We start from the raw sequence: 72,089 nt of genomic DNA, 5'->3' as shown, positions 1-72,089 counted from the left end.
AAAAACCCAATAATGAATAATCCGGTAAACGCATACACAAGCTATCATGTACAGAGACATGGAGCACGGTGAGGCGGCTCATAAAGTCTTTAAGAAAAAACTGCCATCAGGGACAGTGGTGTCCTTGGAAGGAAATCAAAACGTATGACTCTGACAACGCAATTTATTGCATTAGAGAGACTGTATGAACGGAAACTTCGCAAATGGTGGGAGGCAACTTCCCTGCAGAATTACCTGGAAGTTCAAAGAGTCCTGAGAGGTTTGTGAATTTATACCATCCCCGCGTATGAAAATCTCGATATGAAAATCCCGATCCCCAGCTGCTACAGAAATGGTCATAACATACGGCCGATTCCTGTAAAGGAATGCTATTAATCCTCATTGAGTTCGCTTGGAGCAATCATGCCAAAGCGCTGAAAGCGATAGAGGTCCTGGAAAAGGAAATGGGGCAAAACTAGGACAAAGAAAAGCAAGAGGAATTAAGGAAAAATATGACCAAACGTCTGAAAAGTTATAAAGGCAAAATTAGATCTCGGAAACAAGAGAAGTTTGAATGAGACGAACGTGACTATATGTCAGGTAGAATCCTGACGTTTGCGAGAAAGTTTAATGCACCACGAAGGGCTCTTAGAACAAAAGCTGCACCGCAAGTTATGGTGCAACCAGAGACTTCGGAGTCAGAGGTAACCACACCAGAGCAATCAGAGGATGAGAATGGGTCCTCAGAGGCAACGGGGGGAAAACCTACATTTTTTCACAATGAATTACAGGTCATATGACAATCTTGGCAACGGAACACGCGGGGCAATCCCTCAGAAGGACAAAGCGGAGAAAGACAAGAAGAGGTGGGCAATGGCGCAAAAGGGTGCGGGTCACCTATAGTCACAAAAAGCAAGAAGAAATTCAACAGGTGACGTTAAATCAACCGCCATCCGATAATCTCACAATTATCAATCTAACCTCACGAACTCTGACACCAATCGAGGAAGAATTGTTAAAGCTGGGTTTGACATTCTGCCCTCAAAGAAAACTTGAGTATATGCAAACACGAATTGACTGCTTTAGGTTCACCAGGAAATTGAAACTTCACAAATTTTTCAAGTCTCAACCAAAGCCGCCATATGCCAGAGGAGACAGCCAGTGTCAATTGGGTAAGGACATTCTAGTGGGACAGGATGGTCAGCAATACAAGCCTTACAAGATTTAAGGAGAGAAATTGATGGCCACATAGAAGAAGAAGACCCTGCTTGGTTTTTGGGCATTGAGCAAAAAAATGCTATGACTTAATTTAGGCCACCTTCCACTTTTTTGCCGCAAATGCAAAACGATATGATTGACAAATTTTCAGATGAAGTTATAAAAGAACTGATGAACTTACGAGATCATGACCACTTTACCATAAAGAAATCAAATTTCACCTATGAGCAACAATTGGCGGTTAATGGACTCAAGGGTGATGCATCTATTGTCTGTAAGCCCTCAGACAAGGGCAGGATTGTTGTGCTACAGACATTTGATGCTTACAATAAAGAGGCATTACGCCAATTAGGGGATGTGACATTTTTTGAGAAGGTGGGAAAAGATGTATATCAGACAAGCGTGGTAGAATGTCATGTGTTACTGAACGGATGGTATGAAAGGGGAAACATAGAAACAGATGAATATTTATTCTTGAGGCATTTAAATCCAATAACCCTGTGTTTCTATCATCTGCCAAAGGTCCATAAGGATGCCCTGATGCCTCCTGGGAGGCCTATTGTATCTTCACAGGGCAGTCTCTTGGAACATATTTCAATATACATAGACCATTTCTCATCCAGTCATGTTAAACAATTGAAGTCTTATACCGAAGACACTAAGGATTTCTTGCAACATGTAACTAATATCACATGGCAAGAAGGTGACCAAATGATCGTGATGGATATCACCAGCCTATACACCTGCATAGCACATCAGCAAGGTTTAGATGCAGTTGACTTCTTTCTGAAGAACAGATCCCTTAAATACTCGGATAACAATGAAATGCTCATGAAATTTTGGGAGTTTTGCCTACATAACAATATTTTTCTGTACCAGGACCAGTATTTTAAACAAATATCTGGAACTGCAATGGGCACCTGCTTTACCCCAGCTACGCAAATGCATCTGAGGTCTAGTGGGAGGAGCAGGTAGCCCGGTCGACGAACAACAGCATTCGGACCAAAAGGGTCATGGCCTGGTGCAGCTATATAAATGACCTCTTTCTAGTATGGAGGGGGCCCACTGAGATAGAAATGGAGTATGTTCAGGTTCTTAATGATAACAACTTGAACCTTAGATTTACTGTGGAAATTAGTGATAAAACAGGGAACTTCTTGGCTTTGAAAGTTACTATCATTGAGAACAAAATCTGCACTAAACTATTTCGGAAACCCACTGCGGGTAGTTCTATTTTACATGTCCGAATGGGCATCCCCCCAAATGTATTAATAGTATCCCGTATGGCAAACTATTACGTATTGAGAGGAACAACAGTCGAGAGGTAGATTTTCAAAAATATGCAGGTGAATGTATGGAAAGGTTTAAAGTGAGAGGATATGGTGAGCAAGTACTGGATGGTGCACTGAGAAGGGTCAACTTGATACCTAGGAATCAACTCCTAGAGGAAAAGATGGGGCAGGGGAAACTGGATGGAGGTCTCCGTATGATAACAACTTTCTCACAAGATGCAAATACATTGCGAAATGTCTTTCTCAAGCATTGGAATCTTCTCAAAAAGGATCCGATTATTGGAATGGATATTCCTAATCGGCCACTGTTGACATTTCGAAAAGCGAGGGCTCTCCGAGATTCTCTCACAAGTAGCTTCATGAGAAAAGGCACACCCAAGGTGTTTAACAAGGAACTGAACACGCTTTGGGAAATGCAAAGCATGTGTGGGGAGCAAAAGAGTACTTACTTATCAAAAACCAGGGGTAAAGAAACAGAGAGTCATAAACAAGTCTGTCACTTGTAGAACCCCGTATATGGTTTATTGCCTCGTTTGCCCTTGCGGGCTTAGGTACGTTGGAAGTACTATCCATCAGACCAAGAGACGGGTCTTAGAACACGCAACGGCAATCAAAAATGCAGACACGACATACCCCGTGGCTCGCCACTTTAAAACTGAACACAAAAGTGACAGATCGCTTTTAATATTCTTTGAACTTGATCATGTACCACTAAACCCTAGAGGTGGGGAAAGGGTCAGTAGCCTGAGAAGGTGAGAATCGAGGTTTATCATCGACCTTCAGAAGAAAGTACCTGGGGGCCTCAATTCTCATGAAGAATTAACAGAACATTTGGGGGAATGGTCGTGTTCGATGAAAACAATTAAATACATTTTAGCCACTTGAAATGCAATTCTTTGAGTATTTTGGGCAATATCTCTAATGAATCATGATGTATGGAGTCTGGTGAGAACAAAATACATTTTATGGATGATGGGTAAACTGAGTTGATGATATTAAATAATTTTGACATAATCAATGATGAAGGCCCATTCAGGGCATGATGGAGATAGATGTATGTATGATATCCAATATTATTGAAATACATGAAACTAATGCTAGCTTATTGGTGGGCTGAATTCAATTAGCAGGTGACATGACAATATGTTATGTACCAAACGTGGTATAGTCATGCATTGATTTGTATGTTTTATTTAAAACATATATGTACATTACAATATGTCTGCCATTGTTGATCGCAATGCTGTTCTCATTGTTTATTATTCGGTTTACTATGATTGACATAAAAGAGGGCCATTAAAACGCATCTGGTTACTGTGAGTTGTAAATAAATGCCTGAACTCACCCCGAGCGTGTCTTTCTTTTTCTGAAAGGAGTCTACACGGAGATTGTAGCTGAGATAAATAAATAAATATATATATATATCAAAACAAGTCTGCTCCCTCACAGTGAAGCACCCACACGGCGATTTCAACGATACCTTTATTCGTGTCAACTGGCAGCAACAAGTCCAGTGCGTGGGCACAAGCAAATATTTTCAGCCTTGAGTTGCCGACGCGTTTCAGGAGACACTCCTTCTTCATGGCAGGCTGTGGGGGTTAGAACCAGCTGCCTCACATTCTCGTTCTTTCAATTCAGTTGCGTGACCCCGCCTTCAGTGGCGTATTCAGGAATGGCATTGTGGTTCTTGTAGTAAGATAAGTAAAATCCATAGTGGCATTTGCAGCTGTTCTCCAAATTCCCCAATTAATATCCATCGGGCTGCTTGTGTCTCACTGTACCACACGCGGTGCTTTCCTTACGCCGCATTGACAAGTTTCGTCGTTCCTTTGGCGATATTCCAAACGTAGAACACCAGGACCCGCCACATCAGCAGGGGGGTTGCTTTGTGGCCGGAGCGGGCCACTTAATATCAAAACAAGTCTGCTCTCACAGTGAAGCACCCACACGGCGATTTCACCTAAACCTTTTTTCATGTCAACTGGCAGCAACGAGTCCAGTGCGTGGGCACAAGCAAATATTTTCAGCCTTGAGTTGCCGACGCGTTTCAGGAGACACTCCTCCCTTCTTCATGGCAGGCTGTGGGGGTTATAACCAGCTGGCTCACAATCTCGTTCTTTCAATTCCTTTGCGTGACCCCCCCTTCAGTGGCGTATTCAGGAATGGCATTGTGGTTCTTGTAGTAAGATAAGTAAAAAACCATAGTGGCATTGGCAGCAGTTCTCCAACCTCCCCAATTAATATCCATCGGGCTGCTTGTGTCTCAATGCACCACACGCGGTGCTTGCCTTACGCCGCATTGACAGGTTTCGTCGTTCCTTTGGCGATATTCCAAACGTAGAACACCAGGACCCGCCACATTGGCAGGGGGGTGGCTTTGTGGCCGGAGCGGGCCACTTAATATCAAAACAAGTCTGCTCTCTCAGTGAAGCACCCACACAGCGATTTCAACTAAACCTTTATTTGTGTCAACTGGCAGCAACGAGTCCAGTGCGTGGGCGCAAGCAAATATTTTCAGCCTTGAGTTGCCGACGTGTTTCAGGAGACACTCCTCCCTTCTTCATGGCAGGCTGTGGGGGTTAGAACCAGCTGCCTCACATTCTCGTTCTTTCAATTCAGTTGCATGACCCCGCCTTAAGTGGCATATTCAGGAATGGCATTGTGGTTCTTGTAGTAAGATAAGTAAAATCCATAGTGGATTTGGCAGCAGTTCTCCAACCTCCCCAATTAATATCCATCGGGCTGCTTGTGTCTCACTGCACCACACGCGGTGCTTTCCTTATGCCGCATTGACAGGTTTTGTCGTTCCTTTGGCGATATTCCAAACGTAGAACACCAGGACCCGCCACATCGGCAGGGGGGTTGCTTTGTGTCCGGAGCGGGCCACTTAATATCAAAACAAGCCTGCTCTCACAGTGAAGCACCCACACGGCGATTTCAACTAAACCTTTATTCGTGCCAACTGGTAGCAATGAGTCCAGTGCGTGGGCACAAGCAAATATTTTCAGCCTTGAGTTGCCGACGCGTTTCAGGAGACACTCCTCCCTTCTTCATGACATCGCCGTGTGGGTGCTTCACTGTGAGAGCAGACTTGTTTTGATATTAAGTGGCCCACTCCGGCCACGAAGCAACCCCCCTGCCGATGTGGGGGGGGGTTGAACGAGGATTCCTTTACCTACCTGCATGATGGCTCTTCTGAATGGGTAAAAGTGAGAATGTGGATTTTTGACAGCTGTTCCCGGTCATGGAAGAGCCCTGCCACATCGAAGTGGACCGAGCTACAGTTACTTGACAAGCGGCGTGATGGGCAGGAAGGTCGTGTTGCAAGGTGTCATTTGCAGCCCAGATGGAGTGTGACATTTTTCAGACCCACTTTGGTTTTAATATTTTCGAATTGGTACACTGTGAAATGGCAGCTCACTGGAGCAAGATTTACAGCTCTACTAATACCAGCAGGCTCTGGGAGAGCCAACGCCCACTGAGGCAGGAGTTTTTTTTTTTATTATTATTTTTTTTATTAGTTTTATTTCAGCAAACAGTCAGATATTATACAGAAAATACGACAGACTTATCTTTGTACATAATTGAAGGGAGAAGAAAGTAATAATTACAATATACAATAGATGAATTCATTTAAGAACAGGTAGCTTATAGAGACTGATAAATTAAATTAAATTCTGAATTGGTGCCCAAATTTTTAGCCCGAATCTTCTTTGTAGCACTCTTGGATCTGTAAATGGCTATTTGAAGTTGATATATAGATAACATTTTAGCTTGCCACTGGCTGAAAACAGGAGGTTCAAAATCAAGCCAATGAGAAGTAATACAAAAACGAAAAGCTGTCATACAAATACATACAAAGACTTCTTCGGCTAATGTCCTGATTCCTATTTGATTAGTTTCCAAAGCAATAATAACCATTTCCGTTTTTAGTTTTAAAGGAATCCCCAAACTATTATTAATAAAAAATGCAATATCCACAATGAACTGAGAAATTTTAGGACATTTAAAAGGCAGGTGTTAAGTATGTGTCTGTGTGTGCAGATTTAAACTGCCATTTTGACCTAGCAAGTGTGCCCACTTGCCAGGCCATAACCTTTCCTTTTTCTACATGTAAGGCACCCACTAGGGTAGGCCCAAAGTAGCCCCATGGGCAGGGTGAAATGTATGTTATAGGTAGGACATGTACTGGTGTGTTTTACATGTCCTGATAGTGAAATACTGCTAATTCTGTTTTTCACTATTGCAATTACTATCTCTTGCCTAGGTTATCATTGGAGTTGCCTTGTAGCATCTTACAAGTGTAACTTCCAATTGGGAAGAGAGATTTGGAGTTTGGGGTCGCTGAGCTTTCAAAATGCATCTGTTAGTGAAGTTGTTTTTTAAATTGCGTATTTGAAAATGCCACTTTTAGAAAGTGGGCATTCATTTGCTTTATCTTTCTGTGCCCCTGCCTGCCTGTGGCATCCACGTCTGATGGAGGGTGACAGTTGGGCTGTTTGTGCATTCACTCCAGACAGTCAAACAAAGGGAGCTGAGGTGTGCCCTGTTTATCCTGATGGCCCATTACCAGGCTCATGGGTCTTCCTGAGCTAGAGTGATGGGAGGAGTTGTCACTGACACATGAGTAAGGCTGAGTCTGTCCTGACACAAAGCTGTCTCCACCCCTGTAGTGTGTCTGGAGCAAGGTCAGGGAAAGGCAGGGTTTTGTGCACTACAAAACTTTCTTTTGAAGTTTGCCTACTTCGATGGGGGAAACTGGTGTTAGTACTGGAGCTGTGACACCATAATTTCCAAACACTCCTGAAGGTATTCTGTCAAGAAGAAGAGCTGGAGAAGCTGTCAGGAGGTACTAACACTTTGATATGTGCTTTCCTTTGATGGCCTGCAGCTTGCTGCTTCTGTCTTAGGCAGTGAAAGGACTACTTCCTGCTTGCCAAGGTTCTCTAAGGGCGTGTGTGTGCTTGCCTCTTGTTAAGAAATCTCAGGGCCATAAAAGACTTAATCTGCAGCTCCTGAACTCCTCTACTGGGATTTCTGACCTGCCAAGTGGTGTCAAATCCAGTTCTGGGCCCTTGGAGGTGGCTTTGCATTCATAGACCTTCAGTGCCTGTTTTCCCCGCTGCAGCAATGCTGCGAAGTTGAAAAATTATGCATCATTGCGGTGGGGCCGAAGAATCAACACAGTGCCTAGTATGCGGCTGAAAGATCCTGAGCTCTGAGTACTGAGCACCGTGTATCCAAAGTCCAAGAAACCCACCCCCACTCTGACGCACGCCCTTCTGTGCAGCTCAAGTTATTAATGCATCAACTTCTTCGCGGCTATAAATTCATTATAGTGCCTATTTTGCTGTTGCATGGCCGACCCATCGTGGCCGGATTATCGATGCATCACACCTGTGCAAGTTTTTCATCCATATGGCCTAGCAGTATGGAACCGAGGCCTTGTGTCTGGAGATTAATGCAGCACCTCCCCTTGCATTTAGGAATCAATGCATCACCTCTGCTGACAGTAAGGTATCGACTCATCACCTCCCCTGAGATTAAGGAATCAATGCATTGCTTTGCTTTTCCTGCACCTCATCTCCCCTGTGCCTGTTTCGTCTTTGATTTTGACGCATCCCAGGTACTTTGTGATAAAAGTGACGCATCCATAGTTTCCTATGGAGAGAATTAATTTTAACTTTTAAAAAGTTATATATGCTTGTGTATGTTGGATTTGTGTTATTTTGGTCTTGTTACATTCAGATGAATATTGGTTATTTTTTATAAGATTGAATGGTGCCTATTGGATTGGCTTCACTGTGTCACTGTGTGTATATGTACAAATGCTTTACACGTTGCCTCTGAGATAAGCATGACTGCTCGTGCCAAGCTACCAAATGGGTGAGCAGTCGTTATCTTGGGTGTGTAACTTCCTTACTCTGACTAGAATAAGGGTCCCTACTTGGACAGGGTGCAAGCCACTGTGAACTAGAAACCTCCATTTCTAACACATTGAATTTAGAAAGGAACAACATGAAGGGGTTCAGTTTGTCATAGAAATTATGATAAGTTCCCATTTTGAGTGAGTTTTCAAATATCTTCCTCTTTTATTTCATTAAAACATTGTAACATGCAGATAGAAACATTCACTTTCAACACCAGCAGCAGGCTGCCAATGAACTCCCTGCTTATAGTGTTGCCAGATTTGGAGACCTTTACAAGCCCAAAGCTATCCGAGTATGAATTCAAATTCAGCCCAACACAGACCAACATCAGCCCAAGCTTGCACCCTTCAAATACCACAAAGATAGCCATCAGGAAACACTTTAAGCACAATTCAAATTACTATCAATAGACATATAGTAGGTGGTTCACCATGCCCTTCACAATCATCTCCAAATTATACTAATTTTGAAGATCAGTTCCCACTTTGACTTTCGCACTAGTACTCCTGCCACACAAATCCACTCCAACTCTGGCAATAATGAATAAGCAATAACATAAACTATAATAATAATAATAATTTATATTAACCTGTTGCGTGCTGCCGTCGGCAGTTGGCCATTGCGGGCACTACCTTCGTAGTGCTGCGCACGTGCAACGGCCGACGCGGCCCCGTCCACACAAGGAAACGTCCGCACTGAGGCGGAATTATCGCCGCAGTTAACGGGTTAAGTGTTTAGTCAATAAAAACCATTTCACAAACATTTGTTTACTGCATGTCATAAACATAAACAGTTTCTTTACTACTACTCTAAAATATAGACCTGGACTGTTTTGTCAAGCTGTTTTCATTTTAAAAGATATATTTAAAATCTCTCACATGTCATATAGACAATTGTATCAAAATAAATGTTAGACCTGTCGGTCCTAGGCTGGTCTTACCCCGTTTTTTCACCCTTGCCTTTTTTCCACCATCTTTTTTGTTGGACCTAGGTCTCTGGGCACCTTACCACTGCCAATCAGTGCTAAGGTGCAGGTGCTCTCTCCTACCAACATGGCTGCCACAGGCCCTTGCTACTGCAGAGTGGTGTTTTTAGTAACACACTAGTAGCCAGGAGCTTGCTGGGACATTAGGATACTGTAGCAATGCCACCCTGCCTTGTCTGCCCATAGCCTAGACTGTGGATGCTCCTGGAACCTTCCGGAATAGGTGAGGGGTTACACTTTGCCGCCTTGGAGAATGGTCACCTGACCTAGAGGTATTTAGGGATAAGAGGGAAACCTGCTTGCCAGTTGGGGCATCACTGGACCTGGGGGAACCTCTGCAGGAGTTTAGGCGGTAGGGCCTAGGGGAGGAACCTACACTACTGTGAGCGATTGGGCCTAGGCACTGCCTTCTAAGTTGAGTGAGGGACTCTACCAAACCCACTGATCTGTCCTAGCATTGGGGAACCCAGGGAACCACCTCCAGTGAGCCAAGGGAACCAGCCTGCCTCTGTGCCACCAACTCAACCACCCCTTCTTCTTCCCCTCAACAAACCACATAAGAAGGGCGTAAAAACCAGCAAGCGCCACAAGGAACCACTTACCTGCTGTGAGGACTGTTGGGGGATCAACCAGGTAACAGCACTGCACCATCCAAGCGCTTCCCTGCTCGACCTGTGCCCCTGGTACTGTCCTGCTGCAGCTAACTTGCCCCTGAACTGTGCCTAGACCTGTTAGAGACTGCCTTCTCCCAGAGCGCTGTGTGTGGCTAAAAGCGCTATCACTGCCAAGCTCTGTGCAGCTTCCAGAGACTGTCCTGTGCCTTCTGCCTGTGGGACTGCGAGAAGCGCTGTTGCCCCTTTCTAGCTCTGTGCCCCTGTGAACGTTGTGCCTCCAAGCGCTGTGGCTCTGGAAACTGTTGTTGCCCCCAAAGCGCTGTCATCTAAGCGTTGTGCCTTTGAAGAGCCGCCTGTTCTGTCACTGTTGTGGCCCCCCCTGCAGGCTGTGGTAATGATGCTGCTGCAAAGTGTGCCTGGGGCCCGAAAATCACCGCAGCGGCCCAGGCGCCTGTCTTGCTAATTACCGCCGCGGCCCCCGAGGCCTAGCGAGGGCTGCCGTGGGATCCCCGTAGGCCTCGCCAGGCCTGGAAGGCCGGGAACACCCTCCTCACGTGACGGGGGCGTCCGGCTGTGTCATCGGCCACACCTCCACCCTTGCTACACTGTCATTGGCTGCCTCGGTCGCACCCCCTCACCGGCCAAGCTGTGATTGACGGAAGCCCCGGACTGGCACAAACATTGGCGAGGGGGCTTGAAAGAGAGAGCGAGCCCCCTCCTTCTGACTCGGGACCAGCTCGTCTAAGGGTGAGGGGCTCCCCGATCGTCTCCCGCTGTTTTCTCCCACAACCGGCGTAGGCCGCGAAGGCTTCCCCAGGAACCACCTAGCTGGTGCATCACGCCCCAAGGGCCCGGGAGGGCCGAAGCACCAGGTAACTCTCTGGGGAGGAGGGCGGCAGACCCGAGTGGAAGCGTGGCCTTCAGGGAGTAAGGAGGAGGCCCTGGGACCGCCTATCCCCTCGGGAGAACTGTAGTTGGGCCCAGTTGGCCCCAGTTATATTGATAAGGATTCCTGGACTGGGCAAGAGCCCACATTAAGTATTGGGTGACTGATCTGTAGTAAAAGTTAACCCCTGGCTAGGGGATTGTTCTTCTTAGACTGCCTTTAAGCAGGAAGCTAAGTTACTGTTAATGACGTGCCATGGAAATAGGGGTTCATGTGCTTGAGGACCTATGAAATACTGTGTTATTGAACTTGCTTAGGCCAATGCTGAGGCTATGCCCACATAATGAAATGTTGATTGAGTTCTGATGGAATGAATTACGTACCTGTTCTTTTATACTGAAGTATTGCCTGTGCTTTGAATGAATGGTTTTACTCCTGCTTCTCCAATGAAATGTTGCCTAATGAGTTGATGCTAAATTGATTGCAATGAATTACTTACCAGTCATGAGCTCGAGCTAGATAAAAGCATCTTGATTCTAAAAGACTTGCTGGTGTGGTGTCATTTATTATGTGCGTTCCCTGTCTCAGCGTGAGTGTGTGCTGCACATCTACTTTACACCTAGCTTTCGGGTGCCTTTCCGCTCGCGCCAAGCTACCGCCGTGGAATTGGCGACTTCAGTTCTCACAATAGACGTTAAATCTTATTTTACATTTTTATTGTTACAGCGGCTATCTTTTAAATCACTGATCTATTCCTCATTAATGGTCTCCCGCATAAATCTTACTTCAATATTTATTATTCAAATTGAATGTTCTTTAAATCACTTATCTAGAGAGGTAGTTGTTTTCCTTCATAATCCCATTTCCATACTTGGGGCCAGATGTAGGTAATCCCAGATTACCGATTCTTAAATACCGAATCATACCGATTCGGTATTTAAGAACAGGCAAATGGGATGTATGTAATTTTACCGAAAAAATGACCGAATCGGTAAGTTTCGGTAATTACCTGGAGGCCCATAGGCCCATAGGAATGAATGCCAATTACCGAATCGGTATTTACCGATTCGGTAAAAGGGGGAAACATTGAAGGGTGGCAGGGTGTTACTTTGACACATTGTTGCACCCCTCAATTGTGCATGGGTGCACATGTTGCAGACATACATGCCCTAAGGGCATGCATGTCTGCAACATGGCACTGTTGGAAAAGCAAACAAAATGCTTTTTCCAAGGTTTTCATTATTTACCACCAACTTGTAGTTGGTGGTAAATAACGAATCCTAAAAGGGGAAAAGCACTCATTTGAGTGCTCCCTACATAGCAAAATCGGTAATTTACCGATTCGGTTTTTTAAGGAATCGGTAATTTACCGATTCCTTAAAATACCGATTTGGTAAATTACCGAATCAGTAAAATGCCCACCTACATCTCATTTTCCAAATACCAGTCGGTAACGGCCGAACTTACCGAATTTCGCCCGTTACCGACCGGTATTTGCCTACCTACATCGGGCCCCTGGTGTGTAAATCAATTCCTCTTTCTTTTCTGTGGTTAAGACTGCTATGCCCTTTTGCCTTTTCTGATCCCCTAGATTGAAAGTGCCGGTGCATTGTGCAACTTAGGGCCATATGTATCAAGCCATTTTTGAATCGTAAAGGCCGAAATTCGCAGAATTTCGGCCTTTGCGACTCGCAAACGGCCGTTTTGCACATTTTGGAATGTATGAAACATTCCCAAAATAAGGAATTGCAAACTTGTGCGATTCCTTATTTTTCCATAGCATTTAGGGAATCACAAATTTGCGCTTCCTTAAATGCTATGTATGTAGCAATTTTAGCTTGCGAATTTTGGTTAAGAATTCGCAAATTACCACCAACTTTCAGTTGATGGTAACTTGCGAATTCTTCCGGAAATGCACAAATTGGCATTTTTAAAGGTGGCATATGATGCACACACATGCCCATAGGGCATGTATGTGCGCCATATGCACACACGTGTTCTTTTCAGGGGTGCAGCAGGGTGTCTTTGAGACACCCCTACACCCTTGCAATAATTCTCAAATTGCGATTAGCAAATTGCGAATTCGCAATTTGAGGATTATTTTGCATTCATTCCTATGGGCCTCCTGGGCCATAGGAATGCATTGGAAATTATTCCTTAATTGCGAATTCACAAAATGCGAATTCGCACATAAGTAAGCTTAAGGAATCGCAAATAAAAAGTGATTTTGTTCATACATACCATTTTGCATTTCCTAAATAGCGATTCCTTAAAATTCGCTATTTAGCAAATGCAAAATAGTGTGATGATACATATGGCCCTAGGTCAATAATACTTTGTTCTTACCATGTTCTGCAGATAGTGTTCCCCAATGGTACTTCTTTATAACCGTACAAGTGCCTTATGTAAGTTGTTTCATAGCTTTTATATTTGCTTTTACAAATGTTACACCTCGGTAAATGAGGGGTATAGAGGCTCACGAAATTACTGCTTGCCTGCAAGTTCTAATTTTTAGATCTCTGAAAATGTTTTTCAGCAAATGTTTCCTTTCTTTCAAGACCTTTAGGCAGACACAGAAATATGCACCAGGGTTTCTTCCTTGTTTTTACATAGTCAACACTCTTGATTTGATGTCCGTTCCTTCCAAGTTGGGATTAGATCTTTTGCTTCCGATTTTCCAAACCTGTACTGCATGAACTGGTGTTTTATTGACTACGAAAAATGACCTGTGAGATACTCCTGGGGCATTCATTTTATGTACAAATTAATCAGACTCCAGCATAATTTTACAAATGCACCTTTGCATAGATATTTTTGGTTCAATAGACCGATTTTTAAGCGCACTTGTGCTGGGTTTGCTGATTACAGAATGTTGAACACCAAAATATATACTCTTGTTTGAGATTTGTTTGATATGCCTTATTCTCGTCCTTTCAGCGACACCGAGCAATATGTCACCGTTGGCATCAACTGGGTCGCATCACTGCTCAATTTCTTCTTTTCGGATTTTAAAGCGGTAGTTCTGAGATGAGCTTTTGCTTGCATTGCTTCTATCTGTTGTATTCCTTTCATTTGATGGTCTACAATAAATCATAGATATTTGTATGTTTTGACTTCCTCCACTTTTTTTTCCTTGAAGAACCTAGAATGCTTCTTGTTTGTTGAATCTATCAGCCGTACTACTTTTGTTTATTTTCAAGTTGAGCTCTACACCTTGCTTGTCCATATCATTTTTAAGGACCTTCATGCTACTCTCTAGTCCTAATGTAAGGCTTAGTGAGACTATCTTGTCCACGTACTGAAAATATTCTATTTCTTCATGCGCCACATTTGGAGGATGCGAGTTGGTATTTCTTAGTGCTTTTGTAAGATCTGTCAGGCATATATTAAATAAGCATGGAGCTAAAATGCACCCATGTTTTATTCAATTTTTTGTATACATTTTATTAGTTACATTCGTTTTTAGTATCCTATTTTGACCTGAGCCCAGGTTCCTGTGTAGAGCACCTTGATTGCCTTGAAAATGCTGTTTGGTACACCTGGTACGTACCATTTGGGCATTTTTTTCCATAGCCACATGGTACGTACCAGGGGCCTTATTTATGAAGGCCTTGCGCCACCGGTGCGTCACTTTTAACATGGGAAAAAGTGACGCACTGGTGGCGCAAGGCCTTCATAAATAAGGCCCCAGATGTACCTCCCTTCGCCCGACACGCAGGCGAAGGGAGACTTGAGGTCTACAACCCCGCGAATGGCTACGTTTTCCTTTTTTGGCATTTTCAGCTAATAGACCTAAGGCTGTTAGATTTGTCGATGTCCCCATACCAGCCCTAAAACCTTGTTTGCATTTGGGGTAAAAACGTAGTGTCTTCTCACCAGGCTTTAAAGGTGTTCAAATAAACAGGCTGCGTAGAGCGTTGCCTCCATGTCGATAAGGGCGATTAGCCTGTATCATAAAATATAATCCAACTTGTGCTAGAAGAAACCAGAACCCATGAAGATCATTTGTTTCATTAACTGCCATAGACTGACTTTTGCAAAGGCTTTTTTGTTGTTTAAGTACTTCTACTGGCTCTTTGGTGTATCATTTCCTCTCCAGTAGAGTCCTTGAATTGCAATGCACAAGAAGTTATTTTACATGTAAAATGTAGGCTCAATTATCACACATCCAATTATTGATGTTATACAGGCATTAGATACTTAAGGCAAATCTTTTTCCAAATTTCTCTACTGTTGTAGGCTTTGGTCATGACTGAAGTGCGAGTCCTAACCTAACATGCCTGACTCATGTGTTTAAATAAACATGGCATGAATCTAAGACAACCACCGCAGTGTGAATTATTTGCTTTGTCTGACCAATTGTGCCGTGCTCAGACTGACTTGAGATCCCATCTGGTCCTCGATGTGATCCGAGTGTGGATTTTGGTTTCTCTTGCATGTTAGAGCTTGGCCCTTTATTCCTCCTGAGCTTCAAGGTCTGTTTCCTGGAGTTATTATTGCTACATAGCCTTATCCTGGTTTCTATTAATTTTTCCAATTTGCTTCTCAACTTCTTGTATCGGTGAAACAGGCCTCTTTGACCTATCTGAGCCTAAGTGAGACAGAATCCTGGGAGTATCCTCTGTCTCAAAGTCTGCCACCTCCTCCCTTCTGTTTCTATTTGTCAGGCCTCTGGTGCCTCATCAGTCTTAGCCTGTCATCTGGGCCTCCCCTTATGCACCGAATCACTTAGTCTCTCAGCATGTTATGCTTGTGCCAGCCTAGTCTTTCAGCTGGTCTCCCCCCCTGAGCCTGTTGTCCTAGCATCATATCTGTTGCTCACTGTACCTTGACACCTTGCTATTCTCTGGCTAATGGGTACGTCCTCACCACTTTGTCTCTTAGTGTATCCTCTTGTGAGTCTTCCTTTGCACAATGTGTTTTGTGATACTTCACGACTCCTCTCCAATGATGTTTCTTCTTCCTAAACCAGCCCCCCCTGTTCCTCCTCTGATCACTACTAGGCCCGTATCAACTCACTATGTCCTTTAGATAAGGCACACCCTCAGGAACTCCCTCTCACTCATCACTCCCCCCCCCTTCACATCCATACAGTCTCTAGGTGCTACCTAAGTGCTTCCTTACTTGGTACATCACAACAGAGCCATCTCTCCTGCAGCACTGAGATTAATATACATGGTATGAGCAGGGCTTAATTTGAGCAGGTGCTTTCAGGTGCTGAGCACCGGCACTTCTTTCACAGGGCCAGGGCTACAATTTCTGACCCTCCAGGTGGTGATCTCAATATCAATTGTTCAATTTCCAAATAAAAAGAATAACATACCTTGCATGGTGACTGGCTGGTAAATGTTCATAGGCAGGCCGGCGAACGTCTGTCCAGGCAGGCATGATTGTGCATCACCCCGTTAGTGATGATGCCATCACACCTACCACAAATCCAAGAAGTCATCGACAAACAATGGCTTGCATTCTATTTCCGAGTCTGCTGCACCCTGCCACTGCCTGAGCCTAAGTCTCCCATTGGATAATTGTAGCAGGGGGCTGGCTCATGACGAAGTTGAGGCAAGGAAGCTGCGAGAGCGCATTTGAAACTTGGGAGTGCGGCCTCTTGAGGAAGAATAAATGAAAGTAAGTGTGGACTTTCCACTTGCTGCGTAGCCAGAGTAGCATATCCTGCAGCCCTGCATTGCTGCTTCCTCAACGGGCTCCACTCACTTTTGTGTACCATGAAGTCACCTGTAGAATCTGTCCGCTGCCCCCCAGCATGCTAATTGTTATGCGTGCGCGAGTCCACTAGTTGCCACAGCCATACTCACCGGCATTGGCAGCATTACGGCTGGGGACAATGCCTGTTCTGTAGCAGGCAAGATCACAGCAAGCTGAGCAGTGGATGCTGATGCCGTTCCCATCTCCTGACCTACTAATTACAGGCAGCACTAGCAATGACCTGCTGTGCTGGAGCAGCTACCTGTTCTGCAATAAACCCAGTTATACTGCACTGATTAGTATATCAAAAAAAGTATTTTCATTTGGTGTACATTTTGTTTTTGCACTCAGTATAGGTAAGAAAGTAAAACACAGGTCATCTTCCCCGTCTTTAGGAAAGACAACAGGAAGATGTAGAGTTCAAAATAGCAGGGACATGTACAGGCTGAAGCAGGGGTCACAGAAAGCAGCAGTGTTAGAGATGAGAGAGAGAGCAAGAGTAAAGAGGAAAAAGAAAAAAACAAGGGAGGAGAGCGATAAAACAGAGCAAAGTAGAAGGAGGAGAGCAAATCAAATACAAAGAGAAAGCAGACATGATGTGAAGAAGAGAGCAATAAGAAGAGAAAAGATAGAATGAAAGGGTGTAGAGGACAGGACAGAGGGAAAAAAGCAGACAAGTGATAAAACGGAGATACAGCTAATCACTGCTAGAAGAGTGATAGAAGTAAAGAGCCAAAATCGAGGGGAGAGAGAGCAGAGCACAGATAAAAGTAAAGAGGAAAAAGAGCAGTGCTATAATGAATAGAGGGCAAATCAGAAATACAGGGAATAAGGTAACACACCAGGAGTGACAAAGACAATAGAAAACAATTAGAGAGGTGGGAGGATAGACTCTTAGAGCAAAGACTTAGGAGACAGACAACAGATCAAGGTTAGAAGATAGAGACCGAGGCAGTGGGAGTGTTGAAAGTGGGGCTCATTGGAGGTAGAAGTGGGCTGTGGCCTCCTTGGCGAAATTTCAGCACCTGCACTTCTGATGAGTTCACAACTGCTAGAGTAACATGAGTCCCACAATGGCCCATTGGGACCTGGTGTTTATGTTTTCCTTAAGAGTGTGTCTTGTTCTTTAAAACAAGACACGCTACAAATGACCAAGTACAAAAGTGTTTACCTTGCATGATGTTTGTGGGATAATGTTTATCCTGAACGTGTATGATAGTTTTTGAGAGAGGAAGTGTTGACTCTGCATGTTGTGTTGGTGGTGATCACCCGGCCTGGTTTATATCTTTTAAAGTCCCTATGAACATTGTTGGCTTGTGCCTATTATATTATTTACACTTTTTGCACGTGATCCCTCAGATGGTGCTGTAGATGCTTGGGTAACTCACAATCCGAGGAATAGGTGTGAGTTGAATGTGGCTTGGTGTTATGCATTGCTGTTAGCTGCAAGCCAGAATGATTCAATGCACACAATTAGCCAATCAACACAAAACATCCTAAATTGCGAATTTTTCCATCACAAATAAAGATAACTCCTGTAAACAAATGTGAAACACAACTGATGTACTTTCATTTTTGCAAAAAGCACCTGCTTGAGCTAAGAACGCATAATTCAGTGTATTTAATGCAATGCACCTGACAGTCAATGATGAAACACAGTGGAGGTTTGAAAACATCTTACTACATTACACTTTCCCAAAATGCAAGTAGATGAAGTGGTGAGGCTCAAAGTGACACTACAAACCCCTCTTAGCCTCCCTAGGCCCCAGGTTAATAGGAACGGGTTTTCCCCTAGAATAGTGTGGGTACCTCAAAGGGAGCTCCATTCACCCGTGTCCACCCCTGACTTGTGTCCTGCTACCAATGTTATAGTCCCTCCAAGCACCGACACCTCATCACTGTTCATGCTTATCAGACGGTCATTGTGAGAGCTGATCACACAAACACAGGGGACAGGGCTTAATTTCTGTGGACCCCAATTTGTTGCCCCTTCCCATAGCACCCGATCACTATTGGTTTCCAGCACACAAACACTGTGCTCCCCAACAGCTATCAGCACCCAATAGCTATGGGCTTCCAGCACACAGTGACTGTGAAGCTCCAGCACATCATTCTGCCACTATGAGACCTCAGCACCTCTGCTCCCTACATCTAGTCACAGAAAGCCAGAAGCACCTTACTGCCGTAGGCAAAGGCAAGTGGTTTTTGTGCAGCGCATGTCCTGAACTCACATATTTGAAGCACTCGCTAGTGCATTATTGAATAAAAAAAAGGTGGGTCAGTTAAAGAAAGTATCAGCCTAGGATCACTCAATTTGGTCAAGTAGGGAAGCCAGGATTGTTCCCTGGTTTATATAGTTTCACACAGTGCTATTTAGCCTCCAGATGGTGGTCTTGTTCAGGCATCAAATGTTAATGCTATGTGAGGATGAGATTAGAACACAGGTGACACGTAGAACCACATTTTCTTTTTGTTCATTTTACATTGTGCAAACCTTTCCCAAGCACTTCACAAAATATCTAGACTAAATTAAGTTACTGTCTTCCTGCATTGTTGAATGGAGTATTTCTTGACACGAGCACCAGTTACATTAAATAAGGACACGTTCATACTTTTGTGTTTTTTTTAAAGGCATGGGTAGATGCCAAGGCTGAGATTTGAACCTGGTTCCCAGATCGAAAGCTGCAGCTCTGGCCGTTCCACCACATGCTCTCCCCAATAGATAGTACACTATAAAATTACTGACTTCATATTCGCCTGTGAGTGACATTCATAAAGCACCTTTATGCTTGCTGCTAGTGACAGACGTTGGGAAGCATGATGACTTGAGTTACTCCGTGCCTTTCAAATACTTGGATGGCAAAGTATGCTGGGGTGTGTAAAAGGCGAGCACAGTGGTCTACACATGTATGTCTCAGGACAGGTGAGGGTAGGTTCAAAAACCAAGGAGGAAGAAGTCAATCTCTTGCACAGCCATCATTGGTAGTGCTTTGGCGCAATCAATGATTGATGGTCCTGTTACGACAGGGCCTGGAGCTGGATAGTGTGCAGCTGGCCAGAAAATTATTGTAGGTGGGCAGTAGTGGTGATGAAGTTCATACATTTTGCACACATAGCGCACATTACGGCGCAAATGTTACCCCTCCCCCTCGCCTGGAGAGGTTTTTACCGCACAAATGGAAAAAAGATCACCCATTTGTTCGGGAAACAGCCCAATCTTCAATACTGTCTGGTGGTAAGCAGCTTTACTACAGTGTTCTAATGAGCAACTAGAGTGCTAATATTCTGAATTTATGCCAAAAGTGTGGCACCTCTGAAGGGCATCTTGATGGAATCGAAGTAGAAAACTGAAAGCATTTCATTACTGAGAATACTGCAATATATGAGGAATTTAGGGAGCTTCATAACAAATAAGTCACCCAAGATGGCCACCAGAGAAAAAAAGAGTCCAAATATAGCACAAATATCACCTAAATGTAGCATAAGGATAGCCCAATGACTGCCACTTTGTCCCAGGGGGGCCAAGCCCGGGACATAGCTGTCTGCTTTTACTCACTGTTCCCGCCATAGAAAAGAAACACTCGCTCACAGCAAGAGGGAGCAGCTAAACCTCTGCCTTTGCTGGAAGTGGAGCTCGCAGACATGTGGGCAGGTAAATAAATTAAACTATTGCTCTTGCATCCAGGGAGCTGAATTTCCAGCAGCTCCCTGTTCGCGACAGCAATGCCTGTTCCTGGAGGAGGCGGCGAGCTGGCTGAGACCATGGGGGCTTTGAGGATCCCCCCCCGTGGTCCCCAGTTAGCAGACTGGGTGCCCTGGGTGAGACCAGGGCACCCAGTGAGACATGACCTGGCCCTGGGGATGGTAACCCGGGGCAAAACCAGGCCAGCGAGAGGGGCCTCACAGCCCATTCACCCATTGATTGATGTAAATGTAAATGTAAATGTATAGGCATTTATATAGCGCACTACTTACCCGGAGGGTCCCAAGGCGCTTCGACCGCTGCGAAACCCTTCCTGGCATCCCTGAGAGATGGTCCCTTAATGGGTATCTCCAGGGTGAGACCAGGCATCCCCGGCGGTCTGGTGGGGCCGTTAGTGAGGATGAGGCAAGCTAATGCCCAGAGTTGCCGAGTGTGATCGCTGATCAGAGTGGGCACCGAGGCGAGAGAATTATCGAGTCCGCTGACCCTGGTCCAGAAACCTGCCGCGCCGGGAATCGAACCCTGGTCCCGGGCCGTCCTCTGCTCTCGGGTCTGCCGCCTCTAACCAGTGAGCCACACTACCTCACATTTCAAAGAAATTAAACTTCAACAGGAAGCACTTACAGATATAAAAATGGCAGGTGCCCCAGCTGAAGCTTCACTTCTGTAAAGGACAAATGATCCTAACTCCAGGGTTGGTAAAGGCAAAGCGAACGTGTTTTTTCCCCAATTCGATATTGAAATATGATCTGAAATGCTTCATGGAGGTGAATGCATCATTGAGGTACTGGAGTAGGTACTTTCTTGTCCTTACCTGGTAAGAGCAAAGCCCATGGTTCTCCCTTTAAATTGCTGCAAATATTCAAATGTACAGATCACTTGGACGCCATGTGGCCCGCCCACCTCAGTAGGATGCAACGGTCTTCCTGCCTTTTGCCAGAATGATGGACAGCTTAACAAGCACCCCCTCTCCCCCCCACCAGCGGGTTTCCTTATGATTTGGTGATGCTGAGGAATAAGATGACATCTCCACCAAACAAAGAAGTACTTCCTTCATTTAGTTAAGAAGAAAGACCCTTGTTTGGTGGAGATTTACATCTTTGTAGTCTTGTTGTCTTCTCTATAGGATGATTTCCGTTATGCCATATTTCTGGATAAAGACGCACCAGGAACAATAACATTGCAAAAATGCACACAAGCCACTGGTGGCATTTCCTCCTGCTCCATTATGCATTTCTAGTGTAGATTACATACTGGACATGTACCCAAGGAGGTAGCACCTAGTAATAAACCAGTAGAAGGTACTCCACTTGGGTAGATATTTTGTGCAAAACTGTGGAGTCTTGTTGGATCAGGTGTAGTTACTTTGTGACCAAGTCACTCACACAGCAATGGAAATACCCATAAAGATATTTAGTCACCCACTCACACATTCAGGCACTCACATACCCACTGACAGACCCACTCAAATACTGATATACCCACTCACAGACCTACTCAAACACTCTCACACACACTAAAGGACCCACTCAGGCACTCATGCACCCACTCACAGACTCCTGAGAGACTCATGCACCCACTCACAGACCCACTGAGACACTAATACACTCACCCACTCACTCACACATTCACTCTCAAAGGTTACAGTTAGGAACTAAAGGTTTTAAAAAATGTAGAAATTCACTTAAAATAACAAAAGGTTACAGGGATGTTATAGTTAGGAAATAGGATTTTAAAATGCCTTAGAAATTCACTGAAAATAACAAAGGTTACAGGGACATTTTAGTTAGGAAATTGAATTTTTTTTAAACTTAGGAATTTACTGGAAAAAAAAGGTTACAGGGATGTTGTAGTTAGGCTAAGATTTCACTCTTACAAAGCCATTGAAATTCAGCAGTTATATTTACCTACTTATAACTTACACCTGACAATGCACTGCTTATGACCTCACATATTACATCGGTCATGACATGGTATTGGCATCATTCATGATATCACTAATGACATCTCAAATTACATCACTGATTATATAATTCACAGAACCACTCACATGCCCACTCACACCCCTACACAACCTCACATAAACCCATTCTAACACCTACACAACCACTCACATATCATTCACAGACCGATACAAGTACTCAAAGAGCCACTCAGAAACCCACACAGTCACTCATACAGCTACTTACATAATGAGTCACTCATCCATACAGCCACTCATACAACCAGTCTTTCACCCATACAGCCACTCACACAGCCACACACTCACCCATAAAGCTTCTCACAGACAGACATGTTCACCTATACAGCCACTCACACACCCACTTACTCAACCATACAGCCTCTGAACACAGCCACTCACTCAGCTGTACAAACACTCACACACTCACTCGTACACCCACACAACCACTTACATATCTATTTACACATCCATACAAACACTCCCATACTGCTCACTCACCCATACAGCGATTCACTCAGACTCTCTCTCCAATACAGCCAGTCACACACAAACTCACTTAACAAAACACTCACCCAGACACCCTCTCATTTACCCATACTCCCACTTACATAACAATCACTCACCCATACAGACACTCACAAACCCACTCACACACCAATAGAGCCACTCAGCCACGCACTGACCTACACAGCCACTCACACAACCACTCACATACCCATACATCCACTCATACACTGACTCCCAAACAATCACACCCATACAACCACTTAGACACCCATTCACACATGCATAGAACCACTCACAAACCCACAGAGCTAGTCAGAAATCCACTCATGCATGCATCCACTCACACACCCTCACAGCCACTCAGACACTCACTTACACACTGACACAGCCACTCAGATCAAATATGTTAAAAATAGCATCACTCATTAGGAGTACACCTAGTACACTAATCTAACTTTTGTGGTGTGTTAGTATATATGTTTAACACTCATAAACTCTTAGAAAATACTTACACTCACTTGATGATTTCATCAGTGATGTCATCATTGATGTCACTGACCTTGTCATGAGTAATGTAATAAGTAACCCTGGGCGAAGTTGGCGTAGTAGCGCTATGCGTAGCTACGTGAAGCACACTTCGCACTACGCAAGCTATGCATAGCTACGCGAACTGCATAGTGCACTGTGCAAAATACTGTTCGCACTGATTGCACAGTGCCGGATGCTTGTCCGCACTATGCAATCAGTGCAAACATCATCTTGCACAAAGCAAGAGGTCATTTTCTGCCGCTCGAGTAGATTTCTACCCGAGCTGCAGCTTTCTCAATGCGGACTGGTAGTTTCTCATCGTGAGCGGTCGCGAGCATACTCGACCACTCGCAATGAGAAACCTGACCTCCCCACATTGAGAATATCGCCGGGAGGTTTATTTTCCACGCTTGTGATTGCCAACTTGATTTAGCTGATCGCGAATGAGGAAAAAGTCTCGCCGGGATGCCATTTTGCTCGCTAGCAGTTGCCAACTTGAAGTTGTGAACCGCGAGCAAGCAAAAAATGGCAGCTACGCTACGCATGTTTACACTGTGCTATGTGCAATTTGCGTAGTGCGAAGGAGCGCAAACTACGCGAGCGTAGCATATTACTTTGCCCACGGTTTAAGTGAGTTCATAAGCAGGGCATTGTGGGTCATAAGTTAATAGGCAATTGTAACTGCTGAATTTCAATGGCTTTGTACGAGTGAAATCTGAGCCTAACAATAATGTCCCGGTAACCTTTGGTTTTTTCCAACAAACAAAATATAAATATATATACATATATACACATATATATATATATATATATATATACCTGTACATGAAAACTGATTATCCCACCATCCCCAACATTTATTTTATTCCCAAAGTTCACAAAGATCCTCTGCACCCTCCCGGAAGGCCCATCATTTCTGGTAGGAATAGTTTGTTGGAACACACCTCAAACTACATTTACTTTTTTTTACAGGACTGTGTAACTGGATTGGCCTCCTACCTAAAAGACACTAGTGATTTTCTCGATAAAATCAAGGACTTTGTTTGGGACCCTGGGTTTCTCTTACTTACCTTGGATGTATCATCCCTTTATACCTGTATAGATCATAAGGATGGTATAAGAGCCTTGGATTACTTTCTCACCAAGAATAGACCCACTTCCCCTGAACACAGCAATATGCTGTTAGATATGGTGACCTTTTGTTTACATCATAATATGTTCACCTTTAATCAAACCTTCTACCAACAAACGAGGGGGGTGGCAATGGGGGCCAGCTTCTCCCCCAGCTATGCCTGCATTTTTATGGGCTGGTGGGAGGAGCTGGTCCTAAAGGGCACTCTAGGTGAATGGTATCATAAACATGTCAAAATGTATTATAGGTACATCGATGACCTTATCTTTGTCCGGAATGGCACCAGGGAAGAGGCCCAGGAGTGGGTTAACCTCTTGAATACCAACAATATCAATTTGGATTTCACCTGTACCATGAGCCATACTAACATTCATTTTCTAGACATAGAATTATACATTTCTGAAAATATACTGGAAACCAAGCTCTACAGAAAGGAGACAGCTGGTAATGGATGGTATAGGAGCCTTGGATTACTTTCTCACCAAGAATAGACCCACTTCCCCTGAACACAGCAATATGCTGTTAGATATGGTGACCTTTTGTTTACATCATAATATGTTCACCTTTAATCAAACCTTCTACCAACAAACGAGGGGGGGTGGCAATGGGGGCCAGCTTCTCCCCCAGCTATGCCTGCATTTTTATGGGCTGGTGGGAGGATCTGGTCCTAAAGGGCACTCTAGGTGAATGGTATCATAAACATGTCAAAATGTATAATAGGTACATCGATGACCTTATCTTTGTCTGGAATGGCACCAGGGAAGAAGCCCAGGAGTGAGTTAACCTCTTGAATACCAACAATATCAATTTGGATTTCACCTGTACCATGAGCCATACTAACATTCATTTTCTAGACATAGAATTATACATTTCTGAAAATATACTGGAAACCAAGCTCTACAGAAAGGAGACAGCTGGTAATGGATGGTATAAGAGCCTTGGATTACTTTCTCACCAAGAATAGACCCACTTCCCCTGAACACAGCAATATGCTGTTAGATATGGTGACCTTTTGTTTACATCATAATATGTTCACCTTTAATCAAACCTTCTACCAACAAATGAGGGGGGTGGCAATGGGGGCCAGCTTCTCCCCCAGCTATGCCTGCATTTTTATGGGCTGGTGGGAGGAGCTGGTCCTAAAGGGCACTCTAGGTGAATGGTATCATAAACATGTCAAAATGTATTATAGGTACATCGATGACCTTATCTTTGTCCGGAATGGCACCAGGGAAGAAGCCCAGGAGTGGGTTAACCTCTTGAATACCAACAATATCAATTTGGATTTCACCTGTACCATGAGCCATACTAACATTCATTTTCTAGACATAGAATTATACATTTCTGAAAATATACTGGAAACCAAGCTCTACAGAAAGGAGACAGCTGGTAATGGATGGTATAAGAGCCTTGGATTACTTTCTCACCAAGAATAGACCCACATCCCCTGAACACAGCAATATGCTGTTAGATATGGTGACCTTTTGTTTACATCATAATATGTTCACCTTTAATCAAACCTTCTACCAACAAATGAGGGGGGGTGGCAATGGGGGCCAGCTTCTCCCCCAGCTATGCCTGCATTTTTATGGGCTGGTGGGAGGAGCTGGTCCTAAAGGGCACTCTAGGTGAATGGTATCATAAACATGTCAAAATGTATTATAGGTACATCGATGACCTTATCTTTGTCTGGAATGGCACCAGGGAAGAGGCCCAGGAGTGAGTTAACCTCTTGAATACCAACAATATCAATTTGGATTTCACCTGTACCATGAGCCATACTAACATTCATTTTCTAGACATAGAATTATACATTTCTGAAAATATACTGGAAACCAAGCTCTACAGAAAGGAGACAGCTGGTAATTCCATCTTACATTATACCAGTTTCTATCCCAAGCACCTTATTCGCAGCATCCCCTATGGGGAAATGTTGCGAATAAAAAGGATTTGTAGCAATTCGACCGATTTGGTGATGGCACAAAATGAATGTAAGGAGAGATTCCTCGCCAGAGGATACCCTATCCATATCATTCAAACAGCCATTAACAAAACTGCGGAACTGGACAGAACCCTCCTCCTTGTTCCAAAAACTAAAAACCCACCCATACCTGAATCTATCAAATCACCAGACTCTAGCACGGTCAGACTCATTGTGCCCTATAGTGCCCAAAAAGGTGCGATAAATAAAATCATTAATCAAAATTGGGCCCTCATTCGCTCTGATCCTGTAAGAGGCCAAACTATGCCAGCTAAGCCCAGTATCACTTACAAGAGAGCTACTTCTCTTCACAACAGCCTGGTATCTAAATGCCCTGAAGTTACACCTTCCAAAGATTGGCTGAAAACCTCACAGGGGTTCATAAAATGTCATTCATGCAAAGCATGTACCTATGGCATTAACAAAACCAGTTACCGTACAGCTTTCAGTAGTAAAGACATTAAAATTTCCAAATCCCTCCACTGCAAAACTGAGTACGCCATTTACATCCTGGAATGTACATGTCCCTTACGGTACGTGGGAAGTACCAAACTACCAGCTAGTGTAAGGATATTGCAGCATATTAGGGCAATCACTAACTCTGATCCCACCTACCCAGTGGCGAGACATTTTCGGGAGGTCCACAATAACAACTTAATGGATCTCAAATACTATGTCATCGACACGATTCCCAAAACTAAACAGGGAGGTGATCGTGAGCAAATGAATGCGCACGTTGGAGACAAGGTATATCCTGAACTTCAATAGCAAAAGCCCTGGAGGTCTAAATAACACCAAAGATTTACATACCTGTTTATGATCATAATTATTTCACTGAGACCCCTGGAAGTGATAATTTCCTTCCCTCTCCCCTGATTTTTTGATAACCTGCCCCTTGTGTCCTTTTCCTCCCTGTTTTCCTTGTGACCAACTGCTCACAGACGTAACTTTCTAGTCAGATCATCCTGTCAGGCGGCATGAAAATATTTTAAAACTAAATTCTTTGGGCCTTTGTCCCATGTGGCTGCCATTTCCTTCTCCTAACCTACAACCCTCACACCAGTCTGCAAACGCTCTCCCCAGCACACTCTTGAATGGGAATTAAAGTCCCCTTCAGTGCTGGTAGTCCTTGAAGGCCAACTAGCCTACCTGACACCTCCATTAAGCCCCAGAAAGTGGGATTGCTGAAACTTGAACACAGGCCATGACTCCTTTCTCCACCACTCTACAAACACGCCTCCAGGCATGCTCTTGGTTGGAGGATGATGTCCCCTTCCTCCTGAGGGTCCCTGGGGGCCAACTAGCCTTCCTGTTATCTCTAATAAGCCCCACACAGCTGGATTGCTGAGAGTGGTCTGAGGTCACACATCCTTTTTACACCACTCTGCAAAAGTGCCTTCTGGTGCACTGCTTCTCAGGGGATGATGTCCACTTTAGTCCTGAGGTCCTCAGGACAAATGTGGACCTCATTGCCCCACCAGCAGTGCACCAAGAGGTACTCTTCAGAGTGGTGTAAAAAGGGGCATGGTTTTAGACTCCCTCTCAGCAATTCCACTAAGTGTTGCTTACTGGAGGTACCTGGTGGGCCAGTTGGTCTCTAAGGACCCTTAAGATTCTGGGGGACTTAATCCCCCAACCCAGAATGCGCCAGGAGGTGCCTTTGCAGAGTGGTGCAGGGAGGGGGCAGAGCCTCCGGCAAGATGGCAACTTTTTTTGGGGGGGGGAGGCTGTGTAGCCCCCCTTCCCTTAATTATTTTTGGGCCCTGGGGACCTGAGACATATTTTTTTTTTGTAATGGGAGAGGGCCGCACGGCCCCCCTTCTGAGGCCGATTCCGGCCCTGGAGATCCCATCCCCCGGGGCATTGCCTCGTTTACAAAAGAAAAAGAGAAAAAAATCGGGAGGGGGCCATGTGACCACTTTTGGTCCCGGGGCCCCCGGGGACCCCATCCCCCGGTGCCTGCCCTCATGTTGGGGATTGTGGGGGGACCCCCAATGCCCCCACGGTCCCTGCTGACTCCCCGCCTCCTCTTAGAGCCGGCATTGCTTTTGGGCAAAGGGAGCTGCCAACATGCAGCTCCCTTTGCCCAAAAGCAATTCTGCTTTGCTTTGCGGAAGCAAGAGCAGGTTTCCTGCTCTTGCTTCCACTAAGCAATGCAGAAGTTTGCAATGACAGTGCAAATTGAAATGCCTTGGGGGTAGGCACCCAGGGACATTGCTGGAGATGCGCAGCCCCCCTCCAACAGACTTAAAACCCTAGAGAGGTGGTTGTACCCGGGGCAGTGTGGGGGGGCAGAAGACCCCCCTCACTTTTATTTATATTGAAGCCTTCGGGAGGTGGTGGTCCCCGGGGCTTGAGGGGCCCACGAGGCCCCCCCACATAATTTTACTAATGCCCTGGGGAGGTGGTGGTCCCCGGGGCATTGTGGTGGGGCAGGAGCCCCCACACATAAATTTTAAAATCCCAGGTGAGGTGGCGTTCTCGAGTCTGTGGGGGGGCCACGTGCCCCCATATAATATTAATCATGCCATGGGGAGGTGGTGGTCCCTGGGGCTGCGGGGCCCCAATGGGACCCATATATATGTACTTATTGCCCCAGGACCCGGCCCACCCGGCGACTGATTCAAACGAAATGTGGGACACAGCGCTTTATTTTTTTTAATTTTCTCACTGGGATTTTCGCACCCTTCGTGAATCCTGCCATTTTAAAAAAGAAAATGCTTTTTGAGGCCCTGGGGTCCCTGTGTGACCCTCTGACAAGGCCTAGGGGTGTCAGGGCGTTTCTACCCTGCCCCCTTTTCTTTTTTTCTATCATTTTATTCTCTTTTTTCTTGTGACTCGGTTTTACGAAGTCACAAGATCACAGCCAACACATCTTGGTTTGGAGTGTTGATAGTCAATCAAAATGACGCTCGTGAAAGGGAGGGTTCGCGGATCCACCACGGTCACCAGATATCAATATTTTTTAAAAATTTCTTAGGAACTACTGAATGGATTTACACCATTTAAAGCAAAGGGTGCACTCTAGACCAAGAGCTACCTCTCCGCCAAATTTTGTGTAATTCCATTCAGCAGTTCAGGCTGCAGCTGCAACAAAAGTTCCTATGAAAATTAACATGGAGGAAATGGGTTTTGGGACCAACCTTTTTTTTTGACCTCCGCTTGACAAATTACCCTGACACTTTCAAGATAGGAGCTGACCGGAGCTGGTCATTATTTTTGAAAAATTTGCGAAGATTTGTCATATGGCGCCAAAGATATTGACAAACCAAAAAATGCTTTTCCTTTGAAAATTAGGTCCTAACTATAGTTACCTACTGGCGACTGCCAGTAGTTAATATTTCTTATGATGGCATCTTAAGCTTCTCTCAAGAAAGTAGAAAAAAACTGCAACCTTAGGGTGGCATTGCAGATGGTTGCTCTCGTTTGATGACAAGCCATTCAGCACAGACCAGCTTGCAGCGGCGGTTCTACCATGGGGGCGTTTGGGCGCCGCCCCCCCTGTTTTCTCGCCGTGCAAGAAGAAGGCAGGAACAAATGGTAGTTATTTATTTATAACTACCATTTGTTTCTGCCTGCCCTTCTCGCACGGCGAGAAAGCAGTCAGCAGAACAGAAAGAACTTCCTTGTTCCTCGAGCCTCAGGGCGGTGGGAGTGGCTTGGGGGAGTGGCTTGCCCACTGTTGTGAATACGGACTGTATGGACAGCCTGAGAGGCTGTCCAAACAGACAGTATTAGCAACAGTGGGCAAGCCGCTCCCCCCTGCCTCCTCCCACTCTCCGTTCTAAAGCATGGAGACAAGAAGGAATGACGTATTTAGGGCAGCCGGCCGAACCAATCAGAGCCGGCTGCCATGGGGGGGAGGGAGGCTGCCTGCAGTGACGACGACACTGAGCCCGCCTGCAGTGACGACGACACTGAGCCCACACAACCACGTCAGACGCAGCGGCGGCATTCAAAATGCAGGATGGCGGGAGTCTGCAGTCTCGGTCGGACGGGAAGCCAAGCCAAGGTAAGTTTTTTATATTTATTTTTGCCAATGCCAAACATGTGTTTTGCTTAGCTTGCGCGGTGAGGGTGTGCAGTGAAGCTGGCATGTTGTCTCCTAGCGCTGGCGCACCTTAATGACAGTTCGGCAATCGCGGCAGCTGGTGGAGGAGTCGGACTGTCGGAGTAATTACAGGGCCATTCCAGCTGATTGGGGTTCAGGAGGAAAAAAAAGAAGCAATAAATAACGAGAGAAGCGGGAATACGAGCAGTGCCAATCGGCGTGAGGAAAGATTTCACGGCTGCTGGTGGTGATAAATGAGAGCTGGTGGCCCGGCTTCTAATCAATACATGTAAATGGCTCTCATTACAGCCTTTATACACACTTCTCAATTAGCCTTTCCTCCCGCTGGTAACAAGGAATGTCACGCTTTCTGGGCTGTAGAAGTGGTTCAGCGCTCGATTCACCTGCCTCATGCACGGGGTCAAGTACAAAGGCTTGTAGTGCTAAGTGTCGGCTTAAAAAGAATTCAGCAGAGGAGATATTTGTAAAAGATTGCCTGAGTAATGCGTCTGCCTGGACTCAGAGGTTGGCTTTTCCAGCGGGTATTGCAAGACCCATTACACAGTTTACAAACAACATACATCAATCGTCTCTGACATCCTAGCAATGAATGCGTGTCTGCTGCAGACCCTTAGACCAGTAAAATGTGTGTAAAATACGAGGATTGTGCTACGAACGGCAGCGTGTGGGGTTTCTCATAGAATGGCCACATTTTCACAGTTCTGAATTTGATGCCGGTCATTGTGCACGATTTGCAGTGAGTGATGTGTCAGCAGAAAGTGTAGCTTCAAAGCAGCATTTCTTTTGTATATAGGCAAACTGGATCTCGTCACGAAGCTGATCACTAATTGAAACATTGGGAATTGACTGAATATTGTACTTTGTTGTAATTGCTCTTGATGCATAAAGTTTGTTATATGTACAACCGCTCAAGTGTCTGTGCCTTGCTTATGCACACTTCGTGCACATCAGCACGCATTGGAAAAGCGATCCATGTGCAGACACTATCAGGCTATGAAAGAGTACAATAGATGTGTCGCCCTACCACTTTTAAATGTCACCAGCCGCCACTGCCAGCTTGCCTCATCTTGTTTCAAGATAAGAATGCACAGTTATAATCGTAATATGATACAGAGAGGCAATATATGGGGCATAATGTGAATTATCAGCCTCATTGAATGTTAATTTAAAAAGTAGTTCCTGAAATGCTTATGCTGACTTAACTTTATGCAATACTGCCAAAATTCTCGTGCAAAACTACCTAGCATTAAAAAGACATGCAGTGTTTTATTAAATATAAACACCGAAACGTTCTTTATTTAATGTCAAATCACTGTATTGTATCTGCTAATATTCGATTGAGGAGGAGGCGATGACTGAGCCAAAAATATGCTGGCACATTATTCATCATCAGCATTCAGTATCCTCCGATCTCAGTTTATCAAACTGACTACGGTAGTCTGTTTCACAAAAGAACATGCCGAATTACTGTGCAGACGAGTGCAGAATGTGCAAATGTCTGAAATTCCCATAGCTTGCAGAAAATGATGGCCACCCTTTTGTTCAGTTTAATCCAACATGGCGTGATGTCTATAAAGCCAGATGCAGCAGGCCTGTTAATTGAGACGCGCATACGACTTCAAATCACCTGTGCAGCTCACTCCAGCCAACATGGGCAAGGTAAGACTAGAGAGTAGTAAGGTTCTGTATAGCAGGCAGTCTACTTTTGATGTTTTGTCATGTAACAACCCTTTACAGCACAGTTTCGTGTACCTATTTGCGGTTAGTCATGTTGGAATGTCTGTGGAATGTTTCTATTTTCCAGTGCTTTATGCGAGGATTGTGTTGTAGGTGGTGGGATCCACCGCTCATTTTTCATCACCGTACTTCGAGCTAATGCAAAGGGGAAAAGGGCTGAAAACAGAGAATAAATAGGGAGGAAAACAAAATTAAATTAATGACAAAGGGAGAAAGCGTAAATTAAAAATACTCTGAAAGAGAGAGCTAAAGAGGCATAAAGTGTAGGATGGTTAAATAAAGAGGCATGGGGGGAACTGAGACCAATATGAAGCTTTGGTATTCAAAAACCCTGGAATTCAACAGTGCCAGCCTCCTTTATTTAACTAGTTAAGCACTGTGGACTTAGACAAACCGAGGCCCAGATGCAGTGAGACTTTGCACCGGCACAAATGTATGCAAAACAATACAAAATTATATGGTATTTACAATCCAACACCAAAAGTATTTTTAGCTGGAAAGGTGCTCTTTGCAAGGCTCAAAAAAGCACAGTGGTCTGTTTTGAGTGACTTTGAGTCAAGGGGTCATTAATGGGTTGGATAAGCGCGCAAACCCGTATGTTTTGACATAAAGACGATTCTACTAATATAGTAAGACCGTGCTTTGCACACAAAATTAACAACTACTTGAAGAAGGCATAAACACAATGAAATGTATTATTGTATCTAAATAATCCCAACACATTGCATGAAAGGTGGGGTACACAGCACACACCCACTGTGTGGGATTTTTCGGGGTATGCCTAGGCACGGCTTTTGTACTGAAAGGCTATGCTCCCAGTACACATCCTATGCTAGACATTGCACACTCAACACTGCACCATGATTCAAGATTGTGTGTTGCGCATGGTAGCACTGATAGAGCATCTGCAGGACATGACAGCCGCACCAGGCCAATCTTAGTAGACAAGGCTCTGCAGCATATCTTTCTCATTGCGCAACGCACTGCAGGACATTCGGGCACAGTTGTCTGACAGTTGTGAGGTTGCTTCCTTGAGTCAACTTATGAGGCTCATTAACCAAATAGTATTTAGTCATATGTCGAAAAGATATTAAAGTTCGATCTATGTACTTATGTGAGGTGCACATAGCAAGAGTCTTTGCAAAGGCATCATTTCAATTGCAAGAGGCGGTCCTAAGAAAGGGAGTCTCCACGGAGCAGCAAAGGTTAGTATTTGCCAAAGATTGGACTGCTTTTACGACACAGCAAATTTCACAACAGGTGTTATGAGTGACGAGACAGAAGCACAATAGTCGCTCTCATTTTTCGTAGTAGAGAAAGACAGCAGTTTCAAATTAACATAACTTTATCTGGGAAATGTTGAAGAATGTATTGTGTATTTTGTAACAATGGACAAAACGTCTGTCTGCGCAAGAATACAAAGTATCTTTTTTTCATTTTCCACTTTGACGCGTGACAGTGCTGAACTCCAGGCTTAAGGCCAAAAGCTTGTATGTAAAGTAGCTAAAACGAGTGGATTATGAATAAAAAAAAATAGGCATGACTTACATGTGGGGCATATGATGAAAGTGCGTTGACCAAAAGCTGCTTTATACTTTACATTGAAACAGAGTTACCCTTTAAGATCCTTTCAGGTAGAAAGTGGTTTTGACTACATCTGAATAATATTTTAGATTTTTGTATGATCCTTTCATCTTGTCTATTTCACTGAGAATGTGGTGTGCGCTGTACAGAGTATGGCTGATTAAGATAATTACGAGTCATTTCCTGTCTCCTGCATATGATTCCCTGACAAGAGTAAACATCTAAAAGAAAAGGTTAATCGTATTCAAGTATAATTAAAACAGATTTGAATGGTTTAAATGTTTTCACTCTGATTTTTTTAATGGCTTTCACTCTTTTAAATTTTTTGGGGGCTGAAAGGCTTCCTTTTTAGCAAACAAAACATCTTTTGACACTGCTCTTTGTTTCAAGTACAGTTTCTTTAGACCAAGATTTTTTGTTTTAATACAATGTACGTAAAATAGAACTATTAATAGGGGATTTTGGCAGCCCTCTTAATCCATTGGTCTGTTAACTGCTTTTTTCACATTTTCTTTGCCCCACTACTTTTTATAGCAGGGGGCAATGGGTCATTTCACTTCAGCCAACGGCTAACTTCACAGTGAGTGACAGCATTCTGCCCTTTCACAAGGAGCACAAGGCACTACTACTGCAGTGCATGCTTGTTGAGGTCTCCAAAATATTTCTGCTTTTAGTCACTGGTTTTCCTTTAACCCCTTGCGAGCTGCCGTCAGCCGTTGGCCGACGGCAGCACTACCTCCCTAATGCTGCTAACAGGCAACTGAGCCCCGCCCACTCTTTAGAACGCCCGCACCACGGGGGAAAAACCGCAGCGGTTAAGGCGTTAAATTGACGAGGACCCAGCAGCTTACACAGCAATAAAGTTTTAGAGAAATCTTGACAAAAACTAGCCATGACTTATTCAAAACACTGGCGGCGAATGCTAGCCCTAATGGCTTAGCCACTGCTTGTTAGGTATATTTTCACGAATGTCACTTGTGGCATTTGCCTGGCAACTTGAGTGTCCCAGTGGAATAGCTGTTGTTGCAAGTGTTTGAGCTTCTAGTGTCTTGCTTCAGAGGAGCTTTGCTTCTGCATGAGATCAATCAGAAGCATTTGACTTTTTCATTGGTGACATTTATATGGATATCAAGTCTGCACAGACATACATTGAGTAAGGCAATGTATTGCCTGACTAAAACTCAGTATGCTTTCACCTTCCATAAATCCAGGTGAGTTGCTTTATTGCATGAGGTGAATGAGGTAAATTGAAATGAATTACATTAACCAAGATACTTTTCAGCAGGATGTGGGACATGTAACAAGCTAAGAAAATGTTAATACAACAACCCAATAATAGGTCAAATTTTCAACATCATGAAAGGAAATCTATGTATTTTTAATTTTTCATTCATCTTCCAACCATACCAGTTGTAGCAGCGTTAGCCAACCTGTTTCTTTTTTCTCTACAGAATTTAACATTTTTGGACTTCTAGTTTAGATTTTTCCAACAGAAAGTAATGCTAGGCTTTAAAATCCAAGCCCAACAAATGTTGTTCTTCATTGTAAGAAAGTGGGTTATTATTTGGTGGGGGCATCCACCTTCAACTAGTAATAATACCACAATCACTAATTGGACCAGGAAAGTCTCAGTAAATGAATCCTTGCTCAACACTTGGTAGCTTGGGAAAGAAGCAATCAGGCTTAGCTTAGGAGCTAAGCATGTGTAGAACACTTATTACCACCAAAACAGTAAATAAGTAAAAGACACAACACAATCTAAAGGAGGTAACCAGAGCAAATATTTTCTAAATATTTAGGTAAAAGACGAGCTAAAAGGCACAAAACGCCAACTGAGGGTATCTGTTCACACTGGACTTGGACAAACTCACAAGTTCAGGCCAACCATGATGGAGAGCAGGCCGCGCACAGGACCAAGCTAGGCCTGCTAGGTATTGAACCCTATGTCTTTGGTGTGCTTTCTGTGTGGCGTTGCTTTGCGAGACTATGCGTTATCCAGAGTCAGTACTGAGGGACAGCAAGCGTTATGATGCAAGGTCCTGTGTAGAGTTACGTTGTGCTGCATCGGTTTTATTAAAGCTGTGCGACAAGGCATTGGAAGTCTTCTTCCTGACTCGCATCCGTTATGTTGAAACTGGCAGTGAAGCGGCGAGATTTTGGGAGGCTTTGGGTCAGTTTGCTTCAATTCAACTGAAGCTGCCAGCTATACCATGGTTGCATTGGCGAGATGTGTCCTCTAGTACTGGCCAAGGGCTCATAAGCAGTGGGGTGCGTATTGAGAGCTAGGACTCAAACTCTCACAACACATTTGCTCAGTCCAAGACTAGTCCAGTTAAACTGGCCAGCTGGGATGCCCCTTTTAAAGGTGACTTCTTCAGCTCTTTTGTACCCGTTGCTGGTCAGGGAGTCCACTCCTTTCGATTTGGATTCTAGCACAGTGCAGCCTTGTGCATGCAGCAAGTGCAGTCTTCGAGAAGCAATCTCTTTTTGGTGCAGTCCAGGGTTCCAGCAGGGCAGTCCCTTTTCTCTCTTTCTTTTCCAGGCAGTGATCTGGTGAGCTCTCTAGAGCTCCCATATCTATCCTTCATATCTTCATTTGAAGGAGAGGGGCAACCTTACCAATAGAAACTAAACTACTTCCCTCTAGTACGACTACTTCCTCTGAAATATGGCAAAAGTCTAGCCCATAATGCAACATTCTCCCAAACATCAACAGGGAGAAAATCTCTACTTGGAGTGTGTGTCGGTGCATCCCAATCCAGAGGTGTGACTAACAATTGACTACACTCCCCTTCCACCCCTTCACCTATTTTAAATAGGTGGCTCCCATCTGGCTAGAGATCGAGGAAGTCTGGGTGGCTGTGTCCTGTGACATCTGTTTTCTGCAGAGGCCCATGCTTTTGAAGTACAGCTTATCCTCTCCAGGAAGAAGATCTCCTCCCACCAAATAGTTGTACTGTAGTACTGTACCTTTTCACACCTACTCAGAAAGCAGCTTGGCTCAGTCTGGCAAATGCTGACAAATCAAAAGAGGTACAAAAGGGGGGTACAAAAGAGGCTGCTACAGGGCTGCTGTAGGTAACTTCAGGATATTAAGTTTCTGAAACTACTTTCCTGTAATAGTTATATTATATTTGACCTTGGTAAATTGTTAAGTTTAATGGAACTATTAATTTGATACTTTGAATGATGCTACTAGCTTGCTCCAATAAAAAGTTAGACTTTATTAATTTTATTAAATCCCACTCCATGTTAGGCTATGGGGCTAGTAGCACTACCATAGGGAATAACTGCTTTGCTGTTTTTACCTTCTAGAGCATTTCTGTAGAGTCCCGGCACCTGGGACAGATTGTAGGGGTGGCTTACGAGTAATAAAAAGGTAGTTTTGGAATTTAAAAGGGTGTTTATTTCCAAAGTCAAATTTGGACACAGTTTTATTTCAAAACGAGCCTGTGAGGCAGGCCCGATTTTAAATTAACACCAGACTGCATGGCAATGCACTCTTAAGTGCATCAAGTCCACTGGGGTATCTAAACCTACATGCCCTACTATAATAGGGACTTACAAGTAGGCTCTCCTTATCACTTAGAATTATACTAATAAACATTCATCATTAGAGGATAAATCACTTGCCCTGGGCAGCCGAGCCCAGGGCACCTTCAGAGTCAGGAGCCACCAGCATCATTCCAAAAATGAGTGTAATATGTGTAAAAAGGATGATGTTGCTACAATCATAAACCCTAGATGGACTGAAGGTGTCCCAAGTGATCTGAGGCCTCATGCAGCTCTGCAGGTGTGCCTAAGTGCCTGGGAGTAGTGTATTGCTGCCCTTCCAAAGACATAGCTCAAATTAAACGAAAGAAAGCCTGAAAGTACCTTTCTTTGTCTCCGTGACTGTCTGGCGTGTGTAGCTTGCCCAGATTTGGAATTTTCTCAGCATTTTGATAATCTTCATGATGCATTAATGATATGAAAAATACAAGTTTGAGACTCAAAAACAAACAAATACTGACTAGTTATGCCAGGCTTGGGCATATTGCAGGCTCTCTGAACATTTGTGTTTCATCGACTCCACTTCAACATTTGCCTACATTGTCCATCACCCTGTTCCCCCTGCAGGACATCACTGTGTTCACTATAATGCACACATCTCTCCGTCTTTGTCCCATACATCATCAAGCCCTCCCATAATGCATTACAGCTAAGGGTGGGCGTAAAATCTGTTTCGCGGGCGAATTTGCGGATTTTCCGCGATTTCGCGATCCCCGAATCTCGCGAAATCGCGGTAAAATCCGCGAATCAGCGGGGACGAATTTTCAGCCAAGCAAGGGTTACAGAAGCAGGTGCAAAAGTTGGACCTAATTTCTTTGTAACCTTTTACAAAAGGGTTACAAACAAATTAACTTCAACTTGGACACCTGCTGCTAATTGCTTCCTGGCGCCTCGTTGCCTACTTGCAACTATTCTCTGACCCTGCTCTGACCCTTGAAGCAGGGTCAGAGAATAGTTACAAGTAGGCAACGAGGCACCTGACCAAGGAATTAAACCTCATCAGGAAGCACTTACAGATATAAAAAACAGGAAGAAGGGAGAGGATGGCAAATACACCCATTTTGAGTTGTCAGGAGTGGTTAAACTAAAAGAGACCTCTACAGCACAATTTTCATATGCATTTTGCTAAAAATAAAAAGCTGTATGTTCTGTAGGGGCAACTCAGGAATCTGGCCCTTCAGAGATCCGGCCTCTTCTTCTTTCTCTCATTCTCTCTCTCCCTCTCTCTTTCCCTCTCTTTCTCTCTCTTTCTATCTATCTATCTATCTATCTATCTATCTATCTATCTATCTATCTATCTATCTATCTACCTATCTATCTATCTATCCATCTCTCTCTCCCTCTCCCATAAACAACTGCATGGGTAACTTCGCTATGCAAGCGGCTCGCGAAGACGCAAAAATCCCCGCGAACACGCAAAAAAACCTGCGAACACGCAAAAAACCGCGCGAACACGCAAAAAAACCAAAAATCCGCAAATTCGCACAAATTCGCGAATTTTGCGGATCGTGAATTCTCAAATCTGCAAATTCGCGGATCGCGAATTCGCAAAATTCACCCATGCTTAATTACAGCCACTGTTAACCACAAACACCAGGGCTCCTCCTATGACTAGCATTAATTTCTTCCAGTTTGCATGTCACAACATCTAATCTAATACCCTTATGTGCCTCCTAGCAGCCTCTACGGCACTTCACCAAGCATTGCACTGAATTGCATCACCCAATGATACCCTGAATTTCATTGCCCAGTACTTCTCCAGTGTACATCACTGTGGCTTGCCAGTAAAACAGTACCCTGTTCTCTTGTGAAAAAACATCACCTTATGTTTCCCTGCTGTCCATCACACACTGCCACCAATGGACACTGATGTGTTGCACATTATGCACTCCATCCTGAATTACTCAGAGACACATTACCCTGTGCATTCTTCTGCCTATGTTTTTATTTGCTTGTTGATCTGTTGCTGAAAGGTGTGTATGCAAATGCGGTGATTTGTGTGCATGCCCTGTAAGTGCTCCTGAGTATTTGCATCACAAAAAAGCCAACTCTGTTAGCTTTGTTAATGCTTGTTCAGTAAATGTTGGGAGCATTGTGTCAGTTGAAATCAAGGGGATACATTTATAGCCCATGAAACCTGAATGATTGACCACATTGTCTAATGAACTCCTCATCAATAGTGAGATATTCTTCACTTTGAGGAATTCTGGAGGATGATGCAGACGCACTTCTCTGTCAATCATTGGCCCATTTGCATGAGATTGTAAGGACTTTTTACTGTGCTCTCATTTGTTTAAATGTGCCATTTCTTTCAGTCATGTGATCTAAGATTGTGATTTGCCCTGTGATCAACAAACCTTTTCAAAATACACTCAGAGAAAATTTCAATTGAGACTCCTTGATGCTGACTTCCTTACAATTACCTTAATTCAGGTTTGGATCAGCTGCACACTGCCCTTTGTCCTCTTGGTTGAGTGGTTTGTTCCTCCTCTCACATGAGACAGTAGAGTTTGTCTTTGCAGGTAGAAACAGGTTGTGTCCATTCAAATTCCATATGAATTGCAGATACTGTAAGCACAGAACTAGTATTTAACTTTGGGCTCCCTGGTGAGAACCACGGGCCAACCTATGTCCATTTTGTTTTCAAATGTTGAATATTCTTCAATCAGGGCAGTGTGATTCTTCCTTGGAGTTTCCACCTGTTTCTCAGACTTTGTATAAAGGTACAGCAGTGATTGTATTACCTGCTCAATAAATAACAAACAACAAATAAGTATGCCCTTCTCCTCAAAGATCTCGTTATTGTTTATTGATGACCAGTACAATATAAGAGGGAGAGAGAAGCTCAGGTACAGCCAATATGTAGAAATGGGCTGGCATAAAAAGTGATACATATTCACCTATGTCACAGGGTTGGAGGGTCTGTGGTGGAAATCTATAAAGGGGCATGTGGTCTGTTGGCGGGCAGCATTGTGGTCCCACAGCATTGCTGTTTAAAAGCTCATTGTGAGTGTTAAACAGCACCGTCCCGGGAATGCCAGTGCAAGTTCCTGCACAGGAAGGAATGCATCATGTAGTGGCTTCCTTCCCATGCAGGAACTGGGGGTGTTAAATTACAGGGGACCAAAAATGTGCTCCCCTGCATGCACTCCTGTGCACAGAAGCACAAGGAAGCCCTGTAGTATCCCCTTTATTGCTTCACCGCCTCCCTTTTGCCATGAAAAGGGCGGCGGTGAGGCAACTAAAAATACTTATAATACTGCGGGTGGTCCTGCAGTGTGGCGGTGGTCGGATCCCCACCACGACTATAGCAGTTTCATGGACCACTGTAGTCGTAATAAGGCCCTTAGCATTAGTCAACTTATCATCAATTATTCACGATGTGCTAAATTTCAAATTGTTTTAGGCAGTAAAGGGATTAAAGACAACTGACCACCTTTGACTTTTTTCACTAATTATCAGTGATACAAAAATCATGCTACAATGGTCAAGGTTGCTTTCCAAACAAGCCATGTTATTCTTCATCAATGATTCCTGATTCCTGCCACACTGATCTAGCAGGAACCTAACATATGCTGAGCCATCTTGTGGCCCACAGTCATCTTAAGAATTTTGAGGGCACTATGCAAGAAGTGTTTTAGGGCCATTCTTCAGAACACCTTTAAATTTTATTGCCTATTTTATACTTATTTAAACCCTTTGCTGCCAAACAATATTTACTTATAGGTTAAAGGTGGAGATAGAGAAATAGAAGAGAGATACCCACTAAAAATCACTTTTGCAGGGATCCATTGAAACGTCGGGGCCCTGTGCAATTATTCACTCCACCCATGCAGGCCTGCCAGGTATCACGCATCAGCCGTGACTCTAACGCATTTCAGTGTGGTGTTCCACATCACCGTACTGAAATGCAGTCACGCATTTTAATGCCACTGTCAACACTCTGTGCGAGCGCTGAAACTGGCTACTCCAGGCTGCTTGTGTGCGCGCTGGCGCTGGCACCTGTGACACCTCTGTGCACCCGCTCTCCTTATCCCCGGGCAGGCTCAGTAAATAGTTAATTATGTTGTTTGCAGAGGCTGAGTGCTACAATGTTACATTTTTCCCTGCCAGTCTGGCTGCATTGAAATACCCGCCTGCGGTGTGCGGCTGTCTGTCACAGAGTCACTGCCCAATTATACCGAGACCCGATGTGGGCCTGCCCTCAGCAGTTGTTGCGTCCTGGCTGGCGCGTGACCTCACGTCCTGGAAGGAAGTGAGGTCGGATTCTCGAGTGGCGGGAGACTCAAATGGAGTCGACTGGAGTGCTCTGACTGCTGTCCCGTCCTCTTCCTGAAGGCAAACACCCTGATAACAAGCACCTCATTAAAATACGTGTCTGCCTCCTGCAGTACTGTTTGAAGAGGTCTCCCAGTGGCCTTACAAATACAGGAAACAGAACAAACACATCCGGGACTCTTTGAGTGTCTTAGGTACATCATGCGTGTGTGAACCTTCAGAGGTCAAGACACGTGCTTCCGGAAACTTCCTGCATCATCCCGAGTTTTTATCAATCTGTGTAAGCATAGCTGGAATAGGACTAACGGTCTTTTGGAAAACCTAGTGCAACAGGTGCCTCACCTTCCCTAGCGCTGTGTTCCAACATCATGTTTGGACCGTGAGGCTGAATGACTAGATTACTGAGCGTTTTTCCCCATTATGTTGAGTCTTGCTGCCTTGTCTATTGAGAATGGAGTATGGTATGTGGAGAGGAAGGTGTAAGGGTGTAATGGCCAGATTACTTTCTAGTAATCGTGATTACACCAATTAGCCGCTCGGCATCTATTAAATATGCCGGAAGGAATCAGACGAGGAACTGCCACCGCCTCCCGCGCCGGGACGAACTCGCACTCAGAGACAGAGTGCCAGAGGACTGTGAGACTACAGAACAAGACAAGTAAGTACTTTGGCCAGGCAGCCAGGCAGGCTGCCACCCATCACTGCCTTTAGTTGTTGTCACAGTAGTGTGTCCACTGCAGGTCTCAGGTTTGTTCCCCTCACTGCTGAATATATGATGAGACATGCTTTCCTGAATTAAGTTGGAACAAAATGCGTTCCGTGAGTATTTAAAGGCATTTTAATTCAGGAAATACTGAATAGGTGGACGGAATTGCATGTATATATTGATGACCATTGCCATCAAGTGCAGGACACGTGAGGTGGGCCAAGCCGGTCTTGCTCTGTGTTTAAAGCACCCGCCCGGCTGACCTCCAGACTAACAGAATTTGGTGTCAGTGCTGCAGCTGGCTTTCATGAATGTCGCCCGCGTGAGTCCCTGGACCGACCGCTGCTCGCACTGAGTGGCTGTCACTCAGGTATTTATTTATTCATTCTTCTGTTATATCTTTGATTTAGAGCGCTGTGACATTGGCTGCTGAACCTTACAGCTCAGTCTCCTCACTGAGACTCTGCGCTCAACGAGACCGCGGGCACTACTTTTGACTCGTTAATAGGGCCCAACTAACGTGGAGCTGGAAAACAAAAGAGACGGCCTTGTTAGGGTGACCAACTGGCATAGGTGCAAATTCAGGACGGTGAGTGTAAAAATTCAGGACAAAGGGTCAAAATTCAAGACAAAAATTCAGGACAAAAGGTCAAAATTCAGGACAAAACTACGGGACAAAAGGTAAGTTTTACAGATACGTCAGAGGTGGTCACGCAATAGTATATATGTAAGTATATAGACAACCATCTAAGTACGAGTCAAAATAGGTTTATATTAGGTTGAGACAATCGTGCACTTCACGGTTTTTCAGTATGGCTGCAGCTTGCTGCCTTAGACAATTCAAAATTCGCATTTCACTCCAGCAGGTACATTAATCACCAGACAATGGTGAACCACACCTGAATATAAGTGAAGCCGATTTTATTGTTGATTCAAAACTACTGGATATATAAGGAACTTTGGACTGCCAGGCCCCTGTAACAAAACCGCCCCCCCCCCCTTTCCAGCCGCCCAGGGAAACACCTGATGCCCAGTCCGGCCAGTCCTGCCTTGCTATCACCCTTCAATGGTGCCCCTCATCTTCACTTAGACCGTCTCTCATGTGTTTATATTTTCTCTTATAGTGTTACTCATCCCAATTATGTAGGGCAGGGTGTCAGAGTGCATTACATCACACACATTATATAGAGACAATGACTCATATTAACGTGAAAGTCAATGTATAGGAAATGCTACTTAAGATAATGGGTGTTAAAAGGTGTAATCATTCTTTTATCTATTATTCAGTCTTTCACCATTCATTCTGCCCTTTCATCGATGTGCCCATTTATATCCAAACATATTCAACCATTTGCAAACCTATCCACCATATATCCTTCCATCCATCATTACACTCATCCATCTCTCCATCCACCCTTTCAGTCATCCATCCATTATTCATCTATCCACCCTTTCACCCCATCCATCCGTACAGTCATCCATCCACTCTTTCACCCATCCATCTATTCACTCATCCATCCAGCCATTTACCCTTTCACGCATCCAGCCATTCATTCATTCACACACTCATCCATCCACCAAGTCCCTTTTCCTTCCACTCATTCACCCTTTCAGTCATTCATCCTCCCTTTCTCTCCCCATCCCCCTTTCACGTATCCATCCATCAATCCATCCATCATCCACCCATCCATCTACTCATCCATTCATTTATTCCATCCATTGATCCTATTACTCATCCATCCTTTCACTCATCCATCTATCCATTCTCTCATCCATCCACCCTTTCACTTCTTCACTCATCTATTCATCCTTTTGTCCATCTACCCCTTTCACTCATCCATCCATACATTCACCCTTTCACTTATCAATTCAATCCATCCATCCTTTCACTCATCTATCCACCCATTCACTCGCCCATCATCTAAGCTTTCACTCATCCATCCATCCTTTCATACACCCATCCACCCTTTTACCTATCCATCTACCCTTCCACCCATACATCCATCTATTTACCTTTTACTTCCACTCATCCATCCATCCTTTCTTTTATCTATCCTTTCCCCTTTCATTTATTCATTCATCCTTTCAGTCATCCATTCACACATTCCTTCACTTATTTACTCACCCACCTTTTCACATTATGAGCTGAGCCTTTGTCTACAGAGTTGCAGACAGAAGAGGCCCATCAAGACCTTCACCTTGCTGTAGTTCCTAAAGCAAGGGGTGGGGTGGGGGAAAGTTCACTATGCCCCTTGCACATAGGCAGTCGAAAAACGTAGATGTCATGAGTCATGCATGATGCACAGTGCCAGGATGTGAGGTGACTGTGACATGGTGTTGTTTCCAGGGCTTTAAGTGGTGTAAAAAAACTGGAGGGTCTCTTCAAAGGGGGTGTTCGATATAATTAAGGGCGTAGTTTAAAACACCTAAGCTAAAAATCAGCGCTAGCGTAGTGTTCCTCCCAACTGGTATTATGTTGTTTATGTCTTTGCATTCAGATATATATATATATATATATATTCAACACAAACTGTCCTGTTGCAGAGGGAGCGCTTGGCTGGTTGGTGCTGGAGTCGAAGCCAGGACAGGGCTCCGTTTGTTTGTATTTCACACAAAAGAATTATTCCAGCACTCCGTTAGTTAGAAGTTTTAGATTTATTCAGTGCACAAGTACAAGCCTACGCGTTTCGAACCTGCTGGTTCCTTCTCACTGCGGCATAAACAATTGTCCTACTTCACTTTCAGTATTTAAGTGATTGTAGTTACTTAGTGCATTATGGGACATGTAGTTGGTTGTGGGATTTCCACTGACATTTCAGATATAATGAATTTTATACTGGTTTCATATTCATAAAATTCAGACAAAAACATTTTTGGCTTGAATGTCTCAATTGTGGCTGAGTGCCTTAATTGTAATTGAAGTCCCAAGATTTGCACTTTTGGCAGCCTGGCAGTGTTAAAAAAACTGCACCTTTTGTAAAAAAACAAACATGTTCCAATTTACAAACAATGATTAAAGGTTTTTACATTCACGTGTGCAGAATTCTTTCGTTACTCGGGCTGAGTGCCCTTGCCACTGCCCCAAATTGGTCGCCATAAACAAAACTTACATGAGATGCCAGCCAAAAAAATGTGTACAATTAATCAAATAATTGCTATGTATGTGCAGTTCCGAAAAATGTGAACTGTTTGCATATACATATCTCTTGTAGTGACACGGTTCATAATAATACTTAGTCATTTGCTGTGTATAGGAGTTGTCAAAAAATGTTTTTACAAGTGGAAATAAAGCTCCTCATCCCCATTCAAACCTGTCGGGATCTTGGTCTTGAACCTCATAATCAGTTTTGATTCCATTCTGCGTAGTTTTAGTTTTCTGTTTCCGCCACGTTCATGTTGTGGAATCGTTGCAAGACCAAAAAATTGCACATCTACCCATGATTTATTGGTGTGGCTTGCTATATGTTTGGCCATTGCATATGTTGAGTCCCCATTTTGTATCGCACGGATGTGCTCTAGGATGCGCTTTTTTAGCATGCATGTTGTGCTGCCTATGTATCTTTTTCCACAATAGCAATGGAGCATGTATATCACAAAACTGGTTTCAAAGGTTATGTTTTCCCTTATTGTGAATGCTTTGCCCGCTGGATCTGTTACAGTCTTGACATTTTTTCCTATTTTGCAAGCCTTACAGGTTTTACATCTTACAAATCCTTTATTTTTGTCTGACAGCCAGTTGTTCGTTTTTTTGGTGTTTTCAAAGTGGCTGTGCACCAGGTGATCCGAAAGGTTCAGTGCTCTCCTGTAGGTTACTAGAGGTCTCTCTCCAATGTTTTTGCCTATGTCAGGATCTTTCTGAATTAGATGCCAATATTTTTTTAGGATTGTCTGTATTCTATAGCTTTCTTTGCTGTACGTGACGATCATCCTTGGCGGTTCTTTGTCATTGTCCTTATCCTGTTTGTTAGGTTTTTGCGTGGGCAGTAGGGTTTCAGCTCTTGTTTTCTTTCTGGCTTTTTCTTCTCCTTTTTTGATGTCTTGATATTTGTACCCTCGTTGTGAGAATCTTATTGTAGTCTCTCTGAAGTTTTTTTCTTTTTCTATTTCCTCCGAACAGTTTCTTCGCATTCTTAGCAGTTCTCCATATGGAATGCTTTGTTTCAATTTTCGAGGATGGAAGCTGCGTCCGTGCAATAGGCTGTTCGTTGCTGTTTCCTTCCTATGAGTTGTTGTGTGGATTTGGTTGTTGTTAACATAGACTTTTGTATCCAGGAACACCACTTCCTTATTGCTGATGGTGTGTGTAAACTGCAGACCTACAGTGTTCTTATTCAATTCATCAAAGAAGTCTTGGAATTCAGACCTTGTTCCCTTCCATAATAGGAAGAGATCATCGATGAAGCGTAGCCATAACGCTACTTGTGCCATATAATGGTCGTTTTCTTCTCTCCAAGCTATGCTCCTCTCCCACCACCCCATCATGAGGTTAGCATAGCTTGGAGAGAAAGAAACCCCCATGGCTGTCCCGCATTTCTGCCTGTATACCTTTTTGTTAAAAAGGAACACATTGTTGTAGAGGCATAATCTGATCATTTCGATCAGCATCTTAGAGTGTTCTCGTTCTTTTATTGGGCATTGCTGTAAGAAGTACTGTATCGCTTTCACGCCTATCTCGTGCTCTATTGATGTGTATAGCGAGATGACGTCTATTGTCACTAATAAGAAATTGGACTGCCATTCAGTATTCATCAAAATACGCATGAAGTCCCCCGTGTCTTTGATGTACGAGCTCAAAGTAGGGACTATCGGGGCCAAAAAATAATCAACGAAAATGGACACATGTTCATACAGGCTGCCACAACTGGAGATTATGGGTCTTCCGGGAGGTTTTGTCAGAGTCTTATGAACTTTGGGGAGGAAGTATATGGTGGGGGTGATTGGGTGTTCCACCATCAAAAATTTCCTTTCCTCCTCTGAGATGAGTCTGTTTTCCTTCCATTCATTCAGTTTGTTTCCCAGTTCTGTTTTATAGTTCAGTGTCGGGTCCTTGGATAGGCATTCATAGTTTTTGGGATCTTTCAGCTGGCGCATGGCTTCTTCGATGTAATCTGTTTTATTCATTATCACTATATTTCCGCCCTTGTCGGCTGGTTTTATTTCTATAGTTGGATTGTTTTTCAAAGTTGTTATGGCTAGCCGTTCTTGTTTGCTGAGATTTTCTCTCCCTTCTAATGAGATCGGTTTCATTTTATCCAATTCGCCCAATACCAATTCATAGAATGTATCTATCTTGTTGCCTGGATTCATGATTGGGCAAAATTTAGATTTGTTCTTGAGTCCGGTGATTCTTCTCTTGTCAGTTGTGACGTCCATTTCTGTGAGTAATTGTGTGTCCGTGATTTGGGATGATGTGGTGTCATGAACCAGTTCATATGCAGTGCGTAGACATGGAATTTCACCAATATTATATTCGCCACTTGCTTCATCTGTAAGTTGGACCTCTTGTTGCCCCAGTTCTTTGCTTGGTTGGGGATGCTTGGTAAAATGTTTCCTGAGTTTTAACTTCCTTACGTATTTATAAAGATCAATTTTTGTATCCACAATGTCTTGATGTGATTCAGGACAGAACGATAGGCCCTTATTCAAGAGAGTTGTTTCTGCTTGGTTTGGTGTGTAATTGGACAAATTTATGATTAAATTTGGTGGTGTTTTATCGCACGGTTGTTTCTTCTTCATTTTTTGGATTGTTTGCGATTCCGCAGGTTGTACCCGCTTGATTTTGTTTCGTCCTCTCCTTGTTTTACGTTTTGTCCTCTTGATTGGTATGTTCCTCTCCCCATTGGTCGGGATGTTTGATAGTTTCTGTTTCTTGATTTTCCTTTCGGTGCCTGTTGTTCCTGATAAGACAGGGTCAGTTCCTCTAAAAAAGTAAACCTTCTCATGTTTCTGTTTGGTCGTTGTTCACCATCACTGACCTCAGATTCAGGCTCACTTCCAGAGGTTGTGGGATCTGCCACTGGTTTCCAGTGTTGTTTAAGGATGTCATATTTTTTCGCAAACGTCAGGATAGTGCCGAATTCGTAGTCATCCTCATCCCTGCGGAACTTTCTTTGCTTTCTCAGTTTAACTTCTTCCTCGTGTTTGTCAAGGTTTTTTTCCATGTCACTGCGTAATTTTTTAAGGGTACTCTCATCTTCCTTAAGGGCTGTAATTTGGTTTTCAATGTCCCTGATCTTATCATGGAATTCTTCCACATCTTTCCTTGCGTATTTTATTATAATTAGCATCATGTTGCGCGAGCATCCCATGTTATTAATGCCCCATTCTTCTAGCATCTCTGGTTTTGTGTCAGGGTGATTGGGAAGTGTGAAAATTCTCAAACCTCTCGGAACCATCTTGTGTTCTATGTACTTTTCCAGGGTAATTATTTCCCATGATCTGGAGATTTCCTTGCGCATCAGTTTTTCTAATTGCGCAAACAATTGTTTTCCAGAGGTCGCAGTTGGTTGTTGGTCTTTACTAGCTTCTTCCCTGCGTTCTGGTCTGTCTTTTCCTTTCTCAAACAGACTCTCTGCTGCTGTTGCTCTTTTTGCTACGCGCTCTTCCATGATGAAATCCTGATTGTTTGCCAATTATTTTATCTAATTGAATTTTGTCACACTTGGCTGTGCTCTGGTGTAGTTCGCTACGTAGGAACTTCTGTTTATTGCTCCAATTCCTGTTGTTTGTAAAGGTCTTACCTCTGCTGGGAACCTTATCGTACTGCACTGTTTGTAACTAACGCGACCTCAGTAGAATGGATAAGGTATCGCTACTGTTGCTTTCAATCTCTTTGTTTAGAGTTCTTAATATATATGGCCGCACCTCGACATGTATTTTCGCCGCGTTTCACTCCAACACACATTTGCACGCTTACCTGGGAGACTCCCGGTCGTGTCCGCGTCCTCCGACTCGGCACTCCGGCGCTCTACCAGTCGGTGGGAGGAGACTTTCCGGCTTTACGATCTCTCTTTCCTCTTCTCCAGTCGGAAAAACCCTTTCGTTCAGTGCCGCTCTTGTTCGTCGTTCCTCACGGGTTACCGGGTTTCCGCTTGTTGCAAAGGGAGAAGAGCTGTTTACATGTCGGGCTCTCCTCTGTTGGTAAACACTCAACACAAACTGTCCTGTCGCAGAGGGAGCGCTTGGCTGGTTGGTGCTGGAGTCGAAGCCAGGACAGGGCTCCGTTTGTTTGTATTTCACACAAAAGAATTATTCCAGCTGTTCGGAGGAAATAGAAAAAGAAAAAACTTCAGAGAGACTACAATAAGATTCTCACAACGAGGGTACAAATATCAAGACATCAAAAAAGGAGAAGAAAAAGCCAGAAAGAAAACAAGAGCTGAAACCTTACTGCCCACGCAAAAACCTAACAAACAGGATAAGGACAATGACAAAGAACCGCCAAGGATGATGGTCACGTACAGCAAAGAAAGCTATAGAATACAGACAATCCTAAAAAAATATTGGCATCTAATTCAGAAAGATCCTGACATAGGCAAAAACATTGGAGAGAGACCTCTAGTAACCTACAGGAGAGCACTGAACCTTTCGGATCACCTGGTGCACAGCCACTTTGAAAACACCAAAAAAATGAACAACTGGCTGTCAGACAAAAATAAAGGATTTGCAAGATGTAAAACCTGTAAGGCTTGCAAAATAGGAAAAAATGTCAAGACTGTAACAGATCCAGCGGGCAAAGCATTCACAATAAGGGAAAACATAACCTGTGAAACCAGTTTTGTGATATACATGCTCCATTGCTATTGTGGAAAAAGATACATAGGCAGCACAACATGCATGCTAAAAAAGCGCATCCTAGAGCACATCCGTGCGATACAAAATGGGGACTCAACATATGCAATGGCCAAACATATAGCAAGCCACACCAATAAATCATGGCTAGATGTGCAATTTTTTGGTCTTGCAACGATTCCACAACATGAACGTGGCGGAAACAGAAAACTAAAACTACGCAGAATGGAATCAAAACTGATTATGAGGTTCAAGACCAAGATCCCGACAGGTTTGAATGGGGATGAGGAGCTTTATTTCCACTTGTAAAAACATTTTTTGACAACTCCTATACACAGCAAATGACTAAGTATTATTATGAACCGTGTCACTACAAGAGATATGTATATGCAAACAGTTCACATTTTTCGGAACTGCACATACATAGCAATTATTTGATTAATTGTACACATTTTTTTTGGCTGGCATCTCATGTAAGTTTTGTTTATGGCGACCAATTTGGGGCAGTGGCAAGGGCACTCAGCCCGAGTAACGAAAGAATTCTGCACACGTGAATGTAAAAACCTTTAATCATTCTTTGTAAATTGGAACATGTTTGTTTTTTTACAAAAGGTGCAGTTTTTTGAACACTGCCAGGCTGCCAAAAGTGCAAATCTTGGGACTTCAATTACAATTAAGGCACTCAGCCACAATTGAGACATTCAAGCCAAAAATGTTTTTGTCTGAATTTTATGAATATGAAACCAGTATAAAATTCATTATATCTGAAATGTCAGTGGAAATCCCACAACCAACTACATGTCCCATAATGCACTAAGTAACTACAATCACTTAAATACTGAAAGTGAAGTAGGACAATTGTTTATGCCGCCGTGAGAAGGAACCAGCAGGTTCGAAACGCGTAGGCTTGTACTTGTGCACTGAATAAATCTAAAACTTCTAACTAACGGAGTGCTGGAATAATTCTTTTGTGTGAAATATATATATATATATATAAATATATATATATATATAATACAGCAAGTATCATTACACCAACAAAAACCAGGACTATTGGCTTTGTCAATGGTTGTTAGTTGCTTAAAATAAAAAAAAAGCAGCTACCATGGCTTTGTTGGATATAATATTGAAAATACTTCAGTTAAAAATTGATGAGACAGTGAAAGAACGATAACCCGTTCTTTTTAACTTATTTTACAGGCTTCTTTATATACACTGTTTTCTCACGTTGCTAAAGTTGCAGCATTAGCGTTTTGCCTTTTATTTTACAGAATGCCCTGCTGTACACTCAGGCAGGAGGAGGCCGCCACATGATTTACCAGCCCAAACTGCCCTATTGACATTCTGTATGTGGCAATCAGCCCCATACAGAATGACAATGGGTGGGGAGGGGCTGCTCTTGTGCTCGAGGAGGAGCGCGAGCCGCCCCATCAGGAAGGTGAGGCCTCTCACAGGGCAGCAGTGCTGCTCCCTGTGATGGACAAAATTACAGACAAAAGGCGTCCGTAAAAGGTTTCCTCACGGGACAATGGACGTGAGGACCAAATTACGGACTGTCCGTGAAATTTACGGACGGTTGGTCACCCTAGGCCTTGTGTTTATTGCTTATTCTCCTTGCACATGAACCCTTTCTTACAAGGGAGACGCTCCAGTTTTCTTTGTGTAGTGTCCTGGCAATCAATCAGACAGACACTACAGATGATATATGGTGGTGCTTTATTATTCACGTCTTGCTTCTTCAGGGTCCCTACTCTAACCAACCCTGGTTCCTGTTCCCCGGCTCCTTCTGTTCCTGCTCCTCCCGTCAACTCCCCCCCCCAACCACTAGACTACATCCCACAATACTACATCTCCCCCTTTCTTAACCAAATGAGCGTAATGTCTTCAGTGTTCGCAGTTCTTCAATCCACCACACGGGTTGGCGGACAGCCTGTTCTTCAAGCCTCAGTAGTGTCGAATCAGCGGTGGGCTTGACTTTGGTCAATCTTTCTTTTGTCTTAATCAGGGCATTCTTGACCACGTTGCGTGTGAACTGTTTACTCTTACATTCCGCAGTCATCATGTCTCCTTCCGGTGGTGTAACTACTGTTGGTTCAGATGCTCGATCTCTTTCATGAGTGAATAATGTTCTGGTCCTCTTCCGAGCACCCGCATCTACTTTTACTTCTTTTTGTCTTGTCCGGTCGAGGGCAACTCTGCCCTCCGATTCAGGGTCATGTATACCCGACAGTACGGTGTTATCTGATGAGACTGTCTTGGTTTGGTTCAGTAACTCATTTACCGCATTTACTTTTACTTCCTTTTGTCGAGTCCGGTCGAGGGCAACACTGCCCTCCAATTCAGGGTCATGTATACCAGACAGTACGGTGCTATCTGACGAGACTGTCTTGGTTTGGTTCGATAACTCATTCACGGCCTCGGGTTGTCTGGCGAACTCGTGAGCTATCTGTGCATAGGCATGTTTCTCTCTCATCTGATGATCTCTCTCTACTAACACGTCCGGCTTTCCTTGCGGAGTGACTGGCTGGTCCCTTCCCGTCCGGTGACTAAGGTCCACTGTCTCTGTTTTCCTTTTGTAGGTCCTTTGAGTCAGCCTCGCTGACCCCTTCAGGGGTGACAGTGTCTGATCTATGTCTGGATGTACTTGTGACTGACATGACAGGTTGTCTTGTGGCGTGACTGAATATTCAGAGACCTTAGTGTGTGACATGTTGCTCTTGACGGGAAGTATGTCCTTTGGTTCCATGGTGCGTTCGGGTGGTTGACGCCATGGCTGTTGTCGGGACCATGACTCGGTCGACTCACGGTATTGAACAGACGTGCTCTCTGGGTCAAAGAAGTCTCTTGTCGACTTCCAGGATCGGACAGACGCGCTCTCTGAATCAGAGGAGTTCCTGGCCATACTCCTTTTAAAGCGTTCCTTTGAGAGTGTCTCGAGTAATGGATGTCTGAAATGAGTAGGCCGTGACACGTTGTTCTTTGACTCGGGGTTGTCTTTAAGACGCTTCTCCGGGCGCCTTCGTTGACTTGTCTATGGCGTTGTTTCATTTGAGAAGTTGTTCAACAACCACGTGCTTGTTCTTTGTATCTGATCTTGAGGTTTTCCATCTTTGCCTTTCTCACATGTCAACGACTTCTTCTCAGTTTCTTCGTTGTCCCAGGTGCCATTGATGCATTGGTCTTTTCCTGTTCGTTGTTGGGGAGGGTCAGTTCGCCTTATCCAACCTATTTCTTCTTCCCACTTATTTGGTGTTCGGATACCCATGGTATGGGTGTGATCTGTTCTCCTGTTGGATGTTCCTTCAGACTCATCTTCACAACTTGGCGAAGAATGTTCCTGCGCCAACTTCCAGTTTTGACCATTTTGATTTCTTCTTCTATAGTTTGTCTTCCTTACTCTCTTGTTGTGCAGGTTGCCTTCCTGTCCAGGAGTGCGATCTGTCCCACTTGACGCTCCTTCCTCGTCAGACTTTGAATCACACCTTGAGGGTGAAGAACTCCTTGAGGTTGTCCTTTGACTGATTGACTTGGAGTGCTCCTTATCACTTTGTCTCTCTCGTTGTCTTTTCACTGGCCTGCCTTCCCTCTCTCTCCTTTTTGTTTTGTGCATTTTCCGAGTTTCATCCGTCCTGGCATCTTGATATGTTGCCTTCAGAGGCAGGTCCTTTGATCTGTCTCTTGCCTTGACGTGTATTCCAATTTCAGCCTTCCGAATGATTTCTTCTAATGACCAATTTCCTCGCAGGATCTTGAGCTTTGTGTCGGGGTTTGCGCAGCCTTCAATTATCCGGAGTCGAACTGCGTCCTCATTCGGAAAGGTGTTAAAGTGGCAGCCTTGTACCAGGTTTTGCAACCGAATGATGAAAGTTGGCAATGGTTCGCCTGGTTCCTGCCAAGCTGTGTTGAAAGCGATGCGCTCATGATCCACTTCCGCTTGTGCGGAGAGACGGGCACATAGCTTCTCTTGGAGTCTTTCATAGATTTCTGTGTCTTCTTTGGAAAATGTTTTGATTGGGCATTGGCCCTCAGGACCCTACAAATGGAGGAGCAGCATTAGACATTTCCTCTCTCTTTGTTCACCATTGGCGTCCAGGAAGTCACCCAATGTTGCCAACCATTGGTTCCGTTTGAGACACAGACTCCAGGTATCCGTCTGCACCCCTGGGGGTGGTACTTCAATGCAGGGATTGAACCGTTGTGCTACTTCTTCCCCCGCCATGAGAGGAGGATTTTGATGGATTATATTTGCAGAGCACGGGCTGTTTACTCGTCTACACGTCTTCTTAGCTGATCCTCTTTAGTCGAAACCTGCAGTCTGGTCATGTGCTGGGACGTTGGTAATCTTTGCAATCATCACGGTATGTGCCAGTGAATCACTTAGATTTCGTGCGTTCTGAAGTGTCCACCACCCAGCTGCACTGTGCTAGTTACAAGGTTCGTTTTCTTTCGAGTCGCATGCTAGTGGCAGGTGGTTACCAACTTTTCCGCGGTGATGCTGGGCACGTTTGACATCTTTGTTCGTTCGGGCGTTCCCTTTGTACTGGCGCAAGTCCTCCAGTCACTTCAGTGAGTGTTGTGCTTATTTCTGGGACTGTCTTTCGCAGTCTTGCCCTCTTCTGAACTCCGTGCGGTTCTGTCCAGCAGCTCCTCTCTTTTACGCTCTTCAGTGTGTGTTCACCATCACCTTTACCCGTTGTTTGCGTCTGCTTGTGCTTGTTTTCTTATGATGCTCCTTGCATTTGCTCGTGATTATTGATGTCAACTTGTCGTTGTTACCTGGCTCTTGCATGCATCTGTGCTCGTTTCTTTTCCTCACTTGCGTTGGCCAATGTTTGTTGCATCACGTTTGTAGGTGCTCGTGCTGGTTTGCTGTTTCTCGCCAATGTTTCTTTATTCGCTTTTCCAATGCTTGTTTGTTTCTTTTCGCCACTGCTTGTTGGTTTCTACTCGCCACTGCTTGTTTGTTGGCTCTTGACAGTGCTTGTTTCTTTCTATTAGCCAATGCTTGTTTGGTCTTTGCCAGTGCTTGTTTGATCTTCGCCAATGCTTGTTTGATCTTTGCCAATGTTTGTTTGGTCTTCGCCAATGCTTGTTCGGCCTTCGCCAATGCTGGTTTGGTCTTCGCCAATGCTTGTTTGATCGTCACCAATGCTTGTTTGATCTTCGCCAATGCTTGTTTGGCCTTCGCCAATGCTTGTTTGGTCTTCACCAATGCTTGTTCGGCCTTCGCCAATGCTGGTTTGGTCTTCGCCAATGCTTGTTTGATCGTCGCCAATGCTTGTTTGATCTTCGCCAATGCTTGTTTGGCCTTCGCCAATGCTTGTTTGGTCTTCGCCAATGCTTGTTTGGCCTTCGCCAATGCTTGTTTGATCTTCGCCAATGCTTGTTTCTTTGTTCTTGCCAGTGCTTGTTTGTTCACTTTTGCAAATGCTTGATGATTTCTTGACGTTGCCTGACCTCAAGATGGCCGCCTTCCCACCTAACAAGGGGATGTCTCTAACAGCCTGACTCCAAGATGGCCGCTCATGGATCACACAGGGTATGCCCTTAAAACCTGCCTGACTCAAAGATGGCCGCTCGCCTGAAATCTCACTCCTCACGAGACTTGCTTTCATTCAGTCTGCCACTCACAGGAATCTCACCGGCACTCACCGGCAGCCGGTCCCCTTCTAGGCAGCAACTCTTTCTGAGCCTTACACTCTCCTGGGCCTCCAGCACTTCCTGGTAGGATCGGGGCAAACTCCTGATTATTCTTCGTTACCGGCATGCCATTTCTCACGCATTGGGGGTGAGGTTTTCCATCGGGCAGCACAATTTCTTTTGGCGGGGCAGCGCTTCCTCTCACAGCGCTCTCACAGTCTCCGCTCTGCGTCCTCACACTCAGGCAGCACGGCAGGGTCGGGGTTGGGCTCCCGATCCCTCGCTCAGTCCGTTTCAGACCTCACCTCACTCGGGCACTTTCAGTTTCTTTTGGCGCGAACAGCGCTCGGTTCAAAATTTGCTCCGACACCCTGGCAGCAATTACCTCAGCTGCACCAGGGGAACTCCACACAATTCACTGATCGCGGAGCACACATTTCGATCGCTGATCTTCTGACGGCGATCATGCTGGGGCTCACGTGTCGCTTCGGCGACCTCTTCGACGCGACGCCCAGGGACCAGACAATGTTCCTTTCTGGGTTTCAGGATAGCAGGCTGCTAATCCCACCCTCGTCGCCAGTTGTAGTGTCCTGGCAATCAATCAGACAGACACTACAGATGATATATGGTGGTGCTTTATTATTCACGTCTTGCTTCTTTAGGGTCCCTACTCTAACCAACCCTGGTTCCTGTTCCCCGGCTCCTCCTGTTCCTGCTCCTCCCTTTAACTCCACCCCCCAACCACTAGACTACATCCCACAATACTACACAGTGCTCTTCATGTTAAGAGGCAGAGCTGGTAACAAACATGCTGTTGATATTTCCCCCTGGTTCCCAGTGGCTCTGGAAGTACAGGAGGGGATGGAAGGGGGGCGGGGGGGAGGGGAGGGGCAACACACCAATACATTACGGGAATAGGCCATTACGAATGCAAAGTCCAAACCGCCTTTTCAGGTGTTTGTTCAAAGGCTTGCAGTGTGAATTTTATAATCAGTCTGGCTTGGCCACAGCATAGTTTGAAATGTGAAATTATACCTTGCATTTATTAAAAAACAGAGAGACGCAGCACTAAGCACGCTGTGGCCTGTAGTTTTCATTGCTATGAATATGCATCCATAATGCCTCGCATACGTGGTGCCAGTGGCTGAAAGTCACTCTGTAATGTTGGACCAGATCACACCTGTTCTCTGCGACAATTGGTTCTTTAATGATGGTCCTTGCAATCCCCAGAATTAGAGCTCTTGATAACAAGCTGACCTAGAATAGGGGACAGCATAACTACTCTCACGATCTGACATACAGAACCAGTCGTGCTTTCAGTTAACGCCACTTAAATTGCATTCTGGCATTTGTAATTTTAACTCTTCCTCATAAACTGATTATTTACCCGGGCAGCCCGCATATATTGCATTGGTGACCCTGAGCTATCAAGCCTTAAAGGGTTGTTAGGTAAAGGCCAGACATGACCGGGGGTATCATGTGACATGGCATTACTTGGCAGCTCATTTACTCGCACGCATTACGCGATCTCCAGTTGTACCCTTCCTTTTCAGCCCCAGTTAAAAATTTAGACTCTTGATGCTCCAGCCCTTTAACTATGATGCAATGTTTTTGTCCCAACTCCTTGTGCACGAGGGGATAACTCCCGAATTATCGCTCAAAATATAAAAGCATGTTTTAAGCACAGTTTTCTGCATTACATTTCGATCTATTTTGAGTACCAATATAATGGTACTCAGTGTATTAAACTCAGAAAGATACGAACTTTGGCAAAGTATTTTCAACAGATTTGCTTTACCAAAACTGTAGAGCAGCAGCAAAAAAATAATAATAATAATGCAGAAACATTGTGATGATGTGAAATCATCAAGGATGCCAGGGCGGCCCCATGTTATGATTTATGCCTCGCCTTTTTTTATTTACAATGCCAAGATGGCGAATGCCTCACGAAGCAGTACATTAAAAAAAATATACATGTCATTTCTCATATTTGTTTCCCTTGTCTTCATTGCTTAATTTTGCTTGCAAGAAAGTGTCACTCATAGTCGTTGAATGTCACTCATAATTGCACTGAAATTATGAAAGTGTCACACATGAGCAATCTGCAACCTTGGCAGCATGCCTTAAAAATGTCTGTGTAATGTAACCCCGAAAATGCACACAAATCAAGTTGGGGATAAGGGGTTTTGACTGCAGACAGTTCACCTCTAGAATTCATTCACCACTGCATCCTTAAAAGTTCATGTTGATCATCTTAATCTTGAGACTGGTCTTGAAAACGTAACTGTTCATGAAACAGTGCACACGCCTATCTGGTGTGACAGAGAATACAATCTCTTCCCAAGAGCAGAGCCAAGAAGCTGGTCTTTGGTGAATGCCACCCCATATATGCTCTACTCTACTAAACTAAAATGTATCTTAAGTATCAAAAAAGTAGTTGAAAATGCGAAAGGATTTTTGAAGTCCATCATAAAATGAAGTTCTTTCTGCAGAATAATGATATTATCACTGTTTTTTTCTTGGCAGATTATCTTCTTCGAGGACAAAAACTTCCAGGGCCGCTCCTATGAATGCAGCGCTGACAGTCCAGAACTGAGATCTTACTTTAATCGCTGCAACTCCATCCGGGTGGAAAATGGCAACTGGATGCTGTACGAGCACCCCAACTACACTGGCTACCAATACTACCTGAAAAAGGGCGACTACCCAGACTTTCAACAGTGGTTGGGCTATAATGATTCAATACAATCCGTCCGTGTCATCCCACAGGTAACTGTCGATTTATCGCTCACTGCTGTCTATATAATTTGTAAGTCACTGGATTAATCACAAATAAAAACAATTGGTAATGATATGCTTTTAATAAGAATTGATTTGAGCAAACCTTACCCAAGCGAGCTTTAGGCAATATGGAATCCATATTTAGGGCCATATTTATCAAACTTACATGCAGCACAACGCTGCCTTAAATACATAAACTACATTTCTGTGACCCAAGCGGTATTTTAGTTCCTCTCTGAGCTTTTTTTTAGTGCTACGAGATTTATAGCATAATAACTGGCAAACACCTAAAACCAGCCAGAATTATTGACTTGATCAAGTGTTGTTAGACGCTTAAGTTAAGTAAAAAGCAAATAAGTAATATTTAAAACGATTCAGTTCTAAAAATGTGAAACTCTGAATTTAACATAATTGAGGCCTGTGGAAGGGGTAGTGGTCTTCAGAGTGTCAATCACTCTTGTTATGTTCACTCTATGGTAGATTTGTACGCCCTATTTCATCGCTACAGATCTTACACCTCATCACTTTCCTTTTCTCCACCCTTTTTCACTCTTTCCTGAATGCACTTCCTCGCATCTCCTTCACTTTACCGCTGGAAATACACAACACATCCACTGACCTGTAAGCACTGCATTTTCTTTTACTATCGCCTTGACAACTGTGTCTCTGTTTAACACACCATAGCACAGAATCACAATTGCAACTGTAAAACATGACCATGGCTCTGTTTGATGCTTAGAGAGGCCAAGGATTGGATGGCCATGTATTCTGAACATCTTTTGAGCCACTGGCAGGCACAGTGAGAAACTCACAGAACCTTCAAGCTCAACACCAGAGCGCTCAATCGTGGCCCCATTAAAAACATCAGGAAATAACTCATTTGAGTATGCACTGTGCAAGAGTAATGTGCTATATAGGGGGAAAATATAGAAACACGACATCCTGGAAATAGCTAACATTCTAAGGGAATACAAGGTTAAATACAACATGTAAAATATTATCAAGATGACATAGATTACCTTAATGTTTATAACATGAATTGTTCAGAAGTTGATCAGTGTGTTTCCCATTACCTTTAAGGACATGAATATAGTGCCAGATAGTCTGTTTCAATGTCAGTTTTAAATTATGAATGGGTCTGACACCCAGAGGCACTCGGCCTACTTAATACCCTACCTCCATCACCAGATTCTTCTACAGTGGCGGTCAGGCTCATTCGCGCACACTTTAACATCTGTGATACAAATTGTTATGTAAATAGTTTTGTTTTTGTTGTCTTAGAATTCAAAAGAGATTCACGATTAAAGTCATATAGAGAGTATTTGCATGTGCCATCTGACTTCCTGTTTCTGATTTGATGACTGTCCTCTCTGGACTGGTGTCTGTTTGTCCTGCCCAACAAATATTCCAGTCTAGGTTTTTTGGTTGGACGGCATTTATGCTTCTGCCTTTGATGTCAGACTTTACAATGCACTGCATCAGGGTCAATTTTCTTGTGACTTATGTTAACAATGAAAGACGACTCGTTGTATTTGACTCATAATGATCTCTCATTCTTCTATCAAAGCACCGGGGATCATTTAGGATCAAGATATATGAGAAGGAGGAATTCAGAGGCCAGATGATGGAGTTTACGGAGGATTGCCCTAATGTATATGAAGAATTCAACCGCCGTGAAATCCACTCCTGCAATATCCTGGAGGGCCACTGGATCTTCTATGAAGAACCAAACTACAGAGGGCGTCAGTACTACCTGAGACCGGGTGAATACCGGCGGTACACCAACTGGGGAGCAGCGAACTCCAAGGTTGGCTCCTTCAGACAAGTTGAAGCGTTCTATTAAAGTTGTAGTGCTGTTGATATGTGAGCAATAAAAGAGTAAACATACACGTATCCTTTAATTATTTTTTTTGTTAACAATGTCTCCTTTTGATATTGTTTGTTTTGGAAAAAATATGAAAATGACTTTATAAAGCTAAAAACCATAATGCAACATAAAAGATAACATATTCTGCTGCTAGAAACCGGTCCTCGGAAGCTTGTTTCCGGTCCAGGGAAGACATGGCTTGGCAGTTCGGGCTGGACTGTTCCCATGAGGCACAGGGTCAGTCTGATTTGCATATAGCCATGTCTGAACCTGGGTGGCAGAGTGGGCTAAAGAACGGTGATGGATTAAACCCAGATCTTTTGACTGGGTGGGAGTGTTTGATTGATTCAGATGCTCCGTCCATCACCACCCCCTTTTGTACCGCTAGAATTGATGAGCATATTTTCTTTTGAAAGCAGAAACATCATTATCTATTTCGTTTCTCAACTTCAGGAGACGGTCTCTCTACAAAATCTCTAAATTGAAAAGAAGTACTAGCCATGTTAGATCCCCTGTACTTCATGTCCCAATTGCTACTAGTTGAAAACATGTGTTCTCTGAGCCTAGGGTCACCATGAGCCAGTCAGGCAGGTTGGAAGAGGCTGCACGGGAAGCAGATTACAACAAAAACACTTTTTTCACCCTATATTGTACTGCATGTGCAAGTTCTCCTATCTATGGGCCTGGTTCCCAAAAGCTAGCTGAGCACTTAGCATCATGAATGAGAGAAAACCCACAGAATCAGGGTGGGTGATATTTGGTCAAAAGGAAATTCCGCCATTATGGTGGAATGTTTATGGGGCAAAGCTCAAAATAAGAAGGATTGTGGGCATTCCAGGGTTAAGTTCAACAGTTTATGATCTCCCACAAGCCTACACAGGGTTGAAACTTTGACGTACTATCTACTCATGTCCTTGGTCATTGTAACCGTGAATAGATAACATGGTGGGCTACTTTTGAACCTTGTAATTGGACAGAGATCCTTCACGTTTGTGTTAATTATGCATTTATGTAATGTTTGTCAGTCTATTATTGTCACATTATATATCCCTATATGTCACATCACTCTCATATAAATGTTTTGTTTTTGTTTATGTTGTGTATGACAGCCATACTTACTAAATTATATATATATATATGAGAACCCATCATTGTGGTGTCCAGTTCCATATTCAGACTCCATAAAAAGTCTTGTCTTTCTTTTAACTTTCATTGTATGAAATGAATTGTCTTTTACCCAACGGAACTATATGTTCTAATACAGCACAGCACAAAAAGGCATTTCAGAAGAATTTCCCAAAATCCTGTCATAAGATATATTGTCAAGGATTCCCCCTGCAGATCCTTGAAAATGTCTCTGAATGCAGAAATTGAGACCTTCAAGGACAAGCAGATCTCCATCAATGCACTTTCCTTTGGTTTGAGTCATTTATTGCAACACTTGTACCTCAAATGGACAAACATGGAAATAACGGCAATAGCGAAGCAAGCATTTGCAAGGCAATTGGTCTGGCTTGCATTTTAGATCATGACTAAAATATTTTATAAAAGCCTGCTGCAAGGGGTAAAAACAGAAAAGGATTAGTTTCTGTGAGTAATGCATATGTGTGAAAACGATTTAATGTGTGATGATTCAGTGTACTTTTGAAATGTAAAATAGTTATTTGTGCATTGCAATGCAAGCCGTTCCTAGGAGGCAGCACAATACACTTTACAGCCAATAGCATATGGTGAGGATGTAATACTTCCTATGGGGCAGAACCTAAGTCTAGTCTATGTATATCTGTACTTACACATGAGAGTAGTGTTACGTTCCATGTATCAACCTATATGTTTCCCATTTAATTACTTGTTTCCCTTTTAATTGTTTGTATATTTTTAACTATGGCACCTTCCATACTGTTTATCATCACATCATATGGAATGGTGTTCTTGTCATTCTATCTTGATCTTCTGCTGTGTCAGTACTGTGCTCTTCTCATTAAACTGGATTTGCATTCGTCTTGAATTTGTGCTTTAATCTAAACAGAATTCTACATTGGCGACAAGGGATATTGTACCTGCTACTACTAGGAGCACAGGAGCCTTACTATACATTTAGGGATCTATTTTAGTTTCGAGATTTGCTTGCCTGTACTCGGATTTCATTTCTGTCTGCTGCAAGTGAACTATCCAGATCCATAGCTTATCACCATGAAAATCTGTATTTTTCACGAGGTTTGTTTATTCTCCAATCACATTTTAAACTATTTGTGCTTTTCATGGACTTCTGGGTGATTCAAATATCACGGTTACCTGTTAGATATAGGGCATCATCATAGGTATTGTAAGGCGCGTTTCCTCTTGTGTTCTGTTCTGTTAGCGACGCACATTACCTTGGATACTGAAACCCCTGGGCATTTTCTCCTGCGTTCTTATCACGTCACGTCATGCACATCCAAACGCTGTCACGTCATCACACAACGCATTCGCGTCATCACGCAACGTATCAGCGCCATATTGCAGTGTGTTTCAGTGGATACACTTCATTGCATCTCTGTTCCATTACCATTCATTTTGCCGTGGATCCTTCATATCATTACCATTTACATTGCTGATGCGTACAGCTTCTGCGCACTTTGGATAAAGAAGAAAAGAGGTACTTTACGGAGATTTAATCTTCAAATGACTACTGAGTCATACTTTTGATATTTTAACAGTTTATTTTTTTATATTTACTGCACATCACGCTGATGTGCACAGCTTTGGAAGTTTAGTCATTATATTTACTACAAATCATGCACATCACGCTGATGTGCACAGCTTTGAAAGACTAGTCATGCTATTAGTTTAAGTATTTATTCTCTACGAATATATACTACTTCACTAATTTATTGTTACACCATTTTATTCTACTTACTAGTTGTGTTTTATACTGTGGCACGATGTAATTTGATCCATCTACCAAGTTTCTACAATCTAAAGGTGATACTCCCATTCCATGGTCTAGATGGAAGGAAGAATTCATAACGTACATGAAAGCAATTGACGGGGGCAGGATGGGTAATGAGAGGGAAAAAGTATTTTATTACAATGCTTAGGATCTGAGGGTCAAGCTATTTTTAGGACTTTACCCACTGTACCTGGTTAGCTTAGCATATTTGAAGAGGCACGTATGCGCATAAAAACTCATTTTAAATCCACGACAAGCACAGCACTAAACAGATATAAATTTTATACTAGAGCCCAAAGGGAAGCGGAAACATTTGATGATTTTTTTAACTGCTCCTAGGACCCTTGTAGTTTCTTGCAATTTTGGTAATTTAGCAGATGAAATAATTAGAGATCAAATTATTGTGAATGTAAGGAGCAAGAAAAACCAAGAGCAATTATGGGTGCTAGGAAAGCCTAATCTACATGACACAGTAGCTACTGCAAAAGCTTTTGAACAATCCAACAAATGGATGAAGGCTTTTGAAGATGTAAATGCTAAAGGAGATAGTAGTAATAATTGCCTAGAGGAGGTCTGTGTTGTAAAAAAAAGCGTATTTCGCAAAGTTTTCTCAACAGAATGACAGGGATACCAAATCTATTGTATGTTTTAGATGTGGAAGTACTAGTCATGTAGCATCATTCAAATTTTGTCCTGCCATGGGGAAAAAGTGTGTAAAATGTGGAAGGATAGGGCATTTTTTTAAAGCCTGCAGAGATGACAGTCAAATGCCTATTAACATAAATAGAAATTTTTGGTCTAGGACTAATGATGTTTTGTGTGTGAGAAGTATCAGTCAGTCTGATGAAGATCTGGTTAGTAAAAGTTGTTTTATTATTTCTATTATTGATGTGTGTTCTCTTGAGGACAATTTAAGTTCACCCAAGTATGAAGTTACATTTTTAAATGAAATTTTTGGAACTCATGGCTGATTCTGGATCGCCATGGACCATTATCACTGAAGAATATTTTAATAAACAATTCGGAAAGGTCATGTCTTTAAAATATTTGTGCACTCCTGACATCATAGCTCAGAGTTTTGATGGATCTGCTATTGATCATGAGGGGTATGTCGCTTCAGATGTTGGGTTCAAAGGGAGGTCAGCTTTTATAAAAGTGTATGTCGCAAGGAAAGGCGTTAATGTTTTAGGTTGGCGAGATCAATGGAGATTAGGGATTATCCTAAATCCCCATAATAAAGAACGTGTCATGGTCATTGGAAAAGGAGATAGTCTTGATGTTATTGAAAAAGAATTCCCTGAGTTTTTTTCGGATTAAATAGGGAAGATCAAATGTTTCACTCATGAAATTAAACTTAAGAAGGGAGCGTCTCCTGTGAGACAAAAACTTAGGAATGTGCCCATTAATGTAAAGGACGAACTTGACAAAACCTTGAAGGGTATGTTAGATGAGGGAGTTATAGAAGTGGAGTCTTCGGAGTGGGTTTCTATGATTGTTTTGGCCCCGCAAACCAGACGATTCCTTGAGGCTGTTTAAGTTTATTTGTTTGATTAATTAAAATCTTACAAAAAAGTACACTTTAAAAGAAAAAAGAAACAAAAAAAGAATAGCTTCAACAATAAAAAGTTTAAGAACATAAACAGATAATTTTACTAATCTTCTAAAAAGCTGAACTCTAAATAAGATTTGCCTTAAGGCCTTTTGTAATCACAGATAAAAATTTTACAAAAGCGGAGTTCATTAGTAGATCGTTCGTGCTTAAGCACGCCATTAGAGCTTGTCTACAAGTTCTTACACCTCTAGCATTGAATAACTGCCTGAGGATTACTTTCCTTTCTACTTCTATAGCAGGACACAAACATAAAAGATGCAACATATCTTCTTGTCCTCCTTTACACAATCTACAGATCATATTTCCTTCATTTAACTTCCACGGTGGAAGATGACACAAACCTGGCCATAGACCAAAGCGCACACTAATAAATGTTCGCTTACTTTGGACAGACCAAGGAGTTTCTAGATACTTCTGGACTTGTTTTTTCTTATAATCGTTTACAATTGGCCAGGAGTGTTTTCTTTTTACAAGTAGTTCTTTGTCTTTTAGCAGTGATAAATGCATGACCAGCTTATTAATTGTTTTTTTAAAACTTTCCTGGGTGATAGTATTTTCCCAAATTGATGTTAATCCAAAATCTTCTTTTGCTTTGTTTAAGTATACCCAGGCTTGAAGTTTCCTATTGTCTCTTACTTCTTTCCATAATGTTTGTGACAATTGATTAACCTGGTCATTTTTTACCCGGTTCCATACTTTTAAAATTTGGCCTTGCCGGGCATAAAGCTGATTATTTATCCCAAACTCCAGCCTTATTTGTGCCTGTGAAGCGTTACATGGTAGGTTGAAAAGAATTTTATATGTTTTTGCCACTGCATTGTTAATTAGCTCCGCATCCTTCCCATTTAGGACTTCGGCACCATATGTTAGAGTTGGTAGTAGTTTGGCAGATATGATTTTTAATAAAGGACCATATGTCAAGGCTGTTACTTTCTTTTGTATGGTTCTAAATGCGGCAACCAAGCTATTTGTTTTCCTAGAGATATCCTTCTTTTGGGGGAGAAAACTTCCGCTCTCGTTAAATAGGACACCAAGATACCGATAGCTATCAACTTGTTCTAATTGGGTTTGTCCCAGCATCCATTTATTTTTTTGTCTTCTGCTCCGTGTGACTACCATTATTTTTGTTTTTGACTCATTTATTACCAGTTGGTTATCCTTTGCATACTTGAGTGATCGGTCAATCAGTCTTTGCAGTCCTACTTTTGTGTGGCTCATCAACACCACGTCGTCTGCATATAGCAAATTCGACATTTGTTTTCCCGCTAGCCTCGGTGGATGTGAGTTAACTTCATTCAATGATTCAGAGAGGTCGGCTATGAATAAGTTAAAAAGTAATGGTGCAAGGACACAACCCTGCTTGAGACCACGTGTCACCGGTATTTTTTTAGATAGTGATCGGCCGTCACCGAGCCGCACCCTGACCCAAGTTTCAGAGTACAGTAGTTTGATGAGGGTCAGTAATGAGCCCGGGATACCATAATCAACAAGTTTTCTCCATAGTAGGGACCTATTAACAAGATCGAAGGCCGATCTAAAATCAACAAAACAAAAATAGAGGGACTGTTTAGCTAAAAGTGCTTTATCCGTTAAAACTGATAGGATTAAAATGTTAGTAGAGGTTCCTAAGCCTTTAATGAACCCGGTTTGATTTGGGGGTAATATTAGCTTTTCTTTGACCCAATTAGAGAGAGATAATAATAAGAGGCCCGCAAATAGCTTGGCATCCGTGTCCTGGAGAGTGATCAAACGATAGTTCTCAGGTAGTTGCCAATTACCCTTTTTGTAAATTGGTGATATTAGTGACCTTCTCCAGGATACCGGTATGTGCCCTGATTGGATAACTTTGTTAAATACCATTGTCAGATAGGTAGCCCATAGGGCAGGGTCCTCTTTATAGACTGCAAATGGAATACCGTTTGGTCCCGGTGCTCCGTCTTTTTGTCTCTTTATTAAATTGGCTACCTCGCACTCTGTGAAGTTTTTCTCCAGATCAATTTCCTGTTCCCTCTCAGTGATCCCTGTATGATTGACATCCTGAGAGCAGAGATCTTCTTCGACATATAAGGTCTTTTTTAGGAATTTTACCCAGTCCTCCTCTGATATTGGTGACGCTATCACATGATTGTTAGGTCTGTTTATGGCATTAATTATTTTCCAAAATTCTCTGGAATTCGCTTGGTTACTTGCGTGATAGAGTTTTACCCACAAGACCTGCTGCCTTAAGTTTTTTTCAGACCACAGTAATTTCCTCAAACTACTGTTCGCACTTTTAAGTTGCTTTCTAACTTCCTCGTTAGCTGGTAACCTAGTTAGCTGTTTCCTCAGTGTGTTGCGAGTTCGCCTAACTTTTTTAATGGTATACGGAAGATTAATATTAGTATCTCTATTTGTTTTCCTCCTTAGGTTGGATTTCCTGCAAGTCGGAGTACTTTCATCCAATTTAACTACTTTCTGGGTGAACTGTTCCCAATGCATAAGTATAGACTCGCTCGGATGATCCTTAAAGCATTCTTGTACCAATTTTTGGGCTTTTTTTTCCACCACATATTTTTTATCCGGTTTCCAAATGAGTTTCCTATGGTTAATTGTACAGATCTGACCTTGTGTAGTTAAATAGGTATGGTTTTTTGGCAGTTCCAAATAAATTTCCAATATTTGCTGGCTATGGTCACTCTCGATAACTTGTTTTAATCTATAGGAACCAATTTTATCAAAAATGTCTATTGACAGTAATGTAAAGTCTATTCTTGATTTTGATTCATGGTTGCGGAATGACCAGCCAGCGGGCTGATCGGTTGGGAACCTGCCATTTAGTGCTCGGAGACCCATGGCTTCCAGGTCCATCAGTAGGTTTTTTCCGATTGGGTTTTGTTTGGTATTTATGCTGAGGTCTAGAACTTGTTCGGGGATTGACCATTCATAATTTTGAGAGTAGATAAAATCGTCCCGTGTCATTTGAATCAGCAAGTTTATATTAAAGTCCCCTGTAGCTAGAATATTCACAGACGGGTCAAGTACTATTTGTTCCAGTAGAAATGTTACTATTGCGACGCTTATGTTCTTGCGAGATGACTGGTTTGGTGGGATATATATGTTAAGTATTATTAACGTATTATGAGGCTGTGCATAGATCTTTATGCCCTTAATTCTAAAATTTTGATGGATTGCCACCCTCTGCCCAATATCAACGGGGTGGTGAGCATGTTAGGGGGTCCCACAGTGTTCTCCACCTTGGACCTTAGGTCCTCATATCATCAAATTGAGTTAGCCAAAGATTCTCATCACATGACTGCTTACATCACACCTCATGGACTTTTTCAATTTAGGGATATGTCTTTTGGGTTGACCTCTGCAGCCTCTGTGTTTCAGAGATCTATGTGTCACATTTTTAAAGAAATGAAGTCGTGTGTAAAATGTTTTCAAGACGATACTGAAATTTACTCATCTAATGAGGCAATCCACTTAGAACATCTAAAAAAAGTGTGCGGTATGCTCAAAGAATATGGACTTACTCTGAAGATGAGCAAATGTAAACTATTCCAAGAATATGTTGAATAGCTAGGACACACGCTGTTCAGAGAAGGTGTTGTTCTAAAAAAAATCACTTGTTGATGCCATCCTCAAGGCACCTGCTCCTGACTCTAAAGATAAACTGCTCTCTTTTTCAGGGCTTTGCGAATATTATAGTAAGTTTATAAAAAATGCTGCAACTAAAATGGAACCTTTGAGACAACTAACGAGGAAAAATACTGACTTTGTCTGAGGTGACAAACAACAGGAAGCTTTTGAAAATATTAAGATGGAAACCATTGCAGCTCCTACTCTCAGCCCATTTTGTGTTGGGAAAACTTGTGTACTTACTGTTGATGCCAGTCTATATGGACTAGGATGTGTGTTGTCTCAATGTGCTGGTAAGGATGAGTGGAATGTAGCTTTTGCTTCCCGCACTTTAAATATTACAGAAAGACGTTATGCAGTGGTCAAAAGGGAATTATTAGCATGTGTGTGGGATGTGAAACATTTCAGAATTTATATTTGGGGCGCTCGGTTTGTCTTGAAGACTGACCACAAACCTTTGGGTTCTATTTTATCTCCCGGTGGTAGTCTCAATGCCACCACCAGAATAGCAAGGCTAATGTCTCAATCGCAAAAATATACATTTTCTGTGGAATATGTTCCTGGAAAAGTAAATGTCACTGCTGATTGTTTATCGAGACTTCCCTGTAGTGTGAATGGTATCAGAGATGATGAAGAAGTTGTTGCAAACATTTCAAAGGTTTTATCTTAGAGGTTTAGTTCTATTTCTACAGAATTATGGAAAAAGGCCATGGATGATGATGGTCTTTTGCAACAAGTTCTTAAATTTACTAGTATAGGTAGGCCTTCTAAGAAGGAAATTTTGGATGAGCTATTTCCTTATTGGAAAATTTATAATGAGTTGATTATTGAAGGAGAGTTGATTTTCAGAAAAGGTAAATGTATTCCACCTGTATCCCTCTGTGATTCCATTCTGTCCTTGAGTCATGAAAGTCATTAGGGAATGTCTTCTATGAAAAGACTTATTAGGTCATTATTTTGTTGGCCAGGATTAGACAGGTATGTTGATAGAATGGTCAGGGAATTACCTGAGTGTGTATCTAGTGAGAAAATACTCAAGTGTGATCCTGCTCCTCTTATTCCTGTCAAGTGGCCTGACTATCCATGGCAAAATGTTGATTTAGATATAGCAGGACCTTTTAATTTTCTACCTCAAGATTGTAGATTTGCGTTAGTAATGGTTGAATACCACTCTTTAATGGCCTGAAGTTAAGTTGGTTCCACATGTCACTACCAGTTCTGTTATTTCATTCCTAAAAGAAGTATTTGCTAGAGAAGGTTGCCATGAAGTGCTTATATCGGATAATGGAGTACAATTAAAATCTTGTGAAATGACAGAATTTTTAAAATTTTATAATATTCATCATGTTACTACAGCTCTTTATGAACCTCAGCAAATGGTCAAGTAGAAAGGTTCAATAGGGTTCTTAAACAAGATATTCTTTGGGCACGTAATTTTGGTGCAGAATGGCAGGATAAGTTGAGGGAAAAATTATGGCTGTACCGTATAACTCCTCATTCAACACCTGAAGTTTCACCTTTCCATTTACTTAAAGGGAGGGAGCCAGTGTCCAAGTTATGCCCTTGATGGTTTAAGAAGGTTGTTAAAGTTCAAACTTCCAAATTGGATCAAAAAAATATAGCCCACAAAGTGGAAGAAAAACAACAGAGAAGTAAATATCTTTATGATCTTTGCATGAAAGTTAAGGTACCTAAATTTGTGGTTGGAGATTTTGAAAGAATACGCAAGCCCGGTATTCTGCTCAAAGGTGGTGCCAAGTTTAGTAGGCCTGTTAAAGTTGGCAAAGTTAATTGCAACAGTGTGGTTACTCAAGACGGACAAGTATGGAATGTAAGACGTGTTTCTAAATGTACTATGATATCTGCATAATGTTTCTAAGGGGGAAGATGTATTACATTTCATATATCAAACTACATGTTTCCCTTTTAATTACTTGTTTCCCTTTTAATTGTTTTGTATATTTTTAACTATGGCACCTTTCACACCATTCATCAATACATCATATGGAATGGTGTTCTGGTCATTCTATCTTGATCTCTGCTGTGTCAGTACTGTGCTCTTCTCATTAAACTGGATTTGCATTCTTCTTGAATTTGTGCTTTAATCTACATGGAATTCTACAAGCAGTTCAATCAATCGTTAACTGTCACAGATTCAGAGCAGTTTTCCTGGAATCCTTACTAAATTTCATAAAAGTAGACATTTTATGAACTGTGATACCCCTGACCTGTCTCTTCTCATCATTTAACCTCATATTTCTATTCCTATTTGGATGACACTATATTGATGCACTTATCCTGGATGAGGGAAAACCTTTTACCATCTTCAAACCTTTCCCTGGTGGTAGTTGCTTCTTGGATGTATAATACCTCTCTAAGATTGGACTGAGATTTTGATTCTAGGGTATAGGGTTTCGTCCTCCTGCTGGATCACACTGTGGTGGCCCTAAGTCCATGGCTTTCCGTGTTTTTTTAACCCACAGATCTATCATGTTCCCTGCTTGCTTTCCCCTGCTCAAAACCTTACTAAAAGATATAGGACTTCAACTACAAGGTCAACAGTGCAGTGTGCCTGCCCATAATTACAAGGTCAAATAAAGGCAGGGTAACTTTTAATTGCCCTGTAAATATGAACATGTTTCACGCATTACTCTGTGTGAAAGGGCGTTCCATTGGTGTGGCTGTGGGCGTTCCAATGCAACATCCATAGAACCTGACACATTCCCAGCTTTACAAAGTTTTGTAAAGCTGGGAATGTGTCAGAATCCTATGCCTCCCCTATTGTTCTTGCTTTTCTGCTTAGCACAATGGCTCTCTACACACCTTCTTGCAGACCTAGATCATATTCTGCAGATCTTGAATTGCCGGTTATTCCTGTTCAGTGAGAACCTCGTGTCTGTAGAATTCTCTTCTCTTACCTCAACAATTTATTTCTAAACTTACTAGCCTATTTAGGTCTTTACCGTTCTCTTATCCCAGCTATTGCCATTTTCTTTTGTTTCCAATGAATGTTCCAGAGGCAAAATGTGGTCTGTGGTGTCAGAACTCTTGGAAAACCTATCATGTGCCTGAATTGGTGTAACTGTATTCCTATGTGGATTGTGACACATTTTGGCATTCACAACTTTTCAGACAATAGCTCATTGCAGTCTAAAATTTGTAATTTCAGTTAACACATGATATAAAGAAGTATATATACATATATATATATATATCCCAGCACATAAAGTGAATTTGGATAAAAAGTGAACAATGTCTGAAGGGGTAATACATGATATTAGAATGTTTCGTAGCTATGTAATATGAAGCAAAGAGTAACCGCCCTTCGATCCCTCTGTTAGGTACGTTACAGCTTTGAAAATGTAATTGGCCATATCGCAAATTAGATACCCTAATAATTATTCTCATTTAGCCATAAGCATGTCCACTACAATTAAAACTCTATACTTAATATTCTAGACAATAAGCTTTTTTCTGTTAGTAGCCGAGTCA

The 72,089-nt window shown here is 43.1% G+C and overlaps 1 protein-coding gene across 1 annotated transcript; it reads left to right on the top strand.

The window, feature by feature from the left end:
* Positions 1 to 32,108: 32,108 nt before the first annotated feature.
* LOC147730546 (gamma-crystallin 1-like) lies at positions 32,109 to 60,446 on the top strand. Its single transcript, XM_086958587.1, has 3 exons — positions 32,109 to 32,155; positions 58,311 to 58,553; positions 60,133 to 60,446. The coding sequence occupies exons 1-3, from the start codon at positions 32,147 to 32,149 to the stop codon at positions 60,406 to 60,408; spliced, it is 528 nt and encodes a 175-aa protein (XP_086814713.1). The 5' UTR covers positions 32,109 to 32,146; the 3' UTR covers positions 60,409 to 60,446.
* The last annotated feature ends 11,643 nt before the right edge of the window (positions 60,447 to 72,089 follow it).

This window comes from Lissotriton vulgaris, chromosome 2_1 (genome assembly GCF_964263255.1).
Source record: "Lissotriton vulgaris chromosome 2_1, aLisVul1.2, whole genome shotgun sequence".
Taxonomy (NCBI): domain Eukaryota; kingdom Metazoa; phylum Chordata; class Amphibia; order Caudata; family Salamandridae; genus Lissotriton; species Lissotriton vulgaris.
Note: the sequence above shows the minus strand (reverse complement) of the source record. Positions and strands in the feature narration are given on the sequence as shown.

Bases quoted from the DNA above. Each gene is read 5' to 3' on its own strand.
- LOC147730546 (XM_086958587.1), top strand. The intron at 58,554-60,132 runs GTAACTGTCGAT...CTTCTATCAAAG, and splicing joins CCGTCCGTGTCATCCCACAG to CACCGGGGATCATTTAGGAT.